The sequence below is a fragment of the Haemaphysalis longicornis genome, unplaced genomic scaffold, assembly GCF_048455015.1.
Source record: "Haemaphysalis longicornis isolate Haplotype H1 unplaced genomic scaffold, Haemaphysalis longicornis Haplotype H1 scaffold_49, whole genome shotgun sequence".
NCBI lineage: Eukaryota > Metazoa > Arthropoda > Arachnida > Ixodida > Ixodidae > Haemaphysalis > Haemaphysalis longicornis.
The window spans coordinates 1,749,271-1,810,420 of NW_027526384.1; the positions used below are offsets into that span (position 1 = coordinate 1,749,271).

Sequence of the window (61,150 nt, forward strand, 5' to 3'; positions counted from 1 at the left end):
GACGGGTGACTTAAACATTGTAAACCCCTAATCCAGATATGGAATGCTTCGGCAAGCTTCCTAGTAGCACGGTCTCTGTGCTAAAAAAAGTCCTTATGTTTCCAAGGTTGTCACCGACTCACAGCAGGCGTACAGGAACTTCCAGTCAGGCTGGGTGTCCCGGCGGGTGCTTTGCGTACTGAGAGACAAAACGCCTCTGGAGAGCCAGGTCGAATTAGTATGGGTTCCAGCCCACTCCTCAGTGGAGGGCAATGAGTTTGCCCTCTGACAGGCTCATGCGTTAAAATACCGGGCAACGGCAGAGGAGGAGGCCAGAAGTCAACGTCTGGTCACCTACAGGGAGATGTGCGGTACTATCGAGGGGAAGAAGGAAGGAAGCAAACTTTACTAAGAAAGGATGGCCCGAAGCCACAGGGGAAAGGGGAGGGTAGGGAGGACGCTAATAATTCCCAGCCATGGAGGCCGCACAGACGAAGCTCTGTCCGGCCTCCATCTAGGGGATAGGCAGAAACTTCCTACCCCACACCCTGAACGCACGCGGGAGCAGCAAGTAATGTATCAACAGAGCCAGTCAAGATCCTTCCCTCAGCCTCGATTACTGATTGGCATGTTTCCCAGTCAGTATGACAAGACCTACCCATTGTGTAAGCAGCTAGGTACTCTTCGCCACATAATAGGAGAGTGCGACTTCAGCCCAAAACACCCCCCCCCCGTCTGCATTTCCTCCCCTGAGAACCTACCCTTACCCCCAGCAAGCGATGGGAAATCTTGCTGTCCAGCCCCGCCTTAGAGGATCGGCTACGGCTGGTTACCAGGGGCCAGGTGGCTAAGGCAGCATATGGAATCCCGTGAAGAGGGAGCCACTCTCATCCAGCGCGTTACGCGCTGACATGCTCTGGATTAAAAGTTTTTCCTCATCCTGTGTCTATGAAGCATGGTTTACAGCCGCAGTCTGCACAGTGCAGAGCTACGTGTGTGTAGGGCCTTCCTTTCAAGGAGGAATGATGCTCCCTTAAGCGTACATTGAGACAGCGGCCGGTCTGTCTGACGTACACCTGGCTGCAGGACATAGAAATGCAGTACACAATGTCCATCTTACACTGAACAAACTGGAGTCTGTGCTCAATCAAACAGCCATGTGAGGAAACCCTGTCTTTGGAATCAAGCCTGTTGCTCACCATACTCCATAATCTGCCCAGCTTATTCCTGACAGAGAAAACCGTCTTAACCCCGAATCTGTCGGCAGACTTCTTAAGGTGATGCTACAGCACGTGTATGTATGGTATGACTGCCACTTTGTTAATCTGGTTGGCATTCTGTATGCGATGAGCGAACCCTTAATTGTTTGACAAGACTCTGACAGATGGCCTGTAGCACAGAGACGGAAGCCAGCGTTCTCCAGCGGCAGTGTTTGCGCATTAAAGCTTTGTTGCGTCAAATAATAACAAGACTCTTTCACAGCGGATTTGAGGCACGTGTGGGCTATCCCATTCTGGACTAGCTTTGAATGAAAAGAAGCGAAGTTTAGGAGTGGCTTGCTAGAACGGGGTGCGTACATCCAGCATGCATGGTGCTCCAAAAAACGCAGCTCGAGGTCAAGAAATTTTGAAGTGCCATCAATGGGAACCTTGCCAGTGAACTTCAAACCTTCACCATTTGCCTTAAAGGCATCAAGAACAGCACATTTGAAGGACTCAATTTCTACGCTGCGGCCAGGACAAAAAATCGTCCACATGCTGAAAAAACCTTTGTGGCAATACCCTGCAATCCAAGCTGTGAATCACAATCTATGCAAATGTTCACCAACTAGCTTGTCTCTCCATTTTGTTTGGGCAATTGTGGTAAGGCCTCTATAGTTCATACCGCAAGCTACATGCAGCACTGTAGAGGCTACATTGTTGTTAACAGGCACCCCACTGAGGGTGCCTAAATCACCATGAAGGGAGCCCTGAAAGGACATTTCCCTCTCCCCTCTCGGCAGGTGGAACCCGGTGCCTTTTGTCGCTTCCATTACAGTGAGTTAGGTGCCCTGAGTGGGCAGGCTGTTGACAACAATGTAGCCTGCACAGTGCTGCATGTAGCTTGCGGTATGAACTATAGTTCCGTTTAACCATATCACTTGAATGCTAACATGCAGTTGACCCTTATGTTGACTGTTTTAGTGCTGGCCCATATTATGTCACTTGTGTCTATAACACGTTACTGCAGCATGAAATAAGTTTTTCCCAATATTTTTTGTTTCTTCCTTCAGTTAAAAAACGGTCTTTTGGGGCTGTAACGGAGCTGAAAGAGTTACGAAAGGCTAGTTCTTTCAAACTGAGCGAAGTTGTATTTTGTCTTCATGGCCCCTTTTTAAAGCATCTGCTGTATTTGGTTGTTCAATGGACTTGCACTTGGGCGTTTTCGTCTTGCAGATGACGTCTGCCGGCTGATGTCGATGTATGGACTGCGAGGAGAAACCGTCATCTCCAGGCGATGTGGAGCCGAGTCACTTAGCGTGCTAAGGTTTCAAAAGTGTAAATAAGCAGTAAACCACTGTCATTAGTCTGTCATTGCCGGTTTTTGTTTCTTTCAAGTCGGGCATTTTCTTGAATAGTTTTCTGGCATGCACACAAGCTGTGCAGGTTGTCTAGCCTAGGTTTAACTTGCAGGAAAAATTACTAGAAAAACGTGCTCACCTGAACGTATGCTGGAACGTGCATTGTAAATCACTTTTGTGGTGAGAGTGGTCGGAAAACATGGTCATAACGTACAAATCATGCAGGTTAACTTCTGCGAATGCCTTCCAAGCCTTGCAGTGGTTCTAGTGGACACCTCCAAAGAATTGTGTTGGTTGTGGTGACGTAGATACACCTTATGCAAAGCTTTAAAGGCAGTGTCAACAAGGATATGAGACCGACTGACACAGCGCTAGTTCCGAGAGCATTCATTATCCTCAAGTAATTTCTGTTGCAGGTCCCCTTTGGCAGCCTGTTCGTACAACCACGTAAACTCCTGGCTGAGTTTTACTTGCGGAAAGCTGGAGCAGTACAGTAAGGTGTTCTCAGCTGCTTTATTTATTTCAAGTTATTTTTGAACAAGTGCCACGAATTTACATCGTGACCTGGAAATATGTTGCGAGCAAAGAACGTCAGTGTGTCATTCTAGCTTTCCTAAGGTTATAATAAAAATATAGCTCGAATTGAAATATGATTGGATATACTACCGCATTCAAATATAAAATGCAACAAAATAAATCACATTTCTGTGGCATCATGCAGCTGTGCCAATAGAGCACAGGGTTGTCAGAAATCATATGACAACTGGAGACTCGTGTAGTAGCAGCTCCATAACAGGACCAGAGTGACTGTCAATTGGACCCAAGGCAGGTAAGCTGATCTCTGACCCAACTTGCCTACTCAAGTGCAAACCAATTGAAATTTACTGCAATAGTTGCACATCTGCTCAAAGGTGACAAAAGCGGACTGGGCGTAGACGTTTTTAAGCAGTTGTGGCAGAAGAAAAAAAAACAGCACTGTCTTGCAACAGGCTGGACTGTATGCCTGCTGTACGGTTCAGAAGCTGTCGCTAGGACACTGCCACAGGAAGTGATAGAAAATGCGTCTACACTGTCCATAGGCCCAAACAAGGCACTGCAGCTACTTTCATTTGCTCTTACCTCTCAAACATTTTTGGAGGAAGAAATCTCTTTGAAAGTGGAATGAGAGTGCTAAAACACACTGTTTGATTGTGCAGTAGTAGCTCCCAATGCCAGTCAATAACCCAGGTTGGTACCTTGATGCCTCTCACTTAAAAAGACGCCATTTTAGTCGGCAGGAAAGCCAGAACTCGACACAGTGATCATCATTTGCTTTGATGATGGCCTTGACACTGGTGGTACTGCTGTTCGATGTCTTGCAGTGGGTTCTTGAAAATCTTTGCTCAGCCCTCACCAGTTGGCTTCCAACTGTCATGCTTGCAATATCCCCCGATGAAGTAGGGATGAGTAGCAAGGTGCTAAAGCCTATCAACGCGACAGTTCACCTTGCACAAAAAATTTGAGGGGACAGGTGTAGAACAAGAGAAGCGAAAGTGTGCCCTAATTTGCCACAAGCATGAAGTTGTGTTCCCTTTCAATTCTTTCTGACAGCACTAAATACACTTGTTGCTTATGGTCTCCACTGCAGTACATTGAGAACAAATCACCTCCACTTTTAACGAAATAGTGTGTATAATAAAGGTAGTTTTCTGACCTCAGCACTTCGGTTATAACGAGGGTTTACTGTTCTGTGGAAGCGAGCGACAGTTGAAAAAGAGATTCTATGGTGCCCCAAGGGTGCTCCACATTCTATGGTGCTCCACATTGGGTGCAGCTGATACTTTTTTCCTGTCATTTTAAATGCTATCAATTCACAAGCAATTTTGGAGGTTGAGATGAGTGTTTGGCAACAACTCCTCCATAGAAAATTTTCTGCTGCACTAAACATTTCCAAGGCAGTTGGCAGTCTTGAATTCAAATTTAGTGTGCACTGAATACTTGGACGAGGAGCAGGGACATTGAAAGAAAAAAAAACATGTTGGTGCGCGAGCTAGCAACTGGTTTCAGTTTGCGCACCAATGCATGGTTTGTCTTTTCCACCGTCGCCCTTTCATCGTCCAGGTAGGCAGCGTACGCTAAATTTGAATTCATGAACATTTCACTATGCCGCAATCGGTTTACTGTAACAATCCTCTACTGTATCATATAAAATGCCAAGAACAGATAAAACTATCACACCAGACGGCGACACCAGAAAAAGCTTTATTCCTCTTCGAAAATTGTTCCAACACAGAGCCTACCAGGCTGGCTGAGAATGCATTTTTTTAATTACATTCCACAAAAGCACAATTGCATAATGTAAGGAAACAAAGGGCTGTTCCAGAACCAATACCAACACATTTTTTCCTGCCTTACGAGAGGGTAGGGGGAAATAACTCGCCACACAAAGCGACTACTCAAAGCCTAGCTTTCATTTACAGCTTGCATATTGAAGAGAAGATTTACAAAACCGTAATACATATCATACAGACCACGTAGCATACACTTGCAGTCTCATAACGTTGGCAGACACAGAGGGGGAAAAAGAACAAACAAAAAAAAAGTCATTTGTAAATAGTTCATAAAAATATATAGCTCTAAAGAGTACACAAAGTAATAAGCATCCCCAAAACTGACAACTTAAAAATTATAACAAAGTGGCCACATTATTACCACTTCTGCCACTCAGTAATTCAGTCAGCTGCTGCAATAGGCATGCAAGCCTTGCACCATTCATGCAAAGCTCACTGTCCGCAATCTTCTCCACCGCATAAGGAAGGTGTGTTCACTCTAACATTTGTAAGGTGCGACACTGGCTTGTGATGGGTGCAGTATTGATAGCATCGGTCAACAACTGCTGAGTAAATAATGTAGAGCCACCAAGTTTCACGCGGGCGGGAGATTTTTTGGCAATTCCTCTAATGACATCAAGATCCTGCTACCATAGCTGAGTGAAAAATAAAAGCTCATCACAGCCTTGTGAATGTATTGCATGCCAAGGTCAGGGCTACTTCTTATTGTAGATGCTTCCTGTAGGTACCTATCGTCGAACCCGGATATATCATCAGACAGACCGAATATTCATTTGAGAATCCCATGGAAAGGTGTACAGCCTTTGTGCATCTAACCACAATGGACATTCGATTTATCAAACAATCAAAGCCCCTCAAAAGGTGGTCAGCACGAACGAAAGTGTTGATGCTTTCAAGATAACATCAAGCCAGTAAATGCACAATCTTTCCAGTGTGGGGTTTAGCAATTTTACTAGCCTGGAGTGTTCGACACCGGGTAATTGTAAAAATAAACACTCCCTCTACCTGTTCATAAAGAACAACTCTGTAGGAACATCCCGTTGGCTCCTCAAAGGAGAGGTTCTCTTGTCACTGGATTTGCTGCAGTATTCTCCAATCATGTCTGGCATTCACCTTAGACTGCTAGTTTCTTAATGCATGGAACCTCCCACAAAAAGTACACTCAATGCTTTTCCCAACTCTCTCTTATGTAATGGTTCTACCCGACCAGGTTCACAGCACGACTTTCTTTAATCACACTGCACGCGGTAGATGCAAACAGTTGACAGCATTTCCCAGCTAGACTTGACACTTTTCCGCTTCCCTTGCGCCATCAAAAGTACGCTAGCAGCGTTGATGCAGTGTGCCTTTGCAGCCCAGTGCCTTTCATGTCGGCGAAATGTCGCATGTAGGACTATCGATACATCTACCTATTTTCACAACATATTCAAATTTGATATATCCGGGTTCGATTGTACTACAAAACCAGGAATGGTCATGCTTCAGACAATGTGGCACCAACATTCAAAGCATTACAAGTTTCGTTCAAACACTCCCTTCTCTTTAAAACATGTGCGGGTGTCAATCACAATCCTTTACAGTCCCGTGCATGTTGACCAGTAGGTTCAGATCAGACCCGCTTTCCTTTCAAGCGCTCCGCACACATGCAAGGCACCCAAACACATGAACCTCTCTAGCAACCCATACACGAACACTTAGATTACAAGACAAGGAAAGACATGGGCCCCCAGTGCAATAAGGGCGGGGAAGATGAACAGTGTCTTAAGTTCCAGTCAATCAAAGCAGCTCATCGCTTTTAACTTGACTGAGTGTTGAATCCTTAGCTTCCTTTTTTCTCATGGTAACCACTCAGAAACTCTCTAGACCTGCTCATGCACGTTTAAAAATGCAAGTTATGACCGTTCACGGTATGCAAAACCAAAATCGGAGTGCTCATACTTTTCCATTTCAGTGCATTACAATGCAGTGCCCACTATTGTTTTGCACGTCGAGCTGTCTTACAAGTTTCAGTAAGGAACAGTTGTGATCAGGATGGCGGCTTGTTGTTACATAACAAGTTGTGTTTCTTTAGCTTGGTTGCTACGCGACGTGGGTTCAAAAAGCCAGGCCATGCAACTAGCTCACAAGGGTATGGACTGCGGCGTGTTGATATCCCTCCAAATGACTACAAAGGGAACAGCATTTACCTTTCATTCTATGCTTAGTTTGTCATCACATAGTTCTGTTCCGAACTTTCTGTGAAACTTGAACCTTTTCATACACCACCTTTCTAATTTGGCGCATGGCTGTCAAACGTAATGCCTTCAGGAACCGACGAGAGATATGAATCTATGTATCTCTGCACCTGCAACTAAAATCCGTTCTAAGCAAACAATGACCGTATCATGACTTGCCTTCAACCACAAGTGAAAATAAAATCAACAAGTGCGCAGGCAATGTATATACCCCACTCTTTTCCCAGAAAAACGTTGCCAGTTGGTTGACTGCTCTGCATTAGACTGCAGCATTCCTTTACCTAGATGTTTTTCAAGGTCATGATTCTCTTGCTGGGATGCTGAAAGCTCTAGATTTGACAGCACTGCGCCAAACTAGTTAAACACGGGGCAACTTTCGCTCCACTACGTTCAGCTCCAAAGGCTGCGTAGTTGCGGGCACTCGGGCGGAAGAAAAAGGTGAACTCTGGAAGGAACAGGAAGGAGAACACACAGTTCACCCCAGATACCCACCCTGCTAGCATACTACGCCCCCCACCCTTCCCTTTAGGACAGTGGCTTCTTTTCCTCCGAGATGGGGCTCGTCGTGGGTGTTGCAGACACAGACGTGTTGCTGGGATGGCTGTTCAGTGCATCCTCAAAGCTGTTGACGCTGCTGCTTCGAGAGGACACCTTCGACTGGAAGCGGATAGGGCGTTTTTTTTCCAGGAGGATAAAAAGAAAGAAATGTGGGGGCATGGGGTAAAGGGAGGGGGAAAAGCCAGTTTAGGGGAAAAAAATTAACCAGACCTTTCACACTGTGTAGCTTGACATTCACAGTTCACGGGGAAGATGGTTTGCAGTGAATAAAAAGAGCAACTCCAAGGCACCTAAGCACTTTTACGAGCTTTCAACATCAAAGCATTGACGTTCAACCCCTGCGTTTTTCACACCACTATGTACACCCCACAACAAAATACACCCGGAAAAGTACACCCGGCACCATCTGACGTTGCAGTTCTAGTGCTGAGACACCGATGTGTGCATGCCCATCCTACCACGCTCGCTACTCAGTGTTTTCCATCACTTCAAGCGGCAAAGCTGATCACATTCAGCGTTTGGCACTAGGGGTCACTTCGCTTGTTTTGGTTTCTTCACAACCAAGTTTGGTTTCTTGTTTTTGGCAAGAAATGCAACGACACTATGGAATATACGTGGCCCAAGTTTGTTAACGACAGACAAGATACGTTATCTGTAAGATCGGAGCAGAACGAGCAGCCCACATGGGACTAGACTTGAGCACAGTAGCCCCTGGTGCAAAACGCTGAATGTGATCCGCTTTGCCACTTGAAATGAAGGAAAGGACAGGGTAGCAAGTGTCAAAAGTTCACGCGTACATCGATGTCTCGACACCACAAGTGCAGCGTCAGATGGCGAGGCGATGTATTTTGTCACGTGCCCGTGTGGCAACTGGACAGTGAAAGTTGTCCATTCTCGCGTGTCCCGGCCTATTTTGCCACCAGGTGTACTCCCTATGTCAAAATTTTCTAGGCCGATCCTAAGCCTTCTCGACCACAAAGAATTCAAAGATTCAGCTTTACCTTTAGATGTGACAAAAATATTTTAAGGCAGTAAGAAAGAAAGGAGTTTTCTTTAGCTTTCCTGCATGAAAACTTTCAGCCTCACTCAGGACATAAGCATGTACATTGATTTTTTCGCGTCCTGCATGTTTCCAGCTTGGCTCACAAAATTTCGACAGACTCCAGCTTGGCCCACAAAATTCCGACAAAGACTGTACATTCTGCACAGACCCTACCACATTGATGCACATCACCCGAATGAGCACCTAAATACGGTCCTCCCAGTCCTCACTAATATCATTCCTCCTCTCCTAATTGGGAAAAAAGAACCACAGCCTCTGCAGCATACGATAATAATTCTATGTCACCTGCTCCTCAAAAGTCTAAGGAGAAGCAACACAGACGCCGGTGTTTTTGTTCTATGGGCCCCTTGATGCATTCAAATTAAAACTCAATCCTTCATGTGTTATGAGGAAAAAATTTCTGCACAGAGACCAAATTTGCTGTTGTGCCGATTCTTATTTACGACTAACCCTCAGGTTGTACGCGGCGTGCATTATTTCTTTTGGAGAAGTACGCAAGGTCGAGTAAGTTTGAGAGAAAAATTTGACATCCGCCTGAAATGCAGCTGCACGGCTAGAAAGGTTGAGCTGATATACATGTCTGAGAAAGCTGCATAGCTTTCTTCTGTAGCCATACGGCTGAATTTCAGGTGAACAACAAATTTTCCTCGGATAATTTCTTCTTGCAAAGCATTTACAGCTACAGTTTGACTAGAGTCCAACCATTCGGCACAGAAAAGGGCAATTTAGTGAGCTATTCTTGTCACACATGTTCATGTAACTGAAAGTACAAGGGAATGCCATCAATGAAGACTGGAGACACACCTTGAAAAGCGTGCGAAAGACTGCAGCACCGTGGCTCCATTACCCACAGGTGATGGCATAATTGGGTGGTTGGTATATTTGGGTGGTGATACGAGCGTTAGTTGGCCTGTTGACTGAATGTGTGGATGGCGGCTTCTGTAGCACCAAAACAGCTCCTATACTACCAATGGCTGTGGCACATTTATGGTGTTAATAAATGTTAATAAAGATTAATAAAACGAAGGAGCATGCATTGCTAGGCAACTCTTGGGTGGACAGTGCAACAATGACTTTGCGAACTTCTTGCTATGTTGTCATTCTTTATATTGTGCACTCAACTTGGCTGACTAGCAGATTGTGAATGTAGCCCTTCCATATTAGATTCCTGTTAAGAGGATGTATTGCAACGTAGCATGGGCCCACTAGCATTTCATGCACCATATCGTGCAATACTCAGAGTTCTTCGGCAAAGACAGCAAAACAAGCTCCTCCAGTTCGGTACAAGTAGCCTGTTTTGTTTTCATTGCACAGTAGACTACCACTACAATCAACACAACTGAAAAAGTGGTGTTCCAATCCACTGTATGTTTGGTTGTATAAACTGCTATATCTAATTGAATGGTCCTACAGTGAAGAGTACTGACAAGTTTGCTTTCGTTGTTACGTTACCAATCTTAAATGAATGGAGAAACTTAAAGCTGTATACGTGCCACTGCAAGGGGCATTTTATTATTTCATGATATGAAATTCTGCGGTAGTCTCGTGATTGTAATCCGTTCTTCTGTTGTGCCAAAGTTTCCGTCGGAGAGATAGATGCCTGGTGTGAAATATTCGCGTCGCTATGGTTGCAGTAGCTTCAGCTGGTGGTTGTTTTGTCTGCAGCAAGCACCTCTCTTTTTGCTCCTCGCAAGGCATTTTTGCGCTCTCTCACACCTTCTTGTAAGACTTACTTCTGTGGACGACTATGTTTCACAGCTGTTGCTGAGGTATGCGCTTCAGACTCCATCGCAGCAGAGATGACACAGATACAGAAACATGCCCAGTGGTGCAGCTTTGTCCACTCATTACAACCATTGTGATCCTTTTACCATTTCATCGTTTTCTTCTCTTTCACTTTGACCACAGGCTTGGCCAATTGCCACAGCTAGCCCTACATATATGCTATTAGCATAAACATGCTTTGCCACTTTGTAATTAGCAGGCTCAAATTATTCCTGTGGGCCTCACTACATGTCTGTAATAGACATTGCCAAGTCAAAGGCAACGACGCCTTCTCTAGGTTTACCTTTGGTTAGCTCGAGCCAAGGATGGCTGTAGAGTAGGTAATGCAGACCGGACTTACATGTCGTAAGCCCGGAGTTCAAAACCCAGGCCCGAATTTTCCCAATTTTTAAAACTCCTGTCCTCTTTGCACCTCAGCCATTTTCGCAACCATCACTCAGTTCCGCCAAATGCTAGATTTTTGCGCAATGCAACTTTCAGTGCTTTCGCATTATAGCTAATTGGTCACCTGCAATGAAAAGGTTTGAAAGAGATGGAATTTGCGTTCCCTTTAAGAGGCCTTTGCAACCGCCTTTGCAAGGTTTCAGGAAAATCCTGGGCATAGGTTCCCCAAGATCACAAAATGGAGCATTGTTCAACTGTTTTGTTACTGCGCCTATTCAAAATTTTTCAGTCTGAATGATAAGTTAGAAGCCCCGTTTCATAGCATTAAAGCTAAAGCACTTGCACGGCTTTATCAATGTGTCACGGCAGACAAAAGTTTACAAGACAGGTAGTGAAAGCCCAGAATTAAATTAATATTCATTTTCGAGCTGGCTGGTAGCAAGGTATCTCAGTGCACACGTAAACCTTTTCCCCCAGATGAAGGGTTTATGCACACAAAAACACATTGGCCATCAGGCTAATGCTAATTCAACTACTGATTTCAACTACCCGTTGCACATCTCGTAATCTTCCATCCACATCCAGGAAGTTGCTTATCTAAGCTTAGAGGAGCAGAGAATGGTAGAGACGTTCCTAGCATGCATCTTCGCACACAGCTGAGCCCTAGGCACATGCACAACTCAGAAGGATTTTCAAACACAGGACAAGCAACACACGGGTGAAGGCTTTATTAACAAAGCATAAAGAAAAAGAAGAGACGAGGGAAGTAAACCGGGCAGCAGACACGGAAAAAAAAGTGATCTCAGCCTCGGCAAAATACAAAACGCGTGGCTGCCACGCCTGCGAAGTCATTCAGCCACGGTACAAGGTCTGCGAATGTTTTTGTAGGAACTCAGGTGGACTAAACACTGCCAAATCATAAGTACACACACAAGCAGCGGCCTGCAGGCGCTTTTAAGCTACTGAATGGGCGACAGCTAGACTTCAAGAACGGTGGGCCCCGAGCTTCCTACGAAAACAAGCTACATGCTTTGGCTCAAGAGATCGACTCCTGCAAGGAAAGAAAGCACAAGAGCAGCATTACACCTAGCTGGGAAGAAAACGCAGGGCACAGGCACAAGCGTTACACAGCGCAGTGCGACCTCAGCGCCGGATTTGCACCTACCTTCACGTTGGTGTAGACCGATCCAACCTTCTCCTCGACTGACTTGAACGCAGTGGAATTTCTGCGGGGATAAAAAAGCACCGCACAAAATTACTCCGCGATTCGTTGGGGAAAATGTCACGAAATTGCACTTCACTGCAACAGAGTCATTTTAAAAGAGAGAACATTCTACATAATATACTTACGGGGCAACATCTTAAACTGTACGTAACAAAAGCAAGGTAGCAAATTTACACGGAAAGAGCAGACACTAACTTCTCCCGTTTAAGGTGCTATAATCACGGTAACATCAGCTTGTTAATGTTCAGATCGTAGGAGACATTTTACAAATACCTACTGCAATAAAATCCAGTTTATTATCGACCTCTGTTAATTTCACTCCTCATTCAACTTTGTCAAAATATACAAGCAAGAATCCACCCACTGCCACGAAAGTAGATCCGATTTTTCTGTTCTAAAAACAAGTGCTGAGCGAGAATTTCCACATACATCTGTCGCATTTACACATCACATTCCTACTTTAATGGTTTCTTATCTTTGTTTTAGCAAAATGCTTAGGCAAGCTCAGACAATATCATTTCACCCTTCACGATTTGCAACATCATAAATCGTGTTATAAAAAAAAACTAAGGGATGGCAACAACCCTTTTTCATGCTTCTGGCATTTTCAAAGTTAATAAGAAACTGCTGCTGCAGCAAGTGTTATGCCAGCATTCAATCTCACCCTTCATTATTTGCAACGTCATTAATTGTGTTAATTTCAGCACGAGTTTTACTATGTAATGATTCTTCCATTCATGGAGCCCTTCACTTCAATGCAATGCTGAAACAAAGGATATTGGTGCTCTCGTGACATGGCAGTAATATTTCAAGACCAAGACACAAAGGAACCCTATAGCCTATTCCTAGCAATAAACACATTTACGTTCTTTCGTTATGCCGCATTGAAGTAACTTGAGATTTTGTAGCACCGCAAGGGTCGAATGTAGAAGTAAACTAGAGTACACAGCTGCAATTAAATTGTCTCCTTTCTGGTAAATTCAGTGCAGCCCATTAACCTGCATACATCATTCTAAAGAAAACTTCCATTTTGTTGCTCATACAACATTCAGATTTTCATTTCTCTACAATTGCTGCCACATACAGAATGCTCCATAACATGTGTCCTCTGCAGGTCCCAACCCTGGTGGCCTCTCTGATTTCTACTCTGTACCGCAGCCTTGCAGCAACAATGCCCCACCCCTGCCCTGGCTTCACCGACTTCCAAAACGCCCCAATATTTGCATGCAGCAGTCCTTAAACTTCAGTTAACCTTCCACTAAGAGGACCTCAATAGAAAAAGCTTACAAATGCTCCGCAGTCAAGGACAGTCTCCTTTAAAAATTCTGCGTCCTCTCATCTTTTCAACCTCGTGGTCAAGGGAGCAACAGTGTTCACCTGGCATACACACTAGAGAATCGCTTGTCTGAAATTGTGAGGGGTGAGACTGCCTAACAGCCCTGATGCTGCACGATATCCCATCACCACCAGCCTGATTCTGTCTGCTGCAGGACAAAGGCCTGTCTTGCTCTCCCAGCCTTACAACCACTCCAATTCTGCACCAATTCCCCCTTAATCTTACCCCCGAAATTTTGTGTCCACGCGTTACACATTGCCAGTGCAGATCCACTAGATTGTGCGTGTTCTACATGAGCCTGTTCCCAAATGCTACTTGTCCAAGACTGTACATTTCAAATATTACTACGGTGGTTGGATGCTGTGTTCCAGAGTGGGAACACGCTGGAGTGGTTCAGGGCAACTAACACAGTAGGAAGAGCGGCCCTCAAGGAAGTCAAATACGCTTTTCAGCACAGCTCTGAGTTATATAATAAAACACTTTATGGTATACTATAAAATTCCGAGCAAGCGCCCCCCTGCAGTCAAGGGCACCGGCACAGAGGGGGGAGGGGGGCGATATCCCAGAAAGACACTAAAATTTAAGATGGCGGCGACAAGGATCTCCCGCCAGGAAGATTAAAAAAAAACAATACACATGCTTTTAAGATTTTGCCAAAGAAGGTTGGTCACTGCCTTTGAAACCATCTAAAGACTCCTCTGAGTAAGTTCCAAAGAAAAGTCCCCAGAATTCCACTTGAAGTTCGCCCCTGTCTCCTGGTGCCCTGGCTCCAACATCTGCCAGTAAACGATGCAAGTCGCCTTCCTCCGCCATTCAGTGCACTGGTTATGCCACAGCCCCTGACAGACTGTGCCACAGTACTCAGATACAGCTACGGGCCTCAGCAACCAATTCGAACACATGCTGCCACGAAAAGAGACTGACACCGCCAAGAGTAAAACAAGAAATGGCATGTAGAGATCGGGCTATTGGGCGGCTAACCACGGCTGGATTGAATTGGATTATAGACTGGCCGTGGCATACCGGTGTTGCCTGGGGGCACTTTCCCAGAATGGCGGGAAAATTTGAAATTAGCAGAGGATTTAGAGGGGACCCTTGCACAGGTAAGCGCTCCTTCCGAATTTTATGGTATGCACTTATGCACAAACAGGCTTTTCTCACCACCCCATTATTGTTGCCTTGACATATTTTCAATTGAAGGGGAGCAAGCCCACTTCATGACCCGGTTGACCCTCCTTAATTTCTGCCACCCTTGACCTTCAGTTCCTGCTGGCCGAGCGATAGGGTGGCTGGATCGCTCTCGACAAGCCAACTGTGACAGATTGTTTAAGCTTCACAGACTCAAGTCGATATTGGTGCTCTCGTGACATGGCAGTAATATTTCAAGACCAAGACACAAAGGAACCCTATAGCCTATTCCTAGCAATAAACACATTTACGTTCTTTCGTTATGCCGCATTGAAGTAACTTGAGATTTTGTAGCACCGCAAGGGTCGAATGTAGAAGTAAACTAGAGTACACAGCTGCAATTAAATTGTCTCCTTTCTGGTAAATTCAGTGCAGCCCATTAACCTGCATACATCATTCTAAAGAAAACTTCCATTTTGTTGCTCATACAACATTCAGATTTTCATTTCTCTACAATTGCTGCCACATACAGAATGCTCCATAACATGTGTCCTCTGCAGGTCCCAACCCTGGTGGCCTCTCTGATTTCTACTCTGTACCGCAGCCTTGCAGCAACAATGCCCCACCCCTGCCCTGGCTTCACCGACTTCCAAAACGCCCCAATATTTGCATGCAGCAGTCCTTAAACTTCAGTTAACCTTCCACTAAGAGGACCTCAATAGAAAAAGCTTACAAATGCTCCGCAGTCAAGGACAGTCTCCTTTAAAAATTCTGCGTCCTCTCATCTTTTCAACCTCGTGGTCAAGGGAGCAACAGTGTTCACCTGGCATACACACTAGAGAATCGCTTGTCTGAAATTGTGAGGGGTGAGACTGCCTAACAGCCCTGATGCTGCACGATATCCCATCACCACCAGCCTGATTCTGTCTGCTGCAGGACAAAGGCCTGTCTTGCTCTCCCAGCCTTACAACCACTCCAATTCTGCACCAATTCCCCCTTAATCTTACCCCCGAAATTTTGTGTCCACGCGTTACACATTGCCAGTGCAGATCCACTAGATTGTGCGTGTTCTACATGAGCCTGTTCCCAAATGCTACTTGTCCAAGACTGTACATTTCAAATATTACTACGGTGGTTGGATGCTGTGTTCCAGAGTGGGAACACGCTGGAGTGGTTCAGGGCAACTAACACAGTAGGAAGAGCGGCCCTCAAGGAAGTCAAATACGCTTTTCAGCACAGCTCTGAGTTATATAATAAAACACTTTATGGTATACCATAAAATTCCGAGCAAGCGCCCCCCTGCAGTCAAGGGCACCGGCACAGAGGGGGGAGGGGGGCGATATCCCAGAAAGACACTAAAATTTAAGATGGCGGCGACAAGGATCTCCCGCCAGGAAGATTAAAAAAAAAACAATACACATGCTTTTAAGATTTTGCCAAAGAAGGTTGGTCACTGCCTTTGAAACCATCTAAAGACTCCTCTGAGTAAGTTCCAAAGAAAAGTCCCCAGAATTCCACTTGAAGTTCGCCCCTGTCTCCTGGTGCCCTGGCTCCAACATCTGCCAGTAAACGATGCAAGTCGCCTTCCTCCGCCATTCAGTGCACTGGTTATGCCACAGCCCCTGACAGACTGTGCCACAGTACTCAGATACAGCTACGGGCCTCAGCAACCAATTCGAACACATGCTGCCACGAAAAGAGACTGACACCGCCAAGAGTAAAACAAGAAATGGCATGTAGAGATCGGGCTATTGGGCGGCTAACCACGGCTGGATTGAATTGGATTATAGACTGGCCGTGGCATACCGGTGTTGCCTGGGGGCACTTTCCCAGAATGGCGGGAAAATTTGAAATTAGCAGAGGATTTAGAGGGGACCCTTGCACAGGTAAGCGCTCCTTCCGAATTTTATGGTATGCACTTATGCACAAACAGGCTTTTCTCACCACCCCATTATTGTTGCCTTGACATATTTTCAATTGAAGGGGAGCAAGCCCACTTCATGACCCGGTTGACCCTCCTTAATTTCTGCCACCCTTGACCTTCAGTTCCTGCTGGCCGAGCGATAGGGTGGCTGGATCGCTCTCGACAAGCCAACTGTGACAGATTGTTTAAGCTTGACAGACTCAAGTCGAGTGCGCACGCAAGACTTAAGCGCTCACTGCTGGCACACCACAAAAAAAAAATCTTTATTTAAGAAGATGAGAACCCTCAAAAAAAAAAGTTCAGCAACAACCCAAAGAAATGCGTCAACCTGGCAAAAGAGCTAGGTGCAGCCCCGTCCAACATGGCTGGGAAGTGGGACGTCTTGAGGAATTCCCAGCACTTTTGTTTAAATTCGAAGGTTGTGAAGACAGATAACACATCAGCAAACGACAACGTTCCGACCGTCAGGATCAGGACCCCTGAAGACGGTAGAAGCAAATTCACTTGAATCTGACAGCGACGGTGGAGACAACCGGTGTGAAAACTCTTCGACAGCGGACGGCCCCAATGCTGTGATCTGCCCCACTACACTGCAAGTGCTGGTTGCGTGAGTGATAAGTTGTTGCATGGTTTTCATGCATTGCAAACAAGGTTTTGCAGTGACACTAAAAGCAAAAAAGGGCCACATTACAAACCTCTTGAGCTGAAACAGTTGCAGCTGAATACTGAAATTTCTGCTCGCTCTCATGTTCAAATTGGCTTATTTAGGATCACACCAATTTGGGACGATACGACATTTTGCATGCTCCCAAGGAATTTAAATAGTCAAGATTCTCCCTTAGCTGACCTCCCAAAAACTGAAGAACAGTACTCAACATTACCGAACTTTAGCATTCCGTGTGCCCTGTGTCTTCTGTGCTTACTGTGAAACGACTGCGCCTGCATGCGCGGGCATGGTGAGGGCAAGCCCGCAGAACTTATCCACCTTACCGGAATGAATGTGTAAGTGCCCAGGTTGGGTCCCGGTAAGCAAACTCTCTATTGCTAAAGGAACCACTGAATGTTCAGGGATTGCAGCAATGATTGGGACAAGTTTGTTATCCCAAAAACGAGTTGTTTGGCCTCTACCCAAGAATTGTTAATGTGCCGAGATGGCACTAAGCATTTACGACTTACCACTACTCCCAAAATGTAAAGTTAGATTTCAATGCCACTTCGTGGCTGGTGCCCTGTCTAAGAGTTCTGGCCAGTAACCTCAGTGGAGGCTATTTTTCTTTGCTATTCACAAACTCAACAACCCTTCACAAATGTTTGCCAGCATTGGGAAGCTGCAGTTATTACGAAAAGAAAGTGTTGGTGGGGTTGGTGACCAGCATGATTGTTGCCCTTGCGAAACATTCAACTACAGGATTGACGAGAAGAGGGTGACACACACTGCCACAACAGCAACACGTTCAACGCTAACGAAACAAGGAGAGGGACAAAAATGATGCAGACACAGGGAGGCGATGTCCTCATGAGACAGCGCTGCTCTGCTTCCTGCACTAGAAGCCACCATGCAGTGACTCGTCTATGGCACTAGTTGCACTGAATACCTTGATTATCTGGTTGTCTTGCTCCTAAAGCTGGTCTCCACAACCTTCACTTGGTTACAGCAAAGTGCACTATGAGCTGCGGCAAGAATGCCTGTTAGTGTTCTCGACAGAATAGAGTGTTTCGTGTGACTGACGATGCAGCTAGCTATAAACTGACTCCAAACCTCCGAACAATTATTGCGTACACTGTATTCAACATAACAAAAAGCTCGTAGAAATCTAAAAACCCGTTCCATTAAAAAAAAACAAACAATTTTTCCCCCCTCCAGCCAATGCCTCCCTTTTGGACAACATGCCGATACAGCCACTTGCACGCAACAGCAGGAGTCAGCCGTATGAAATAGCTGTACGACTGTCTCAGGCTCTCTTTCAATACATTTAAAGTTTTGGTGTGAGGGTCACCTTCTGTACACCAGGGTCATTTGCTCATGCTCTCATATCTCTGACCAGAAAGACAAACTGGTTAAAGAACTAGCCAGCTGTTTGATTACAATAGTTTCAACGCATCCTGCAATTGGAAGAGATCCTTATCACAGGACACCGTACGCCTACGACATCACCATGGGTGCTTGGGAAAACGCCACAACCGGCGTCCCTCACCCCGCAACATCTGCAACAATCGCCCAAGCCGAGCCGAGCGCCGGTCATCCGAACGAGCGCCGCTCAAGCGCCCCACCAACCACCACAACAGCACACCGCTACCCCGGCGGCACAAGTTACTACAATAGAAGAAGAAGACGAAGACATCGAAGAAGAAGCCGATCAGGAGGACCGCCCTCCGCGCTCTCCACGGTCAGTCAGCTCGCTATCGCCACCGCTCACACCGGGCGGTGTCAGTTCCGCAGTACGACTCCGCCGTCTCTCGGAACGAGTGGACAGCATAGAGAAACGCTTGGACAAGCGTTTAGACGCGCAGAACGCCAAGATCGACCAGCTCGCTGCTCGACTCGATGAGACCAACGCGCGGCTCGACGAGACCAACGCGCGACTCGACCGCCTCGAACAGTTCCTTTGCGAGAAGCTGGGAGCCCCCAACTCCAGCACGGTCAACTACAACCCACTCGTATCCCAACAATCACCATGACCAGGTCAGCCCAATCAAGACTAAACATATGGCACTGGAACGCTAACGGCCTCCAGTGCCGCAGGGCGCTCCTACAGCAACACATACAGACCATGGACTCTCCGCCGGACGTCATCATGGTTCAGGAAACACACATGGAACGTATGCCAACACTACCGGGCTACCGAACGCACGCTACACCTCCCAGCGCTCGCACCAGTACCAAGGGCGCGGCGCAGGGAGTCTGCACCTTCGTCCGGAAAGGAATCACCCACATACCGCACGACCGCTTCCTCGATCACGACACGGCCCTCGAGCTATGCGCGACCGAGATCGTAGTCGGCAAGAAGACGCAAGAATCACTCTACATGATCAACGTGTACAGTAACCCGCAACACCGCAGTCAGCGGTTCCGAACGCTGTTCCACAAGACCCTGCACAAAGCCTCGCGCCACCCGATCCTCATCGCCGGCGACTTCAACGCCCACCACAAAGAGCTCGGGTACGGACTCACCACGGCCAAGGGCAGAGACCTGCTCGACGAAGCCGTGGAAGCCGAATTCACGCTCGTCACTGACCCGCTACAGCCGTCCCGCATCGGCACCTCAACCGCCCGAGACACCAATCCCGACCTCGCCTTCGTACACCTGCCTGACGGCAGAACGACGAGCTGGCGAAACACGGGCCACAACCTCGGCAGTGACCATTACATTATCGAAGTCGAGATCCCCCTGCGAGTATCGGGAACCTCTACCGCCAAGCGCACTCACAAGCTAGTGGACTGGCATGCCTTCCGTCAGCAAGACATCGCACCGACCATCGACGACATCGAGCGATGGACGCGTTGCCTGGTGGACGCCACGAAGCGAGTCACTACGGAGATCGAAACGGACGACTCCATACCGAGCATGGACCCCCGCCTGGCACACATGATCGAGGCGCGCCGGTCCCTACAGCGGCGATGGAAGAAACACCGCCACCACGGCAATTTACGCAAGCGGATCGCCCGCCTCGGTCGCGAGATCGAGCAATACAGCCGACAGCTCTGTACCCAGCAGTGGCACGCGATCTGCAACGAGGCCGACGGACAACTCCACGCGAGCCGAACATGGAAGCTGCTTCGCCACCTCAAAGACGAAACCCAGAGCAAGTCCTACCAACAACACCGCCTGTCCCAGATACTACACACGGCGTCTAAGACCCTCGGCACAGAGGAGCTCTGCAAGCGCCTGAACGACCAGTACCTGCCCATCACCTCGAGCGTCGAGCATCTGGACTACCGAGGGGCGGCCAACCCCGAGCTAGACGGCGACATCGAGGAGTGGGAAGTCCGCCGAGCGGTGCAGGACCTCAACTGCAAGTCGGCGGCCGGGCCGGACAACGTACACAACAAGGCTCTCCGGAACCTGAACGACACTGCCATAACGGCTCTCACACGGTACTATAACGACTGCTGGCGCTCGGGCTCGCTCCCCAAACAATGGAAGACGGCCCGAACGATCCTCATACCAAAGCCCAACAAGCCGCCCGGCATCGAGAACCTGCGCCCGATCTCCCTGACGTCGTGCGCGGGCAAGGTGCTCGAGCACGTTCTCAACAACCGCTGGCAGAGCTACCTCGAAGAGCACAACATCTACCCGGCCACGATGCTCGGCTTCCGAGCGAAGCTCAGCACACAAGACGCCATGCTCCTCCTGCAACACGACCTGCTCGAGTCCCCCAGCAGAACCGACTGCAGGGCAGTGCTCGGCCTCGACCTCAAGAGCGCATTTGACAACGTGCTCCACTCCGCCATCCTGGCACAAGTCAACCGACTGGGGCTGGGAGAACGAACGTACAACTACATTCGAGCGTTCCTGTCCCACAGGACTGCATGCATCCACGTCGGTCACCTACAACTAGACGAAAGGGAGCTGGGCAGCGTCGGCACACCGCAAGGGTCCGTCATCTCTCCCTTCCTGTTTAACATCGTCATGATCCCGGTGGCCGAACGCCTCGCCCGCCTGCCGCACGTCCACCACACGATCTACGCCGACGACATCACGCTCTGGGTGTCGCGCGGCACCAACGGCCACATCGAGGAATCGCTGCAAGAGGCGATCTGTGAAATCGAGGCCTGCCTGAAGAACACGGGCCTCCGGTGCTCCCCGCAAAAGTCGGAGCTGCTTATACTGCCACCCCCCGGCCACCGCAGGAAGTAAGCCGAACGCGAAGCCGGCAACATCACCCTCCGCACCGAGAACGGCACGACCATACCGCACGTCCGCAGCCTCAGAGTGCTCGGCCTCCACATCGACTCGGGCAACACCAACCACACGGCCCTGGACAAATTACTCACGAGGATGGGCATCGCGACCCGTCTCATCAGGAGGATTTCCACACGCCGCGATGGCATGCGAGAGCCCAACCTCCTGCGACTGCTGCAGTCTTTCGTGATGAGCCACGTCTCGTACGTCGGCGCGTTTCACCGATGGCTGCAGCACGAGCGGGACAAGATCAACGCAGCCATCCGCAAGTCCCACAAGACGGCACTGGGACTTCTCCACAGCACAAGCAACCGGGCCCTTGCGTCCCTCGGCGTACACAACACACTGGAAGAGGTGTGCGAAGCCCAGCGCTCCGCGCAGCTCGCCCGTCTCGGTACTACCAAAACGGGTCGCCTGATCCTGCAACGGGCCGGCCTCCGCCCGCTACGGACGGAGCCGCTCTCGGAAGACACCCACGAACACAGGAAGATACCCAACGACATTGCCAGACAACTGGTCGTCGCACCGCTCCCGCGCAACGTCCACCCGGACCGCAACAAGGAGCGAAGGCGAACCAGAGCCCGCGCACTCGCGGAGACGTACGCTACAGACAACACGGCGGTATACGTGGACGTCGCCCAACTCCCCGACAGACCCCACACCTTCGTGGCCGTAGTGATCCGCGCCACGGACGGAAGCATCCTGAACGCCTGCAGCTTCCGCTCTCCCGGCGCCGAGCAAGCAGAAGAGGCTGCCATCGCACTGGCGCTACGAAGCGACCCCGACACCACAACCATCCTGAGCGACTCCCGCTCGGCCATCACCAACTTCGCCAGAAGCAGCATCGGGGAAACGGCAGCCCGCCTGCTCCCCACGCGCAAGTCGACCGCAACCAACATCAGATGGTTCCCGGCACACGTCGGACCCATCGCCGGAGGAGCGGCCAACCGCAACGAGACAGCAGACGCCGTCGCACGCGAGCTCGCGCACTGTGCGGCGCCCCCCTGCGCCTCGACCGCGGGAGACGTCGGCCTCCAAGCGGAACCGCTGACCACGTACGGCGACATCCTGTCGTGGTACCGAGAGGGGCGCCGAGCGCTGCCTCCGCCTCACCCGAGGCTGGGCAGACGCGAAGGCGTCCTTCTCCGACAACTACAGACCCGCACGGTGCTCACGCCGGCCCTCGCCCGACACGTGTGCCCCGGATACTATGTGCAAGTGCAGTGCAGTGTTTGTGTGCGTGAACCAGCAACTCTAGCCCACATCATGTGGGGCTGTGAAGTGCAGCAAGACGGTGCCGAGCCGGACTCACTACCGCCAGACATTGTGGACTACATCAGCTCCCCGACTCTGCGGCGCAGCTGCTCGCCATCCAGCGGCTCGAGGACGCCCTGGCCCGGCAAGAGCGAAGGGGGGACCCTCCCGCGGGAGCGGACTCACCTAGTAGCCGACGTCGCGACGCAGGCCCACCCTCGAGGTCTACATAGCCACGAGCTAGATAGGGTGCGGAGAAGCCCTGCGTGGCCTGATCCGCACCCGCACGCCGGATATTCTCAATAAAGTCTTGTTCTCTCTCTCTCTCGCCAAGATTATGGAGCACGCGAGGGTCTAAGTAACTGAGTCGCCAAGAATTTCGTAAATGCGTTTGGTAGTAATGAAGTTATCGCATATGAAAAGCACACAAACTTTTGCACTCTACATAGTCTTTCCTGGCAGCAGCAAAAAGTGCAGCGCTGGACAGAGATAGTGATAAACCTGCTCATGCACACGCCCACAAACAACTTCAGGTTTAAACCTTTGATCAACTAGGATGCCTCGATGTGTGGGCTCCTTACCACTTGTACGTCTGAAGCACATTGTGGCAGTGACATCTGCTGCACGCAGAATAAAGTTGTATAAATATGCTGGGTAATGTGCAGAGGTAAAACTTCTTTGTTGTGCGGGGCATTGAAACTGCATTTCGCTTCAAAAATGTTTTGCTAGCAAGTTCAACAGATTGAGTCCCCCCCATATTTCTTCAAGCATTCGTAGCAAAGTGTAGTGTATTAACGTAGACACATTTTCGCTATTCCAAAGACGAGAGCCCAATTCATTACAGCCGTACATGCCACAACTCACTGCCTGGTGGGACACGATGATAAAATTATCTTTGTTGGCTTTGCAGCCACTAACCTCAAGGCGATGGTCGTGTGTCCTCATCCAGAACAGTAGTTCAAAAGCGGCGAAGAATCCGTGATCACAAAATGCGTTGGTTTGCACTGTTTAATAAGACATTCAAATGGCCTATTGTCCATTAGCAAGAACCTCTGCTCCATGGCGAGTGATGCGAAGAGTGATGGTGCCAATTCAAAACCAAAGGAAAGAACTTAAAAGTTTTGAAGCGAAACCCTGAGCCCGCCACAGATGCCACTGCTCACGTAGCCCAACAACTGTGCTATTTCCTTTCCTACGTTCAAAAGGTGTTTCAAAACCCCTTTAGACTATTCTTCAAAATTCAAAACCCTACCACAATACTTTACAAACAACACTGAAGCTAAGGACCCCACGTGAAAAGAGGAAAAAAGAACGCGACCTCCTAACCTTTATTAAAAGTGGCAGCTCAGAACATTCAGTGCCAGTAAGCGTGAAAAAGAACCCCCCACACAAACACAAGAACCAGGACAAGCAGGCAGGCAGGCACGGAAGAGTGAGAAATGGGTGCATTACTTCATCTCCCCCAGCTTCTTGGACACACTGGCGCCCAGGGTTCCCAGGGCAGTGGTGGTCTTCTCCCCGGCATTCTTCAACGTGGAGCTAGTCTTCTGGTATCTGAGCACGAGAACGAGAGAGAGAAAAATAATCAGCGGCTTCTCCTGCGCTATTTCATATTCAGTTATGCAGTATCTTTCATTAGAGGCATGCTGTATTAACACAGTTCTGAGAATACACCCTAACATGCACAGGGAACCCCAATTCACATGCTGCATGCAAAACAATCACCGGAAACACTTGTGTTTTGAAGAGGTCATGAAGACATCACGCAGCTTTGCTGTATATTTCAATTATGATGCAACATGATGGCAGCACGGTAATGCCAGTGGACACCGCTTGCCAGAATGAAACCCTCTGCAAAAATAAAGTTACACTTACGGGAAACGGGATATCAATACAGGGAAGAACTCCACGAGGAATCTATTTGTGCCACTAGTGAAAGCAGGCATCAAACATCTGTCATGTTGCTAGGCCTAAGATCCTCTAGCTCTAGGCGGCCTGGTTAGGAAACCTGAACACTATGAAAAACTACCACCATAGGCGCGTCCCTCTGTGTTTGTGCACGAGGTGTAAGCTAAGCCTTGATTGCAAGTGCATAATTTCTCCTACAAAATGTCTCTGATAAGAGCCTCGAAATTCCGATAAGGAAAGCTTCCGAAATGCATGGCGGCCGTTCCTTATGCTCACATCCTTTTCCCACCTTTGCAAATGGCTGCCCGAAGGCTCAAATTTTTCTGAATGCAGGGGCAAATACAAGCTGCCTGCAATCCCCTGCACATTCCTGCAAAGTGTGCGCAAAAAAAAATCGACAAAAACACGATCCACCAGTCCAGCAAAAAAAAACAGAGCCTATCCCAAATGGACCCAAGCATGCAAGTTAGGAACTGCAGCTACTTAGACTCACAATAAAAACATGACCCGCAAGAGAAAGTAACAGTGCTGTATTGATGTGTGCGAGATTACTCATGCAGCACTCATTAGAACACATTAATGCTGCTTCCATGAAGAAATGCACAGAGCACTTGATTTGCCAGATCAGATTCAAATACATCGTAATTAGCCCAGCAAGGTGGTTTTTGCACAAAAATGCATTTTTAAACACTTTCGAGTGTGGTGATTACTACAAAAACAAAAAGCTACGAGTCGGTCACCCCAATCAACCACCTCTCCTTGCTCGTGATGCCAGTGGCTGTGCCAATTTTAGTGCAGGCCCATTTTATAGTTTGTTCCTGCCTGCCTGACAAAAAACGGTGCAAAATGGACATCTGCACCTTCCTGAAATAGCCAGCAACGGGTCACATATTCACCACAGATTTGCACAATTTGATAGTTTTGAGGGTACCAACTATAAGTTAAGCGAGGCTCTCTTTCTTTGCTAAACTTTTTTTGGGTTACTTGATCAGACATGTTTCCCAGCATTAGCAGGTTCAAAAAATTGGTGGTTGACAGCAAAAGACTATTCCGAGCTTGCACCCCAACTGCTTTGACCTCGCTGAAAGAGTTGAGTCACGTGAAAGAAGGTAAAGTATCTGAACAACCAGGGGAAAAAGAAACTACGTGCGAATCCGGTTGATTTGAACCCGTTTAATTTGAACTCATGCTGTGCTCTGATAAATGCTGCATTTTAATGGGCCCGAACACTCAAGAATTCGAACGTGGCTGCCGCTGACCATGCTCTAAGCAGCGGCCGAATTCACGCGGCAGCACCTCCAACCCTGACGCCCACACACGAATTCTATACTCTAACATTTAATTCAATGTTCAGTTAGTGAGGAGCTATGTAATTGAGTATGCCAAGCAAGACGATGTAATGAGATCTTATGGAGTGCCAAGAGTGTGCACCAACATTGGTGCTATGAATACCTACACTTCACTTGTTAAAGAGGCCATGAAGACAAAACATAACTGTTCAATTTGAAAATGCTAGCCTTCGACAACTCATTCGGCTCCATTACTGCCACGAAAGATGTTTATTAACCAAAAAATAAAAAACGTTATAAAATTTTCAAATTTCCAGCTACAGTGATGTATTATGGGCCGGAATGATGTAATACTATATATACCAGCACTTAAAATGTAATCATCAATGTGTTGACTGTACATATTCACATTGAAGTAAAACGATCAAATGAAACTAGAGGCCCCACTAAAATCACTAATACCCCTGTCACACGGCAGATGTAACGTCAATTAGAGCTAATGTCATTCGCTCTAAATGTCATCATTTTGGCGCTACACAAGAATACTGAATGACATTTTAGGCGAATGCCATTTAGCGCCGACTGAAGTTCGGGAGCTCATTCAGTAGCCTAATGAGTAGCCTCGACAGCAATGACGCGTCAATAGAGAAGAATATTCAGTTATTCGCCGCGAGCTCGACATGTAGGTGGCGACAGCGTCGCGCTGCTAGTGTGGATGCTCCGCTGAGCGGCCCGTAAGAATGCACACTGTGGGCGCGCTTCGTGCCTTTTTCCCGCCGTATGTGCACACGAAAGGTGCAAACAAGAGTGGTATGCTGTAGTTCGGTTCCTCAACGTTCAATGTATAGCATGGAAGCGGCAGTCAGTTTTCATTACTACGCCAAAAAAGCGACGACTCATCGGTAATCTCAGAATGGCCGTAATTGTGACAATGAATTTGTACGCTGTGGCTCATAGCAAGCTCGATCTTTCCAGACTACGGCTTTGAGCCTTCAATAAGAGCATAAATAGAAACAAATCAGGAAGCATCGATTTCTGAAATTCAGTTTACTACGGCAATCTCAATCGCTTTCACTGGTTCTTGCATTTGTGGGATGCCCTGAAATGGTAACACTACTTAACTGCACCGAAATTCTTTCTAAGAGCTTACGATATTTTTTTGTGTTCAAAAGGCAACATAAAATTACTGAATTTTGATCAGCGCAGAAATATAAATGTAACTGCTCTAACGGGTCTTTTAAATGAAATTTTAGCGACTCTCAAGAAAGGTTTGATGAATAACGGTTTCGGATCACCTATTTACGGCTTTCATCGCAAGTGAACATGCGAATTGAATTGTAAACGCACGCAGTACAATCAACATCTCATGTTTAGCTAGGTTTTCGCAAAGTGACAAGCAGGTTTACAGTGTGGAAACTAAGCTTCTGGGACCTCACAGTGAACACAAATTTTCTGTTACGGCTGCTCTGTTGACCATTTGCGTTCCTTTTAAAATCTAACAGGTGCCTGCAACAGCGATATGTGCTTGCATTCTTGCGTATAAGGTCGCTTACGATCTCTAAAGATGGCAATAAATGAAGTTGCGCTGTTGCAGATGTAGTAAAACATTTCCTTTTTATTTCTCGTTGCGAATCAACGCAACGGGTTCCCGGTAACTACTTTGTTTTGTAAACTGAATATCGCCTTTGTCTTCGCATTTACTTCTTGAGGATTGGTTAAAAAATAAAATTCTGTGCATTTCGTTTTTTTTTCGGAAAATGGGGGGGGGGGGGTCCTGCCAACGTTGCAAGAGCAGCGAGAAGAGAACGCATGTAACGCGAAAAGCGAAACTATTGTTATCAGTATTACTCGCAATCGAAACTACACTAGGCGTCGTGTTCTGTAGCGGTGGAAAAGCAGTACTTTAACACGTATTTTCAAAACTAATTAACCCCTTTTTGGTCCGAGATTGTCCAGGAATTGTGGCTTGCCTTTTTCAAAATTGTATTGAAAGCAAGCATTGTGGGAAAAAAAATAAAAAAAAACAGCGAGTCATGGCACACACCCCTCACACATGTGGGCAACAACGTGCATTATATTACGCGTTTTCTTCTCTTTCTTTAAAATTAGGTCCACCTTAAGAGGTTAAGACGTGACCATATTAGGCATTTGGTTATGCTGAGTGAGACACGTTTCTGGACAAGGTGATTCATGTCGGATTTGAAAATGATATATATGAAAATGACACGCGAAATCCCACATGACAGACGCAAACTCACAACTGCTTAATTTTACCGAAAAATCCCCCCTAAATACTCTTGCGCATCCATAGAAACGTATTTTAAATAATACGTAAAATTAGCAACTCGATACAGTTGAATAAATGTTTATTCCTCCTCAGTATAAACCACGACTATCCAAAAATGGTATTTATTTTAGAAAAGGTACGGGAAGGACACGATCACACAGGCGCTTGCGGGTGTAAAATACGTGTCCGGTAATGTATGGGCGATAGCGCACGGGTCGTGTGCAGTGTAAATGTTTTTGTTTGTAGCGCAATTTTACAAGGGTGTGGAATTTGCCCGCGTATGCACAAGACTTGTCGCTTCTTACCCGTTTCGCGTACTAAACTTTTATTCTTTAAATAATCACCACGCCACCTTCAAAAAGTACCCTTCGACGTTCCCGAAACGGCAGACAACTGCACTCAACAATAAGAAAAGTGCAATGTGTGGAAGCAATGTTTATAACACGTTTCACACTCAAGCGGTGACCAGGGCGAAGATGTTTCGCGGAATTAAACCAACGCATTAACCCGCAACGGCCGCTGATTATTGCGTTTCTAGAGGAAATGCGCAAGCAGAGGTAACTATGTCGTTCCTTACTGCCAAACGAGCACACATATTGGTTGTTTTGTCGTGTGCAGCACGCGTCTTGCGCCGCACGCAACGTGGAAAAGCAGACGACGCGAGAGCGCCATCCACACTAGGAGCGGTTCGTTCCGCCGCCACCAGGGGCCGACTGTGTTCGCGCTCGGGGCGAATACCACAGTCCTTCAATGCTTTACAGAGTCCTTCAGTGCTTTACTGGTCACGAAACTTCGGCGCTCGCTTCATATAGGGACCGCGCGCGCCACTACAGGCGCCACCGCCGCACGAAGGTCATCCAGCCGCCGCGCGTGCGGCGTATTAGCCAGCTCTTGGCGTGCAAACGCTCGCTGCTTTTGGTGTCTGCGCGCTGATGAAGTGTGTTTTTTTCGTAGTAGTTAGCGATGAATAGTCCAGTTATTGTGGTTATCACCTGCCTTCAATGGGGTTTTATTTTTCGAAGAAAGTTACCGTAGACTTCGGCCGCGAACGTCAACGGCTTCTGTGTGCTCTGGCACAAGCGCTGCGCCGTCGTGTTTACGGATTTTTATATCTATATTGCTTCTTTTCTTAAAGCAAAGTTGTAAATACCACACATACGGTAGCTGTGTAGTCACGGACTGCTGCGGGCCTATCGATAATACAATAAAAAAACTGAAAGAAACCAAGTACGCGTCGTTCAGACTACGCTTAATGAATGCGTTGATTGCTCTTGAATGCACAGAACGCTAAAAGAGATAGCCCTATAGTGCTGTTGTTTCGATGAGTGGGTACATACTTGAGAATATCTAAAACGCTGCAGAAACGCCAAGGATCAAAACACGAAGAGATATATGTTGCACCATGTGTCTTTCTGCTTCCACGCTTCGCAATCGTTGCAAAAACAGGAAGCGAAAAAAGAACAATGAAACTTATTTTATCACACGCAACAAAAAAATTCAATGTTACGAAGGGAGACAAAAGAGCGTGGTCCAGCGTACAAATATTTATTTTTTCGTGCTGCGATGTGCAGCACACGGAGGAAACAGAATATTGCCACGTAGCCAAGAACGACGCAAAGCTTTTCTGAACGCAGCGAGCTAGCGATCTCCTGCACTACAAAAGACTAGAATGAAACACAAGCGTCGAAGAAGCAGTCCGCAGTGTGACGTGCACAGATGATGAACGTCGATAAAGTGAGTTGCGCGGCGTTTGCTATGCATGCATTAGTCTCGGAACGTTATTAATTTCAGATCCATGGAAATAGGATCGAGAACATTGTCGAAGAAACAAAAAATCAAGTTAGCGACAAGGTGGCACCCTTTCCATATTAAACAATATTGCCCGACGGGACGTACGACAAAAAGAGCAAACGGGCGCTCCGGTTGAAACGCCAGATAAGAAACCGGAATCGGCCACGCGCGGTTACAAAACAAACAAAACGAACCGTAAGGGATAATTCGCGGAAATATGAAAAGTAAAAGCACATGAACGTCCCAAGCTTTTCTACACGCGAGCCTGAGCGCAAGGTAATACAAGTTTGCAAACAGGTAATGAAGCACCGCTACAAACTGACTGATATGGCAAAAATCCGAATTTAAGATAGCCTTGTATAATTCTAGCTCCACGATGCTCTCCAAAGGGTACATTGCTTTTTCCATTCTCACACACAGTGCATTTCCACACACTGCGGCACACTTATAATCGAAGCTGAAATCTCCCGTTGCTTGGCTTGAAATGGCGCCCCTCCATTTATCACACAGCTGCCCGTCGCTCGGTCAATCGTTGTACAAGAAACGACATCCCGGGACGCAACACATGTTCGGCATCGTCGTTGCACTACTTAAGTCGCATCACAAGAGCGCGATATGCACCATACATTTTTTTCCCGCACAAAACAAACAACTCGCCGCGGTTCCGCCGTTCGAGCCAGCGCAACGCCACCCGAGGAGTGACCTCAGTGAGAGGGTGGCGCCACGGCGCGGCGGCCAAACGCAGCATATGAAGCTCTCCCATTGAGTTACGGAGCAGTTTCGTGACCAGTAAAGCATTGAAGCATTGAAGGACTCTGCCTATACTAAGCATGGGCGCAAATCATACACATGGCATGCATCATAACGGTCGCCTTTACTTTTAAGATTTGCCGATCTGAACAAAAACCTGCGTGATTATCTATGCTTTGCAAGCTGCACTTCAGCAGAACGAAAGAAAGACATGCACACGTACGCCGCACTGACCATCACCGACATTCCACTGACGAACGGCTCTCCACAGGCGGCGCTGTTCACTGAAGCGACGGTGGTGGCATACAACGGCCGGCCGGTTCTTATTCCAGACGCTTCTTGGCCAACAGCTGCAACAGCTAGCTTCACTGGCGCCTACCATGGTACTGATCCCGAGATGCGGGCGAAAAATTTGGGGTTTTTTACTTTACAGCCGAGTTGTATTGGGCTAAGTAACGTGTCACAAAGTTTTAATGTCAGAGCTCAAAGACTCCTTGCCCCACACGGAGAGTAAAATTCATTTCGGCCCATTGCGATTTCAACTCGCGTCCCGAGATTAGCAGCCGGGTGCGTTACTAGGCCCCATTTCCGGTCACTGTTGCGGAATGCGCAGGCACCTTCCATTCCAATTGCGTTCTCCAAAATTACAACATTCTCTAATTCCATTCCTTTTAATTCTGCGAAATGACAAAATTTTGCACATTCTCACTCCTGGAAGGGATAAGAAGCTCAAGTCCAGTCCTGTAATTTCTTAACGAAGGAATTACATCTTTGTGGCTATATCAAGTTACCTCCGAACGAAATATCAAGCTGCCAATTTCAGACGCGGTGAGAATGGCAGAAATATGCTTACACATCGCTGAAGTTGAAAGATAGTAGCAGCTTGGTGATATTTCGTTCAGAAAACCTTACTACCTCTTTCTGAAGAAAGTTCAGAGAAGCGTTAAAGCTTTCTAACATCAAAATTGCTTCAAAAGTGCGTCAAAAGCTTCGCTAAAAGTGAGTCAAACCTGTTGTATCTTGGCCTGGGAAGCCTAGGCCGTGAGAAGCACTCGACGCGGGTGCCGTGAACAATCATTATTTTGCGCTAGCGCGTCAGGCAAGCGAAAATAAGAGTAATGGAGGTGAGGGGGGAAAGAGGCCGTCTAAATGACGCCACGATCACAGGCGCTATTGGTGTATATTCGAATCGTCTGACTGGCAAGCACAGGAGCGGTAGGGCAACTTGAGTGTACGTGCGCCGCTTGCGTAGGCGTGCATAACATCCCTTCCTCCGGTATTCTACACGTTTCTCTAAAACAGTAACAAAAGCTCGTTCCGCGTTCCTTGCCAATTTTTGAACCAGTGCCCGTTAAAAGTTCCTGTAATCACACTTTGAACATTAGAACCTGTTGTTACATTAGCGTTACATTCGAATTGTTAAATTTAAATATAGTGTCGGGCAATGCTAAGGTGAAATAAAGTGGGCAACTTTAAAACTCAGATCGAACTACGTATAGTTAACGAATATGAACTCCGCCTGCAGCAGATTGTCTGGAGATAGAATCCAAGGAGACGCTCCTGAACGAATATTTTCAGGGAGCACCGGACACACTCCAGACATGTCTGACTGCAACTTCGGCGCTCGTCTATAACAAGTGCAACCTAGAACCACTAGACGTAGCCTATATAGCACTCTAGTGCAACCCATATGGCACTTTTGTTTCTTTGCCCAAATGCGCAGTCAGGATGCTACTCTTCACGTGTGGAAATAGAAAGTTACTCGCCTGCCCACACATACCGTATTTACTCGCGTAATGAAAGCACTCCCATAATGGACGCACCTCAAACTTTAGTCGTCAAAATTACGTTTCTTTTTTACCCCGCGTAAAAAAACGCACCCCCAACTTTCCAACCTTGCAGTCCCGCGAATGGGCCTTATAGCTTTCCCACTTCACTCGCTCCCGCTAATGATGATCGCGCATGCAACCTAGAGCCATCTCTTGGAGTAAACACGAACAAACACTCCGGCGCGGTGTCGTTGTACAGCCAATCACCACAAAACTCATTCGGCTCAGTCTGCTGAGCGTCTCAGCCCTACTTTTTCTTCGTGGTAGCTTTTTTACTTGCTTGCTTTCCTGCTTCTCTTCCACTTTTCAGTCTCCGATGGGCCAGAATGTCAGTTACACGGCCAGTTTTAGGTTAAAGGTTCTGGAGTGCGCAGTTTAGCATAGGAACCGTGCTGCAAGTAAACATTTCGGAATTGACGAAGTGATGCCTTGACAAGCGTACACGAGTGTAGTTCAATAAAAACCCTTCGTGTTTGCGCATTGCGTACGCGTATGTTTACTGCAAAAGGTAGGTTATGTAATGCATTATTTTGTTTCGTGCGGCCTTCTTTCTTCACTCCTCAAAGTTTTCGAAAAATTATCCCGCATAATAAACCCACCCCCACTTCGCTTCTGTTTTACGGAAAAAGTGCGTTCATTACACGCGTAAATATAATTAAATTTCTCGCACAAGAAACCGCATTGAAAGCAAGCATAAATAGGCGTTTAATGAATTCTGGTTCAATGTTACAGTATGAGAGGAGAAAAATGTCCAGAATACATTTCCCGACTCAGTAGACTCCCTTGTTCGAACTCAGAAACAGTTGCATCTCACGAGTTGCATCAGCAAGAGTGCTATTGGTGCCCGGATGCCGCACTTGTTGTAGCCGGTCCGTTAGAAGACACTACAGCCGTCGCACTGCTATGAAGGAACGGAAGGCGCCGCAATAATTCCCAGCAAAATGCGAAAATCAATCACTGCAGCAAATTGGCAAAGAAACCGTAGGTCCACTCGGTTCATGAGAAAGTTCACGGCGACGCGTTCGGGCGCGATGTCCGTGCCGTGGGGCGATATAACGTCAGATTTCAGATTCGGATTGCAGCTGTTAGGGATGGTGGCTCTTCCGCACGAGATCTAGCTCTCGCCTCGCTTTGGGCAGCAACGGCAATATTTCAAGAATCTGAGACAGGGGAATTGACGCCTTGCTTTTAGACGCGGTACGCGGCTGAGCACGAGGTCGCGGGTTCGATTCCCGGCCGCGGCGGCCGCTTTTCTGATGGAGGCGAAAAGCAAGAACGCCCGTGTGTACGAGATTTCGGCGCACGTTAAAGATCCCCAGGTGGTCAAAATTAATCCGGAGCCCTCCACTACGGCGCGCCTCATCGCCTGCGCTGCGTCGGCGCGTTAAACCACACAATCAAAATCAAAAATCAAAAGACGCGGTACGCGCAACGCTGGCGATCCAGGTGTCCTATTGACAGAGTCAGAGCAGTCTCGTGCGGCACCTTCGGATGGCGCGGGTGCTGTACCGAACACGTGTGCGATGCGCGATGAATCCGGTGCAGTCCACCTGTGTGGAATGCTCTTCCGAGCTGGGGTCGTCTACGAGTGAGGATGGTGAACTCACGTCTGCTCCTGCTCGGCTTTCAAGTTCCACTAAAGGCGAAACTTAAGCGGGCTCCAAATTTTTGTGTTCATAATTGTACAAAAAAAAGAGTGTGCGGCGAAAGACGAATCCAAGGGGCGCCAAACCACCTGTCTCGTTGGTCTTTGCAGCCGCTGTACCGACAAGGCTGTGCGTACTCGGTGCAGCCTGTCCGAGAGGCGGCGGCCCGATGCGTGGTTATTCTTCTGCATTTTACCTTCGAGGAAGCACGTTTCGTGAAGGGCGGGCAAACTGGGCATCTTATAGGATCAGAAACACAATAGAAACCTGTGGCTTTTTGAAGTAGGCTCAGGGTCTTAAAGTCTTGGCATCAAAAACAGCCAAATCCTAGCGATGGAACGTTTACAGAAGGAACGTTGTCCTCTTTGCCGTTCCTTCGTAAACGTAACAAGTTCTCTAACAGTTGCACCGACCCTTAACGAAACGGTGGCGCTCCTCCCTTTCTACCAAAAGGACCTAGTTCTAAGAACGCCGTTCAGTACTGCACTGCCTTCTTCCTTAGATTGGGTCCCCGTATCGTTTCAGTGGACGCCGTTTGCTTAGAGGTCGCAAATTTGTTTGTGGGTGTTGCGTGCATCCGCCAAGTTGGCTTTCAAAGGGCTGCGTCCCACAAATTTCTTTTGTGGTCACAGCTTCTCCAGGTTGGGAGTTGGGGGCCGCTAGTAGATTGTGCGTCGGTCTGCCTTAGCAACTAATTGATCTATTTTCCTCATGAGCCCCTTTATGTGGGCGTTCTGTTCTAATATCTGAGCGTTCTGCTTTGCAATGATCTTTTTAAGCTCCGCAATTTCTGCACTTTCCTTAGTTGTAGTCTGAGAGGAGGGGGAGGAAGGGTAGAGGGGGGGGGGGACTCCGAATCGAGCGATTTGGGAGACCCACTGGCCCAGCCCACCTTTTTGGTTGCTGATCCTTGTTCTCCAGGCCGTCCCCATGACCTCGAACGCTGTCCCCGTGCCGACGCCTCGCCGTCCTTGAGCTCGCTCCGCCGCCTCGAACTGCTCCGCCCGGCGGACGCCCATCTCCCCACCGTCTCCCAGCGGCGGTTATCTTCGAGCAGGAGCGCCCCTGCCGGCCGCTGCCGCCGCCACGCACCCGTGATTGCGATCGGGAGCGGCTGCGCCGGCGACCGTCGGCGCTCCTTGTTGGCGCCCTTGATCTCGAACCGTCGCTTCGTTGGGGTCTGCCTGCAGGACCTCTACGCTCGCGGCTTCGTCCTCGTTCTTGTCGTCTCTGGTGCTTTCTTTGGGCTCTGACCACACCATCATCACACTCACCATACGGGGCCCAGACTTCCGGGCCAAGCTGGGAACAGCTCGCATGACGGACTGGCATAAGATGCGTGCATACACACAACAAGAAGGCGAGGGCGCGGACGAAGGGGAGCCTCAAGATACCTTGTACAAGACATGGGCCGATAAGCAGAAGAAGATCCTCGACAAATTCACCAAAAAAATTGCAACTACAACGAAGGTACCTTTCGTCGACAGCAGGCTCGCTCACATGTGGGCAGCCCGGCATTCGCTCACAAAGCGCTGGAAGAGGCAAAGGCGCAACAGGAAGCTCGCGCGTCGCATAGCCGAGCTTAAAGCCATGAAGAGAAAACACAAGTTTGGTTCATTCGAAAGATTGCCTCGTTAGAACCATAACGACACCACTTATAACGCAAACTTCGCTCAAATAAGCTACATAATTAGGAAAAAAGGAAATGACCATGCGACCCACCAGCTCATTTTCCGCAACAGAACCTGTGATGTCACTTGGGAATGCTCTGCGATTGGCGGAGGCCGGCAAAAGCAAACGCATGTTAGGCAGGGCTTACAACTTGCATAGCGAGCTAAATGCCCGTGAAACATACTGCACATTATTTTTATCACAAAGAACGGTGGAGTGAACGGTTGAAGGTCCGAACGAACTCGCAAGCGTGTGCGCCAATGCGTACGAAACTGACGAAACTAGCGCCGGCCGAGATCGACATCTCGCCGTCGCGCAGACGAATTTTCGGGTTCGAGGCTCTTCGGGGCCAACGAACCGTTCAAGCACGCACAGCCGCGGCCTTGCTTCGAATCGTAATCCCATCACAGGAGGTTGGCCGTCATATCGCCAACCAGCAAAGGTAAAAATAGAAACGAGGGGAGTAAGGAACAGCAAGAAGCGACGAGATAGTGCCAGTCGTCGCGTAAGTTTCGAATGGTGTTGGCTTGCTGCTGTCGTTACGAGCTCGTTTCCAGTTTACAACCACTGAAAACTTCAGTTTGTTCAGTTACGGCAGGGACCCTTACGTTAGCTCACTCCTGGGACATGCTGGCGCTCGTCGCCGACTTCGTCAAATCGCTGATCTTGGGGAAAAAATGCCATAAACACCGCGCATTGACGCTCGTATCTTTCTGGTCGAAGCAGAGAGCTCGCGCGAACGGCTTTCCATACACGACACCGGCCAACTGGCATAAGTGATACTGCTACTGAAATTGAACTATTATTAACCGTAATCAAGATACGGCACATACGTACCAGTCTATATTCGTCCGTCACGACGGGGCTGACGAGGCAGCGGTGCCGACGGCTGGGCATTCGTCTGTTGTGGCTATCGCGGAATGGTCGCTTTCCCGTCCACTGCGTATCCCACAACTCTTGCCGCTCGTGCACTTAGAAGCATTGAGCGTTTTTGTGGTGTGAGCTTGTTAAATGCAAGCCCGAGCTCCTCGGCGAGAGTTTTGTTCTCCGGATCAGGCGATTCCATGACTAGGGCTGCGGGTGCACTAGGTTTTACTAGTATTTTTAAAATGGCCGCCGTCTCGATCGACTCCCGCGTGTGGGGGCTATATGGAGTCGACATACTAAGTATCTGTTTCATGGACCGGCTCTATGACGCCATTGTACACGTCACGGAATGTTCAATTTTAGCGGGAGATTTAAAATTTTGGCTTAAATTGCCTTATTTCTCAGTGAATAAAGCATCATTTGCTTCCGGGAAAGCGCTTGGGGTACTATGAAACACCTAATCTTTCGAATAAAACAAACTTTTGTTTTCACTTCATGGCTCCTTTAACAACGAAATTTCGGAGTACGTGGCTAAGCTCAGCAAAGAGAACTGGCTGCAGGTATGCGACGGCCTTCAGGGGCAGTTGTCCGTGAGCAAGACATGGAAACTGCTGAGGCATCTCATAGACCCAGCAGGCAGCAAGACAGCAAACAACCGTTTGCTGACGAAGGTTTTAAACACGTACGACGGAGACGGCGACCGGCTTATGACGGCCCTAGAAGACCACTATCTTCAAACGGAGCGAGGGCAACACCCGACCCCGCGAGAATACACAGGACCCAGCAATGAAGACCTCGACAGGCCGTTCACGATCTCCGAGTTGTGGACAGCAATTGACAAGAGCAACATGAAAAGCGCTCCGGGGGGAGACGCCATCACCTACAGGTTTCTCGCCAACATGAGTGGTAGGACGGCACAATCCCTGCTCGAACACATAAATAAGGCTTGGGAAACCTCACACCTCCCGCCGCAGTGGAAAGAGGCTGAGGTGCTATTCATTCCCAAACCGGGCAAGGCCCCCGCGATCGAAAACATGAGGCCAATATCGCTGACCTCCTGTGTTGGCAAGGTGATGGAGCGCATGGTTCTACGTCGCCTTCAGGAACACCTTGAGATCACCGACCAACTTCCGAAGACGGTGTTCGGGTTCCGCAAGCATCTATCAACACAGGACGTCGTGCTACAACTTCAAGAGCTGGTGATCAAAAGAGCTACGCGAAACAGCCCCAGGGCAATCCTCGCCCTAGACCTCAAAGGGGCATTCGACAATGTCACTCATGCTAGTATACTCACTAACCTCAATGAGACGATGTGCGGGCAGCGCACTTTTGGATATGTGAAAGACTTTCTGTCCTCCCGTAAGGCACGAATCTCAGTGGGTGAAGAGCGGTCGGAGCCCATTGAATTGGGGGAGCGGGGAACCCCACAGGGAGCAGTGTTATCACCACTCCTATTCAATCTGGCCTTACTGCCACTGCCACGTCTGCTAGACCAAATCGAGGGAATCGGACACGCGTTCTACGCGGACGATATTACTATATGGACGGAGCGAGCGGGTTCCGACGGCTGGATGGAGGAGACACTTCAGGCGGCAGCACTCACAGTGCACGAGTACGTGAAGACCTGTGGACTCAATTGCGCGCCACAGAAGTCGGAACTCCTCGTAGTACAACCAGGGAAGCCCCGCAAGCAGCCCCCACCAGACATCCACATCCAAATTGACGGCACCAAAGTCAAGCCGACAGACACATGTAGAATCCTCGGTCTCCTAATACAAGACAATGGCAAAGCACACGCCGCCGTCGACAAGATCAAGACCAGCGCGGAGAAGATCCTAGCCATGCTGAGAAGGGTTTCAACTCGAAACAGAGGACTGAAGGAAGACGACGCCCTCAGACTCGTGCAGGCATTCATTACATCCAGGATAACATATTCGGCCCCGTATCTTAATCTCAACAAGACGCAAAAAAACACACTCGATACCATCATCAGAAAGGCCACCAAACAAGCCCTCGGCCTACCCATCTATTCGTCGACCCAGCGCCTTCAAGCCATGGGGGCACACAACACACTCGACGAACTCATAGAAGCCCACCTGTATAACCAGCGACTCCGCCTGAGCTAGACAAATCATGGCCGCGCAGTGCTGGATAAGATAGGGTGGCGCAAGGCAAGAGCAACAATCAAGAGGTCCATCCCAACTGAATGGATGACGACAATCACCACCAAGCCCTTACCGCGGAACATGAAGCCGGGGAAAAATGATGGCAGGAGAGAAGCCAGAGCTCAGGCGGTTAATTCCAAAATGCAGCGGATTGAGGGAGTCCTATACGTGGATGCGTCCCTCGTCAAGGGCAGCAGCAAAGCAGCAGCGGTGGTAACCGACGGGGAACGGTTGATAAACAGCGCTGCAGTCAACACCAGAGAGTCAGCGACAGCAGAGGAAGTGGCCATAGCCCTGGCGCTCGTCCAACCGGGTGCCAGGGTGGTGGTCACCGACTCCAAAAGAGCATACGGCGGCTACAGGAAAGGGGTGATCTCCTCAGAGGCAGCCGCGATATTAACGAAGAACAGGGCGCCGGAGCGAGCCGTAGAGCTCGTATGGGTGCCTGCCCACACACAGGTAGCCGGCAACGTCATAGCCGACTATCATGCCCGAGCGATGACCCTCCGAGCAGGGCAGGACACCGACACCACCAACCCGGTGCTCACGTACAGAGAGATTACCTCCGAGTATAGGGAGGATCGGCGCACCTTCCCCGAGCCGCACCGCACCCTGAGCAGGGAACAACAAACAATCATCAGGCGCATTCAGGCGGGTTCACTTACACACCCAGTCCTGATGAAAATATTCTACCCAGAAACCGAAGAGTGACACTTGTCCATCTTGCAGATATAGCATAGGCACTCTCGCACACATCCTGACGGAGTGCAATTCACTCAAGTCCCCTATCCCCCCCACCCCCCCCCCTCCAACCTCCACTACCCCACCCCATGAGCGATGGGAGACCTTACGGTCCAGCCCCGCCCTGCCGATCCAGCTCGCGCTGGCGACCAGGGGCCAGGAGCTGCTGGCCGTATATGGGTCCCGAAACCAGGGAACCACCCCGTCCGACGTCTGAGAAGATGCCGTCATTTTATTTGAGCTCAATAAATGTTTTCTACTACTACTACGTCAGCGCTTGAGGAGTTTCCGCCGGTATGCCGGTCACGTATGGAGCAGGCACTGTCTCATAGCTGATCGCCTGCTCCGGAATCACTCCCTTCTTTGATAACGCTTCCATCCTGTTTAAGCACCCTAATAAAATATCTAGAAAGGCTGTAGAGGCTTTTCACATTTTCTGTCACCATGAGGATGATGTAGGCCACTTCTCCTTAGCATTGTCACATAAGGAGACTGTTAAGTACTTTGTTGAGTACTGCAAATTACTTTATTCGTCCGAGGTTTACATGACTGGCGGTGCACAAGATGGAGACCGTGCCGAGAGAGTTGGCGGGGAAAAACACGGTCACGTGATTGTCTCCCGAAAGGTGCCCACCGGGGACGTGGCGCCACCCATCGTAGCACTGGGGAACTCACGCGTGTAGTTGCGCGAATTTCAATACGCCGCGGCACCTGTCCACTTTGGAATTTCAGACACAACACTTTTCCCCCCTTAGAAGGATGCCTTGTACCATGTAGGCTGTCGTCTAATCCGTGCTGGACGTTTTGGTGTGCCAGATTCCGGTTGACGTGATGATGGCTTCGCTAGTGTGTTTCCCATTGGATTACTGTCCATGCCCCATGTGAGTGTCGCTGAGGCTTGTCTGTCCAGGGTCACTTCCCCGGCACGCTTCCTGAGCTGGTTCAGATGGCGTCTTACCGTTCTTCCTGCACACTGCACAAGCCAGGATCGGTGACCCATCCTCTTAACCAGAGTTCCTTCTGTCCAGTCGGGCCCCCTGCTGGCTTTGCTGAACTGCCTGACCCATACTGCTTCTCCTTCAACGAGTGTACGGCTTTGGGGTAGCTCAGCTTGTGTCATCTCTTGTCCTTCAGATGCGTTGACTAGGTCCAACTGGCTTGGTAGCTCCCTCCCAAACATAGCCTTAGCGGGTGTTATGCCTGTCGACTGATGCACAGTGGTATGCTGCCTGAACAGAAAACGCGACAAGCGAACGTTGAGCGAACCGGACGGTTCTCTTGCGAGCGCCCTCTTCAGTTCTCCTACATAACGTTCTGCTTGCCCATTCGTAGCAGGGTGGAATGGGGCTGACGTTACACTCCGAATGCCGTTTCTTTTGTAGAAGCCTTGTATCTCCGAAGACACAAACGCAGTCCCATTGTCCGACACAACTTTACGCGGTATGCCGAACGTGGCGAACTGAGAACGCAGCACACTGATGACTGCTGTCGATGTCGGGCTGTTCACTGGTCGCACCTCCAACCACTTGGTGAAAGCGTCGACGACGACCAAAAAGGTATGTCCCTCCACCGGACCAGCGAAGTCCACATGCAAGGTGTGCCATGGTGTCGTCGGCTGCGTCCAAATTGGAACTGGAGCCTTCTTGGGATCGCTCTGGGTGCGCTGGCACTGCTTACATGACTTGACAGTTGTTTCAATCTCGGCGTCCAAGCCAGGCCACCAAAGGTAACTGCGCGCACAAGCCTTCATGGCTACAATTCCACGATGTCCCGCGTGAACCAAGGACATGGCCTGTTCTCGAGCTGCCGCAGGTATGACAACTCTTGAGCCCCAGCTAATGCATCCTCGATGGATAGCAAGTTCGGTAGCTCTTCTTCGGTATGGAGTGAACCTGTCTCCCTGTAATCGCTGCACGGTGCCATTCTGTACTGCTGAAAAGACTTCTGCAAGAATTGGGTCCTCTTGAGTGAGTGTGGATACGTCAGCTGTCAACGGTGGTCGCGGTAACGCCTCAAACATTAGGATGTCTCCAGGTGGGTGAGGTTCTTCAATGCGGTCTGGCAGTGAAAGTCGACTAAGCGCATCCGCATTCTGGTGACGACTACCGGCGCGATACTGGAGGTTGTAGTTGTACGCTGAGAGTTTGAGGCACCACCTTTTCATCCTGGGCGAAAGCATCTCAGGTACAGGCTTTCGTGGCCCAAGAATCCCGAGTAACGGCTGGTGATCCGTCAAAAAGGTGACTTCTCGGCCCACAATGTACTTGTGGAAATGAGTGGCTGCAAAGACTACAGCAAGTCCTTCCCGGTCGAGTTGCGCGTAGTTACGCTCAGCGGAACCCAATGTCCGGGATGCGAATGCAATTGGTGCCTCTCTGCCTTGACTGTCCAGCTGAGCAAGCACGGCACCTACGCCATAAGGCGAAGCATCACATGAAATTAAGAGGGGCTTGCTTTCATCATAATGCGCCAAGACAGTCCTCGACAAAAGGCACTGTTTGAGCACATCAAATGCCATTTGATGCCGCTGCTCCCATTTCCAAGTTTTGTCCTTCGCCAGCAGCTCGTACAGTGTTGACGCCACTGTAGCGCGGCGCTCCAGGAAGCGGTCATAGAAGGCCAGCATGCCCAGAAAAGACTGCAGTGTTTGCTTACTTGTGGGTGCTGGTGCCTTCACGATGGCCTCAACCTTGTCATCTGACGTGTGGATCCCTGCTGCATCAATCTTGTGACCAAGAAACTTGACTTCAGCCACACCAAACTGACACTTGGATTTGCACAGTCGAAGGTTTGCTTGGGCCAGTCGCTCCAGAACTGCCGCAAGACGGTCTTTGTGCTCTTTCGCTGTTGCTCCACTCACTATGATATCGTCCAGGTAAACACATACTCCTGGCAAGCCGCTCAAGGTTGTCTCCATAAAGCGCTGGAAAATTGCTGGAGCAGCTGAAACGCCAAATGGAAGCCTGTTAACTTTGTACAGACCCTTCGTGGTGTTGACTGTGAGAATCTGTGCTGTCTCTGGACTGACGTGAAGTTGAGTGTAAGCTTGGGCCAAGTCCAAGGTGCTGAAAACTTGCCCTCCCTTCAAAGTGCTAAACACTTCCTCTGTTGTAGGCAAGGGGTATGAAGTCTTCTTCGCAGCCTCATTTACGGTACAGCGGTAGTCACCGCAGGCACGCAAGCTTCCGTCTTTTTTCCGTACCCATACTAGTGGTGTAGCCCAGTCTGAGTGTTGGACAGGCTCCCAAATACCGTCTTCTACGTACTTGTCAATCTGCGCCTCCGATGATGCGCGCATGGCAAAGGGCACAGGCCGTGCCTTGAAGAACTTGGGGCTTGCCCCCTCCTTCAGTTCCAGATTTACTGGTGGGCCTGTGTGTCCCGTGGTGTCTTCACAAAAAACGTCATCATACTTCCGTAGCAGCTTGGTCAAAATGCCTTCGTCCGTTGTCTGGTGAATGCCGTGAAGCTCGATGCCCAGCTTGTCAAACCAGTTGCGTCCCAACAAGCTGCATCCTGTGCCTTGGACAACAAGAAGTGGTAGTTGACAAGTCGCGTTCTTGTGAACAACATTAACTGTCGCTGTTCCAATGACTTGGAGTTGCTGACCTGACCAGGTGCGTAGATGAATGTCGTCCTGCTGCAGTGTAGGTGCGTGCGTTGGCCACACAGTTTGAAAAGTGTCTTTGCTAACCATGGTACACGCTGCACCGGAGTCAACCTCAAAAGTCACTGGTTTGCCATGCACTGTAAGCTTCAGGGTGAACTTCGGGGTGTTGAACCCGTCTGCCACTGTACAGAGATCATGGAGCGTTGAAACGTCTGGTTTGGTTTGCTCCGTCACGTTGGCAGTCTGTGAAGTTCCTAAGGAAATGCTGCGCTGGTACGTCTTTTTCTCAGCCCTCTTCCTTGAGATACAAGCCTTAACAATGTGGCCTTGCTTCCGGCAGTAATTGCACGTTGCTTTGATGAACTTACATGTCTTGGGACTGTGGGATCCATCGCAGCGCCAACAGCGTTGTCCTTGAGAATGCGCCTTGGAGTTCGTAGCGCTGTCGCTGGCGTGCGCTGCTGCCTTGTTGACTTCCGCGTGATCAGTTTTTATCTTTTGTTGTTGCTGGACGGCGCTTTCCGCTCGAATAGCGAAATCGTAGGCCTTTGTAAACGTGAGCTCCTTCTCTGCGAACAGTCGCTGTTGAAGGTTCTCGTCGCGGAGACCACACACAAAGCGATCCCGCAACATTACATCTAACGGCAGAAGCGTTGGATTGCAGTCCGTAGCTCCCTGCTGTGTTGATGCCGCTCCACCAGCTTGCGTCGCCGGGGGTGCTGTTGCCGTCGGCAGCGTGCCGAAATTGCAGCTCGTAGCTAACTTGCGTAGTGCCGCAACGTAGTCGTTCACCGACTCGCCTGGAAGCTGATCCCGCCTTTGAAACATGGCACGACTGTAGACCTCCGACGGGCGAGGGTCGTAGTGCGCCTGAAGTGCGGCCACGATCTCGGCATAGCTCACTCGGTCCGGCGTCTTCGGTTGAAGTAGCGCACAAACCACGTCGTAAATGTGAGCACCGCACAGTGTAAGCAAATGTGCACGTTGCTTGACAGGGTCGGTCACATCGTTGGCCTCGAAGAAGAATTGTAGTCGGCCGAACCACGATGACCAGTTGGAGCCCGTGAACTCCTCTAAACGTGACGAAAAATCATGCTGGCGGCCAGCCATGACTTACTGGATGCACTGGGGGTTTCCCTGCCGCGGGTGATCCGCCTCGTCGCCAATGTTAAGTACTTTGTTGAGTACTGCAAATTACTTTATTCGTCCGAGGTTTACATGACTGGCGGTGCACAAGATGGAGACCGTGCCGAGAGAGTTGGCGTAGGGTCCCTAGAAATTGTGCTAGTCTGCCGTCCGCCGGCCGCGAAGGGGGCTCCTCCGTGATGCATGCAGCGGCGGCGCTGCAGTCAATCGGAGCGCGGTGGCCGGCCGGCGCGATGGGCAGCGGCGGACGGCGCTCTGCCGTGCCGCTGCTGCCTTCGTAGTTCTGCCCTATTTCTGGGCGGGTTCAGCCCATTTTAACTGCCCCTTTTCGAACCCTATCCGTTTCTGTCGACAAACCAGATTAGCCAAATAAGTTGGTTCTTACCAGTACGAAGTGTTTTAAGCGGAGCGTGAAGTGACAGGAGTACGTTTTCGCGTATTATGAAGGATCGAGCCTTGTAAAAACCGCGGAATCGTGTCGCTGTGCTAGCCCCCGAGTATGTGTCGAAATCGGTTCGACACATACTCGGGGGCTTCGGGAACACTTCCGGCAAGGCATCGTTTTCCAGCTTGGAAATATCATGCGGGACTTCAGCTAGCAAACAACCGTTCTTTGTGAATACCCCCGCCGTTGTTAACTGATGGATTAGTCAGCGCGTGAAAATGTGTGTGGTGTGTGGCGGCACTCCGCTTTTTTCTATGGCTCTTTGGAACCGTCTTTCTTTGCAAGTTTCCTAAGATGTTGTCCCCTGTACGTGTATGTAAATAAAGCAGCTCGAACCGATGCCTCCTGACCTTTCGCATCGTTGATCTGGAGGCCCTTAAGCGCACGTCTTCGCGGCCCCCTCAGTTACGTCCAGTCAGCTGGGAATCTGTTAAATGTAAATTCCGAATAAAAAAACAAGACGTGTGCACATGCATACGAAGTTTTATCACCTTCAGTCATCAGATACAGTGATTTCTCCATAACTCGAACATCTCGAAATATCGGTCAAGTCGAAACCTTTTTTTGCAGTGCATATACCTGCCATAGGCGACATTTTCCACCCTTTGTCTCGAAACGACTTTTCGGGGATCACGGATATCTCGAAATGTTGACAATATGACGCAATTCAACATCCGCTGCAGGCAGCTGATAAGCTCTCGGTTAAAGCTTAGCTCCCATTACGCGCCGAACACCGTCGCGAACGGCAAATTTGCACGCGGTACGCACTGTGCGCGGCCCATGTCCCGTTAGCGGAGTGCTGTCCGGCGCCTACATCGTTGATATAGCTGGGGAAGACGCTTCTGATCATGTGGACGACGACGTGTCTCAAAAAGTCCCAAAAACGGCAGGAACAAGAAAAACATATGCTTTGCCTGCTTCACAGCAAAAGATAGAATATAGCGTTGGCGACCAACAGTTGATGCGGCATTGAGAAGCTCGAGAACACTTTTTTGGGACCAGATGCGAACGCGAAACAGGCGAGCATCACGCAGTTCTTTTTCCGCAATACCTAAAAAAAATTGTTTTTTCTACAAATTATTTTTGCCTGTATTCCGGAAGCGTCCCTGTGCATTGGAGCGTTTGTTACCAGCACTAGCTCTTATTCCAGTGGTCTGGCCATACATTTTTCGCATTTCGCTTAACCCAACACTCCGCTTACCTCGAAATTTTCAAAAATTTGGGTACTATCAAACCTCTTCTGCGTGCCTGTAATTTTCGTGAATACCACTATTTGAAACATTCGCCAGCATTGGGTACGTGAAACTGATTTTTAATAAAACGCGGCTGCAAATCAGTAACTTCGCTTGCAAGTCATTACACAGGTTCTTTTTGATCACCCACACACTCGGAGAGAATTGCGAGACGCACGCGGGGAAAGCAAAACGGGAGAATATTTGTGTTATGGCCAATCATATAATCGTGGCTGTTTGAAACCAAGGAGTAAAAATATTGAGGTTTATTTATATTGTCATGACCATATATACCTTGCTTTATCCCCCCGCACTCTGCCCAAAGTATATAGGAACAAGTTTTTGCTGGCACAACATTTTACTCAAGCTTTCGCTTTTCTTCTTGTCAGCCTACCAGCCGGCTGCGTGCTTGTCACCGTCAATGACGTTCGGGAATGACCCGGTAGTTTCGATGTGGAACAAACACAGCTTCTGGTGCCGCAGGGAGTTCTTTTTGAACGGGATCTCACTGTCTGAACATTGGTGGTTGAACGCGAAGCTTTCTTGTGAGCGCTTCCTTGTCGTCTGAGTTTTGACTTTGACTCATTGAGCTTTCACTTTGACTCGCACGCATTTTGGACTTATGATCGCGCCGGATTTGAAATCGACCCTTTACCGTTTGATTTCACGCGAAGAAAGCTTCGTGTTCAACCATCGTTGCGGAGTGGAGGAGTGGATAATTTTTATGACTAATTACATGCACGTCCATGCACTCCTCTCCAAATCCAAATTGCTTTGACCATGTTGGAATTGCGCATTGAGATAGACGTCGGCTTCAAAACGCGATGGAGCCAGCTTCGATTCTGATCACGGGAAGCGCTTTTTTTTCCCCTCTCACTTTACTCACAAACATCACCGTCGTCAGAGACAGTTGGCTTTCCCGCAGTGCTTTTTCGAGGCGACATAGGCCATCAGTGAGACATAGAAAGCTTTACTTTAATAATGGTCCAAGCGGTGGTAGTGAAACGGCTACGCTGGTTGCTACGTTTTCATCCTTCGGTCTCACTCGCGAAATTCAACGGCCGCAAAGAGGCTCCGTAGCCCAATTCGCGAAAAACTCGGGGCGTGAAACTAAAAGGTCTTATAGTACTATCGTACCTTCAATTGTGAGCTGATGTACCTCGTACCATTCCATTTCACCGCTCTAAGTGGCCGACAAACCCCGATGCGCGCTCGCGTTCCGCGGCAGAGCGGCAGTATACGCCTCGAGCGCGGCCTGTAGGGGCGCCACTGAAATCCCCCTAGCGGCCCGTTTCGAAAGCAGGCGCGGGAGTCCCCGGCCCGTTCCGCCCTGTCGCCGCTGCTTTTTGGCTCGTTCAAGACAGCGATTTACCGTTTGTCCGCGTTCGAAATACCGAATAACGTGGAGCAGGCACTCTGTTTGCAAGCGTGGAGTGTTCACGAGAGTATAAACGTTTATGACGCAATAGTGAGATCTATATGAGCGCCGGGCGTGTGTCACAGGCCGGCGTCCCGAAGCCAGCATTTGCATGCAGCTGATTGCAATTCCGCTGCCCTGAAATTTAGTGGCAGTGTCTCCGTATGCGGCCGTATACACACTATGATGTAAATCGACTTTGTGCACTTACAAAATCCAGCGGAGCACTCATACCTGACAGCACGTAAGTTACGCCTGCCAATATCACATATCAGATATTGATCAGTACCATGAACATGCCAATGCGGCATAAAGTTCACAAACACTGTACCAATGAAGTACGATGGATAATGCAAAATAACACCCCGGAGTCAGCACACGACGACAAATTTAATGATGGGTCGTTTTGTCCCGATGTGAGCGCTCGCAAAGATTCATCTGTTACATTTATCCTCCACGAGAAGCGCGAAGATGGGCTTATAGAGTAATCCGCGTCCGTGACCAAACTCTTCTTCGAAACATCGTCATATGACACAGGGAGACTGCAGAATCTAGCATAAACCGAAATCAGAGACCCTTATCAGATACGACACTCTTCCAACGAGCCCGTGTGTACGAGATTTCGGCACACGTTAAGGATCTCCAGGTAGTCAAAATTAATCCGGAGCCCTCCACTACGGCGTGCCTCATCGTCTCCGTTGCGTCAGCGCGTTAAACCCTGCAATCAATCAATCAACTCTTCCAACGACACCTCTTATCGCTTGTGAACTGCCTACCCTGTATTCTTCAAAAAATGCGTTCGCCGAGTGATCAGCCGTTCGTTGAAGGCAAAAAACAAACGAAAAGTGAACACGCAGCTTGTGTGTGTGATTACTAAAACGTTCAGTCGTTGATTTCGCTCCGCGTTTGTAAACAAGGATAGTTGAGCGTCCTCCTCCTCACCCCCCCCCCCCCCCGTGTCTAGCGAAATATCAGTGCATTTATTTCGCATCTAGTTGGTCTGGTGAAGAGTATACCTTGCTCAAACAAACGTCTTTAGCATTTCAGAAGCTGCACTCGGTTTTTTTTTTTCATTCCCGTACGACTATTATATTTATTCCTGACTTGCCGACCATTCATTTTCCCGTGGTTTCATTAACATATACCTTGGTTCTTACTATAAGGCATGAGTGGGCACATATCTGACAATGCACAGCCTTTGAGTGTACTTAACATTTACGCGTGGCTTATATTCCCATAAAAGGCACAAGTTTTTGTCAGCTGTTGGGTTACATCCCCGAAACATATTTTTCTACGACGTACATATTCGAAGCAAAGCCGCATTTGTTGTCTGCGCTGCAAAACAAACCAACCTCTTACAGTGCCAATATCAGGACTAAACGAGGCGACAATAAATCGAATTCACTTGTGCTGACGTGTTCGAAGGTGACAGCGGTGATATGCTGCTGCCGTCGCCGACGCCCGCAAGAGCGGCCAAGACGCGCGCAGAACCGCCTCCCCGGGTAGCTCTTGTTGGCGTTAGAGCGCTCTACCAAGACGCAGCTGTTTTTTTTTAAGTGCCCTAAACATGCAGTTAGCTTACAGACGTCACCATAACAAGTTGTTTAGTGCGCGGAAAGGCAAAGAGAAGCGAAAGAGAACCAAAACACTGCATGACCACCTATGAGCCACGCAGCGCTAATCCCGCTAACGCCGCGGAGAAGCGGCGGCAGGCGGCGCAGCGATCGCGAATCACGAGGCGTATAGCGCGCGGCACAGGCCGGCCTGCGGCCGCTCTTGCTCCGGCCGCTCGGGCGCTCCGATTGCTCGGAGCGCCCTCTGCGCAGCGCTGTGCGTGCATCAGCGGCGCGGACACGCCTTCCCATAGAGAAAGCGCGCGGACGGCAGACTAGCACAATTTCTAGGGACCCTAGTTGGCGGGGAAAAACACGGTCGCGTGATTGTCTCCCGAAAGGTGCCCACCGGGGACGTGGCGCCACCCATCGTAGCACTGGGGAACTCACGCGTGTAGTTGCGCGAATTTCAATACGCGGCGGCACCTGTCCACTTTGGAATCTCAGACACAACAGAGACATTATTGTCATGCTCGTGCGTATGAAATTACTGAGAGTGAACAAGTTTTGAAGTGTGCGCCATCGAATCGTTTCTTGCATTGTTGTGCGCAGCGCTGTGGGGTATAAAATTGTTGTTTAAGAAACTTTCCTGTTTTTGTTCACGTTTGTATGCGCTATTTGTCAAGATGCATCAGCTCCCGTTCCGTTATACCTCGGTGGAACGGGAAGGGTTTCAGTTCTTGAGCCCGTTTTAATAAAGCTCCAACTAGGCCGGCTCGCAGTTATGTTTCAGCTAGTCGCTTACTTATTCTTTCACTTGCGCTGCGCTAGAAAAGTACAACGTTTCTGTCTGTCTGCTTGCTTGATTGTGCACTTTGCGTGTTACCTTGCTGTGCGCTTGGCGTATCATTATACCAACGCCATTACACTGTTCAAAACTCACTCGCATGTCTTTCGCACCTTGCTGGCATGTGGATTTACTCGTAGTCCTTACCTTTTGATTTCGAGTACATGTAGCTGACAGAAAAGAAATGCTCTCGTGTCAACGCGTGCTACAGTAAGGGACTATTACAAAACAGCGTAACTTGCATTCGCCGTCGCAATCTCTTTAACGTAACCATTACTTGGCTTGTTTACTGCAGTGTCAAAGCTTAGCAGCACTTTTTCAATACAAGACATTATTTGAGACCGCTCTCGTTACCCAGATACAAGTTGCCGTTTTTTCACCCGCTACGGTGGCTCAGCGGCTGAAGCGTTGTGTGCTGAGCCCAAGGACGGAGGCTCAATACCGGCCGCGGTGGCTGCTTTTCTGATGGAGGTGAAAAGCGAAAACGCCTGTCGGTCGAAATATCGGTGCACGTAAGGATTTGCAGCTAGTAAAAATTAATCCATGTCCCTCCAATACGGCGTGCCCCACAGCCAGGTGTACCTCTCTCACTCAAAAGTTCTTACATGAGGACTGCTAAATAGAACACTGCCAGTTCTCTTATATATATACAGTGATATTATCCGAATCGTACAGATGAGACGTAGATTTACGTCAAAACGAAAGTAAAACCAAACCGAAGCCGTATTTGCATCAAAATTTTCTTTGTTCTTTTGCTCTTCACTCTATTTTCTTCTGTGGGCTCCCCACGCGTATTTGCGTTCGCCAACCGTTCGCACCATGCCAGAGCGGTGGCTTATACTGGCCGCCGCATCCCATTTCACTGCTACTAGCGGTTGTTTTCCGGGATTTTATTGAACTACAGAAATACGTTAACCTAAACAGTTCGAAGGAGTCAATGTTGCCGGGTTACATAAATAACGACTTTAAACTGCGCTCGCAACGAAACTTCGGGCTAATGTTTAGGCCAGTTACAAGCGTTTAGGCACGAACTCCGAAATAGGCATTTATAGGCACTATAAAGACACCATAAAAGCCCTTCTTTTCTTAATTATGCTCATATATAAAAGTGAGGTGGTAGGAGCGCCAGGAAAAAATAAGTGTTTGCCTAAAATCTGGTCTCTATTGATAGCGGTTGCCACGATTTCACCTTCAAGCACGTAAGCAGACTATAGTGGCCTAAGGGATTTTGATTTTCCATACATTCCACATTTTATTAACTTGCAATTATAAATATATTGTATGCAATAGCTGACTTCACGGCACCTCAAAAGCTGCATTCCATGTGGCGTATGCGCATTGGCCCCGAGGACATACCGTGGCGCCACCTACGAATGACGTCACTTGTTGGACGCCGGGTCGGGTTGTCGTCTGCTACAACCCATTTCCTGTGCGTATGCGGCCGCGTGTTTTTGTGTGTGTGTGTGTCTGTGGCCACCGTACCCCCACCCTCCGCTCCTTGTGTATTTGATGCAAATTACCCAAAGAAGTTGCCTGCAACCCGAATAATCCGGGCGAGCAATCAGCGACTCGCTCTTTCCCGGCGACACCGCCGCGCCGCTGCGTACGAACACAGCTCGTACGCAGCCAGCTAACGCCAAGGACGATGCAACTGATGCCGAGAAAAGTACACTGTAAATTCATTATGAAATACTTGCGACGTGACATGTACGAGACCGTGTGTGCAAGGAAACACCTTGTAAAAGCTACGGAAGCGCGTCGCTCACTTGTGATCTCACCGCGCCTACTGCTCGCCTTGCCTGGTAAATGAATGACTACGTGAGAACGGTGATCGGATTGCTTCGCCGCGCATATCTATTACCCCTACAATGTTTTTCATAGTTATTCCCGGATTTGATTAACGATCACTGCCGTAGCCTGTACTCTGCATGGCTGATATGTTCACTTTTTGCGACAACTTGTCCGCAATGTATAAATGGTATCCGAACGCGAGTTTTCAACGCCTGCGAGCGGGTTTGGACATGGCTATATTTAGTTTTCATTAGGACTTCTGCGGGAGAATGTATAATTGTAACGTGGGCTCTTTTATGTTTACAGTGAGCCTGCCTTCTTCTAGCATCAATGAAACTAACGATTGCTCACAGAAGGCGAGGCTAGCCCCCCAAAGTGATGGGGAAACCTAAACGCAACACGCGCGCGCGCGACGAAAGGGTCTTCTCGAACCGCTCGCCGCCGGCTTCGGATGCACGTATTTCTTCGCCGCTATCGTTACAGTTGCGAATGAGAGTCCCTAATACAACTTCTCACTTTACTGTCACCCTCTTTCTAGTATGTGTAACTTTGTATCCGCGTCCGTTTAAGCGATCGATGATCAAGAACCTGCCACGGCCTCGGCCGATGCTTGCGCGCAGGCACATATCCTTCGGCCGCTCGCCGCACCGCGCGTGAACGGGCCGGCGGTGCCGGGACCGACCTTCGGGGACGGTCGGCGTAGATCGCGGCAGATATTTGAGCATCGCTTTGAAAACCACAGATGGTGACAGTACCTAGCACAATTTTTCACCACTCTAACATCCACATTCACCGCTGCCGAATTTTCCACAACTAGCGTGATTTAAAAAGCGGCGACAAGTTGTTGCTGCCGCGACCTGCGTCGGTTCGAGCTGCTCCGTCGGCCGTGCGGGCAGGCACGGCGGTGTGTGCGCGGAGCGTCTCTGCAAGCAGTAAACGCTTCATGATTTCTTGCTTTACACATTTGTTGCAAACAAGGGAAATCTAGAAACTTAGCTTGGCAATCATCGTAGTCTACGTTGTTGATCGTGGAAACGAGCCGCAGCTTACGCTTCGGTCGCACACGTACGCCACCACGCTCAAGTTGTTTGCGGAGAATTTACCACAGTTGATACGGTTATAAAATCCCCATGACGTCAAACTGCGCTTGACGCACTGAGAATTAACTTCAAACGACGGAAATTAACACGAAAATACTTTTAGAACATGCGTCCTAAGCCAAGTGTCACGCGCTGCAAGCCAACTGTGCAGCAAGGTAGGAACGGTGATCCTACAAGTGACGTCAAAACGATCGCAGCGCCAGCCTCTCCAGTGGTGGGCCTCGCGGCCAATAGTAGTGGCTAGGACATTTGCCTGCAACCGCACTAACCCTGAGTTCGGTCCCCATTCGAGCCGGTTTTCTTTTATTGAAGGTGTATAGAAATCTTGGTTCATCCGCTAGTCCCAAAGCCACGTTATTCGCCTTACGGACGGGGAACATAACCTTTTCGTATTGAGGAGTGCATTTTTCCTAATATCCGCATGTACTGCCGATCTAGAATCAATTCAAACTATAGCTTGGAGTAGCACGTTCTGTCCAAGCACATCCTTTGAGCGCTTTAAGTTTACATGTCACACTAATTTCTTTTTTACTCTCACTTGTTTCAGTGCGATGCCTCTCAAAATGCATCATTATGTCCAGGAATGAAAAAAAAAATAGTGATTCGTGCACCTGCAAGCACTATTCCAAACCCGATTATAAGTATATCGGTGTCTGTACAAGAAATGCGTAGGGAAACATCACCGCTGGCATGAAAAAAGAAAATGTGATTTCAATAAATCCATTTACCCTAACATTTTCAATTTTGCATTCTTTCTTGTACAAAAGAATTAGGTGTTAATGTAAAAAACTACTCTGAGTGAAACGTCCAAAATTAAGCAGCCGAATTTCACTGATCACGAATTTGACGGCGGGTGATAGCGGCCGTGACAACGCCACCCGATGGGAAGCAGGGAATCCAGTCCGAAGCAGAACCTCTCTTCCTCTCTGCAGCTGTTTTGTAACGGATGTATCCGCGTCCGTTTAAGCGATCGATGATCAAGAACCTGCCACGCAACCTAGGCACACAATATTTTGTTGTACCCTTACAAGCACACAGACAGACAGACGCACAAACACAAATAGATTAATCCCCTATAAGGGGACTCACGAGCGGATAACACATGCTTCTCCACCTTACAGCATCTGGATCCTGCTCCTCACTTCGCCCGACGCCACAGAACCCAATCTCCTGGCTGCACGTATCCCGACCTCAGTTCATCAAGACAAATGAAGACGTGACATCCCACTATGCTCTCACCAGGCCCGATATTGCTCTCATTTAGGAGCGCATTCGTGATCGCGTGAGCCTGAACGGAAAAGTTGTCGCCCATTTGAACGCTTTGCTGTCGCTCAGGAACGCTCTCCACCGGTCATGCCTGCATCAAATGGGCGACAGCTTTTCCGATCCGGCTCAAAGGCTGGCAAGAGCAGGATTCCTCACACCTATGCTTTTGAAATTGTTTGAATCACTACTGAAGGAAACCCGCCTCCGCAAACCTGTGAAAGAGCACGAAGGCAAAGAAAAAAGGAAGATAGCAGTCATCCCGTACGTTCACGGTGTCTCTCACCGACAGAAAAAAGTTGGTGCTCGAGCCGGAGTCACCGTGGTGTTTAGCATTCCAAACAAATTAGGTGGGCTCTGCAGCGAAGTGAACGGGGAAGGAACTGCCGCGAGATCTTGCTCAAAAAATGATGACAAGTTATTCGTGGAGTGAAGTCAGGCGTCGTTTACGACATTCCGCTGCCGTGCGGGAGGTCCTACACGGGTCAAACAGGACGTTTTTTGAATGACTGGCTGCGGGAACATGCAGGCACTTACAAGAAAGGACCAAGCAGCAATCTAGACGCACATTGCTCCAAGTGGAAGTACACACCGAAATTGGACCAGACACGTGTGCTTCGAAAATACAAAGATCATTGCACCATGGAGATCTTCGAGGCGCACGCCATCCACACGCGAAAGTATTCATCCGTCAGCAAGCCATCTATTGATTTGCTACAAAGGGAGCATCATTATCTTGACCGACGACAACTTTCTTCGCGCGTGTCTATGTATGTAAATTCAAGTTCTTCACCATATCTTTATCTTTAACGGTTCTTTCTATCTGCGTTTTCCTTCTTCGAGGGTATATATTCCGTTACGATGAAATAAACCTTGTTGTTGCTAGTCAGCGCCTGGTCTTATCAATCTTTCTTTTGTTCCGTTTAAGCGCTGTTATTCTCTGTCCAGCCCCAACACTGCACGTATCCCAGATTGAGAGGTGACTTCGCCTGTGCCGGCTTCAGTCGTAGATTCCCATTGGTAGCGGTGACGCATTTCCATGAATGCTTGACGAGCACGTCTGATAGCGGACGGCTAGCAGCCACGGAAACCATCGAAAAAAGAATCCAATAACGCGATCGTGATAAAAATTCTGTTAAAGAACATTCAAAATAAGAAATAGAAAATAGCGAAGAAGGCAATAAACGTATAACTCCCTGCATTTCAACTAAATGCTGATTCGGCGGAAGTAACCCGTTTAATCCCTATAACAACGCAAATAGAGTTAATTGGTAGGACACAATTTTGAAAAAAAAAAACACAAAGAAAATTTGTAGAAATTACGAAAAAGGAGCTGACAATATCAAAAATATGCTTCTTATGCGTGTCCCTCCTAAACCGAACAATAAACGAAATAGTGCGAAAAAGAACGTTGGAAATACGTATAAAATAAAGCGTAAACAGACCAACTCTCCAGTATGCTTTGTATCGTCGGGAAAGAAAACATAACTACATCGCTACAATGGTATACAGTTGCATCCCTTGCAAAAAGAAACAAAATAAAACTTAAAAATACTAAAATAATCCAACTTTCGCTACCCATAGCCATTCTTAGAACACAAACGTCACTTCCGGCGTACTTAAAGGTTCTGTTCTTGGCCCTTTCCTATTTTGAAGCGAAGGTTTTTACATCTACCTCCAGAGTGTTCTGTCGCAAACGTTGGTGGGAACAGAAAACTTCCGCGAACAAATAAAAGAAGTCACTGCCACTGCCAGGGATTGAACCTGGAACGAATAGTGAAACAAAGCGGGACCCCGTTGCCTTACCGATTGAGCTACGAGTTCAAGCAGAGATAGGTGAGACAGACGGTGTACTGACCGAGCACATCTTCAGGTTTACCCCCTGCGTCCTCGCTAAATGCCACGTGATGTCACGCAACCTCTCGTGCCGCTGTGCGCTCCGCTCATGGCACGTGTAGCGGCTGTCTGTGCGCCTTGCTCATACGCTAGGAGTTATAAAAACTAAAAGAAGCTCACACCAGCGCATCGCATCGCATTTCTCCTCCGTATCCGCGCTGATATCGTCGCCTCCATAGGTGGCGTCAGAGACGGAGAAGAGATATCCTCTAACACTGAATTTCAGCTTGCTTTAATTTTATTAAAGAAGTTCTCATTCATGTGCTTCACAAATACGGCCCAACCAACTACAGTTCATGAATCACGCATTTATTTAACCTTAAGAAAGAGTGCCTCTTTTAATCAAAGTGCAATTGTCTCTGGGTTCACTCTTGGTTTCACTTGTCTCTGGTTTCACTTTTCGCAGAGCCATGTGTGTGAAGTCAAGTGAAGTCACATGGGTAATCTTTGCGGGTGTCGTGTTTAGCTTCGCTTTTCAACCGCCTTCCCAGAGTGGATTGGGTGACATTTTTTTTCTTTAATGACGTCCCCTCAGGGGCTACATCTACCATACGTCTTTTGGCAGACGATTCTGTCGTTTACCGCCGTATAAGCGCTATCAATTGACCTTTTAAATTCAATCTAAAATTGATTGTAGGGTTTAACGCGCCGACGCAACGCAGGCGATGAGGCGCGCCGTAGTGGAGGGCTCCGGATTAATTTTGACCACCTGGGGATCTTTAACGTGCGCCGAAATCTCGTACACACGGGCGTTTTGGCTTTTCGCCTTCATCAGAAATCAATCTAAAATTGGTGTTCTACGTGGATGGTGCTACATAATATTTGTAAATGTAAATTTATGCAAGTTTACCATGAGCGCCTCGACATGAATTATGATTATTCCCTAGAATCTAACAATCTCACATTAGTATAATCCTATTGTCACCGGCGTGCCCTCATCAATAGCAAGTAAACACACAGGACCTCCTGTATATATACTATGTACCGATGTCATGTTGGTTGTAATAAAACTTGTTTTCAATTTAACTCAATTCAATTCAATTTCGTCGGTACCTCTAAAACATTCCGTTTTATCAGAAGGTCCTCCTCCCCGCCCTCAGTTCGTAAACTTGTCAAAGAAAGTTTCGTTCGTAGTAAGTTCGAGTACGTCGCATCAATTTGTAAGCCGCAGCAATCTCACTTAAGCGACGCCATTGAGCCATTCAGGGTCTCGCGGCTCACATCACAACTTCCCAGTTCGATTTCCGCACAAGTATTACTAATATAAAGTTATCGCTGTGCCTTAACTTCTTCGATTTTAGATGAGAGAAGGCACGCCTCTGCCTGTTTCGCAAACTGTATTTCATTTTCGCTAACTTGCAATGCTCCCTGCTGCTTCCAACAATTCGAACTTCGCTCCGTCTTCGCGATTTTATGAGTTTTCAAAATTTAAAAGGTTCGACAAACGCTTTTAACAAATAATTCCTTCCATTAACGGTTAATGATTGGAATCAGCTTCCCAATCCAGTAGTCAATGAACGTAGACCTCTAAAGTTTAAGGCCTTACTCGAAACACATTTAAATACCGTACCGTCGTAATGCATGTGTATTGTTGTGTACCCCGTTGTGTTTTTTTTTCTGTTGTAAAGTACTATGAAGTTATTGAGCCATTGGTTGTTACTTAACCAGTTATATTGTTATTGCCGCACTGTAATCACATTTTTCGAATTCTATTTTGCTTTGTGCTCTTGGTCGGCAAATGCCTTTGTGAATGCTTTGTTCGAATCTCCCATTATTTAATACCCCTTCAGGGATCTTAAGGGCAAATAAGTGATGATGACATTCGGTCTTAAAGAACTCACACTCTATACAATCGGCATAAGAATGCTATGCATTAGTAGACAATTCTCTGAATTTCGGCAGATTTTTTTTTTGTTCAATTGACTGCTCGTAGTATTGTTGCCGTGCGCTCCTAACCCCGTAAACCTCGGGCCTTTGGGCTGGCCGAGTGGTAACGTTGCCAATTACAGGGAGTAAACGTTTTTGTTTCGATGCTGAGGACCCCCATAACCACATTTTTTTTCGTGCGCCGAGTGGAAAAAGCTCGGCCTAAGAGCTCTACTGTTGAAATGTCCGCAACAAAACATCCTACACCAAAATTTCCAACGCCAAAATGTCCGGATACCTATTCAGAATGCGTCCGGGCATATTTTCAAGACGTGCCGACTGCCCTGTGAAAATAAGGTAACGTAGGTCAAAGGAACAACCTGGTCCCTCTTGTAGGATAATCCCGAGATATACGCTATCAGCTACCCTGGAGGTCAGATGTAAACCTCTTTGAAACTTCCGTGGTAGCATAAAAAACAACACCAGCTACCATAGAACCGCTTGGTGTTCATGATTACTAGAAACCTTACATGGCACCATGGAAGGAGGGCCCCTCCTGTAGCCAACGGAGTAAACGGTACTTCTGTTACCTCCCGCGTAGGACGGAAATTCGACAGGACCGACAGGTGACAAAAATACGCAACTATTTCGATGCGATTTATTATGCGAAAAATTGAGGTTCCTCAACGACGGAATAAAGCTTGATTCAAACCTTAGTTCAGACATCGTGGCCCTGCTGCTGCGACCAACCGACCACCTGGTTGCCATGACGGCCGATGTTGAAAAGTCCTTTTTTCAGGTTACCATTTGGAACAAGATAATGAGATTGGTCTTTTCATATAAAAAGAGGTGTAATTTACGTGGTATACGTCACATGCCGCCTCTGCTTTTAAATATGACTGCTGTTGTCTATCTACATCTGGAAACAGTGGCGGTTACTGCTCTCAGACTGTTCGGTCATCTTTTGTGTACAGTTTTCGTGATCTTTATTCTCATGCTCTGGGATTTTCACCACCATTTCTAGAAATATAATCAAAGGCTTCTTGTGAGAGCTGATTTGCTCCTTATCTGTACCGCAAGCGTGACCCCCTACCCACATAACTTTAGAGTGCCCTTCAATTGGTTAAGGACTTGTGCTATGATTTGACTGGGCGTACTTTTACGTTATAATGCGGCAGGATTTATGGTTGCCTGCCTGTATATTTAGGAGTCAAGGTGATTGGTTGAGTGGTGTGGCTTTTAAATCAAAGCTTTACTAACCTAGTCGAGGCAACCTCCACCATAGCAAGCAATTTGACCTGCATTTGACTGTAGTTTCGCCGCAGCCTAGGCAACGCATCCCATGACTTGCCGCACCGAACTCCACCGCTTGGCGCACGCGCTCTCCGCAGCTGGGTGGCCGCCTGACCCCGTCACCCTCTGCGCGAGGCACGGACGTCTTCTCTGAGCGTTGCGGGATATCGGGAGGCTTTGAACCCGGCGACCTTCTTCACTGGATAGGGTCAGTAATTCCAAGCGCGTGAAGCTAGCGCCAAAGGCGAGCGTCGGATCGAGCCGTTCGTCTCGATCCAACGCTATCCGACGCTTTGCATATACAGGGTTAGCTCAGCTAAGCCGCAGCAACTTTTTTCCATCGCGTAGTTGCTGCCCCATCTGCCTTTTGTAAGTAAGTGCACGTTGCACTGGCTATAGGAGCGGCTGTGAGGATTCCATTGTTCTGTCCTCTATTTGCGGTTTGCACCTGCCGCTTCGTAATGATCGAGCACGTGGTGCATCTCCTTATTCGGTTTATTCGTCAAACCAGAAAAGTAAAATGCAAGCTTTCCCACTTACTAGAGAAGAACGAATTGCAAGCTTGCGAATGTACGCTTAGCAAATTCATAACTTCCCAGCCAACTGAAGGAATTATGCCCACATCAGAGTCATAGAGGGCACAACCGGGAAGGTGAAGGCAGCTTTTGCGCTAAAGAGTTAGGAGAGATGCCGCTTGTTCTAGCGGCGTCCCGAATTCTCGAATATAATCAGCATTGTGCGCAGAAGAATTACTGCGCGTTAGCGGTATACTAGCCACAGTCAGCGAACACAGTGCAGCTTTACACTTTATAGTTTTGTTTGGAACTATACAGACCGTCGTAGGAACCTCACGAGACGACGCCACATTTGGAAAAAAAAGCTTTCGGATCTCACGCACAAGGGCAAATAAAACTAAGGCGAAGTGTTGGCGAAGGCATGGTCCATACCTGGGCTGAAATGAACCTGACTGTATAATTTTTGGGGGGAGTTGTTGGGCTTGACGTAGCTGCTCATTGTTCATAACGGCTGACCAGTTGGGAAAGATTGGGGAAATATAAGGCCTAACAATAAACGTCCGGTGACTCAATCTCCCTGATTAACAGACCGCCAGCCCCAAGTATCGAGAATGCATACACTGATGAACTGGGACTTTTTCCTGGTGGGAGAGACAAACGTGCAAGCCAGCGTCACCTGGTGTCAGGTAAAAGCTCACCGCGCACCCGGCAAGATAGCAACAGCAACAACGGCAGCAACAGCATCTGCCCCTCGACCCCCCTCGTAGAACCACCACTATAGCCAACGAAAGCTTCGCTTTAAAGATGCAGGAAACAGTCACCGGATGCGAGCCCGAAAGATGACACCTGAATTCCTGTTGTACCTGCAGCCAACATAGGTCGAGCGATTTTTGAGCGCCCGGTCGATGGGAGCCACTATGTGATGCAGCCATTGGCTCGTCCTTTAAACCGTCTACAACACTTTTTTTTCAAGCAGCCATGACGACAAAATACAAGTTTTTTTTATCAAAACGACAGCTCTGTCCTGATAACAATAATACGAATTGTACCGGAAACCCTCAAACAAATCTATAGTAATATAAAGGAACACATATGAAACAGTGGTAATTCCACAGTCTCTTTTCGCAATTTCTATATAAAATACCATCACAGCATTTTGCGATTGGTGGTCGCCTGCCCAAGCAACCGCCTAAAAAGATGGCTGGGCGATTGTAGTGGCGCCCTGGCTAGTTGTGGTTCAACGTATCCCTTGGGTTGTAACGGCCCGTTAAAATACTGATAACTACATTTTAATGTTACCCCATATAACGTCTCTCCTGCCTATATTACGCTATTGTAGCGCTAAATCTGAACGTCCTTGAATATTGAATATGCTTTGCGGCTTCTTCGTGTAAAAAGCGTCTGCACTGACTGAACGAAGTAGTATTTTGTCTTTTTGGCTACCTTCAAGACAGTGGGAAAATGTTACACGAAGGGCATCACGGCATTGATAAAAGGCTAAACAAAGTATTTGGCAACTTTAACCGAAGATTGTAATTATCCTACGAGTTTGAACATTAAAGCACATT

The 61,150-nt window shown here is 48.5% G+C and overlaps 3 protein-coding genes across 3 annotated transcripts in view; 1 reads left to right on the plus strand and 2 right to left on the minus strand.

The window, feature by feature from the left end:
* The window catches only part of LOC144137741 (methyltransferase HEMK2-like), a 5,325-nt gene extending 2,274 nt beyond the window's left edge, over positions 1–3,051 (plus strand). The window contains exon 6 of the mRNA XM_077669681.1: positions 2,415–3,051. Coding sequence (XP_077525807.1) covers positions 2,415–2,524 — 110 coding nt within the window. The 3' untranslated portion in view covers positions 2,525–3,051. The remainder of the gene's footprint in view (positions 1–2,414) is intronic.
* Positions 3,052–7,005: 3,954 nt separating this feature from the next.
* LOC144137732 (uncharacterized) lies at positions 7,006–35,483 on the minus strand. Its single transcript, XM_077669676.1, has 4 exons — positions 35,257–35,483; positions 24,117–24,293; positions 12,059–12,119; positions 7,006–7,760 (listed from the first exon to the last, which is right to left on the minus strand). The coding sequence occupies exons 1-4, from the start codon at positions 35,481–35,483 to the stop codon at positions 7,629–7,631; spliced, it is 597 nt and encodes a 198-aa protein (XP_077525802.1). The 3' UTR covers positions 7,006–7,628.
* A 3,869-nt stretch (positions 35,484–39,352) lies between these two features.
* LOC144137733 (uncharacterized) lies at positions 39,353–44,328 on the minus strand. The gene is made up of 4 exons (XM_077669677.1): positions 43,587–44,328; positions 42,861–43,130; positions 42,104–42,422; positions 39,353–39,479 (listed from the first exon to the last, which is right to left on the minus strand). Exons 1-4 carry the CDS (start codon positions 44,326–44,328, stop codon positions 39,353–39,355), a joined length of 1,458 nt encoding a protein of 485 aa, XP_077525803.1.
* Positions 44,329–61,150: the final 16,822 nt, after the last annotated feature.

Bases quoted from the DNA above. Each gene is read 5' to 3' on its own strand.
- LOC144137733 (XM_077669677.1), bottom strand. From the start codon at position 44,328: ATGGCTGGCCGCCAGCATGATTTTTCGTCACGTTTAGAGGAGTTCACG. The intron at 43,131-43,586 runs GTAAGTTCATCA...TTGTTGTCCAAG, and splicing joins ATCCCACAGTCCCAAGACAT to GCACAGGATGCAGCTTGTTG. The intron at 42,423-42,860 runs GTATTTGGGAGC...GTCTTGCGGCAG, and splicing joins TGACAAGTACGTAGAAGACG to TTCTGGAGCGACTGGCCCAA.
- LOC144137732 (XM_077669676.1), bottom strand. From the start codon at position 35,483: ATGCGAGCTGTTCCCAGCTTGGCCCGGAAGTCTGGGCCCCGTATGGTG. The intron at 24,294-35,256 runs GTGCGTGGCGGC...CTCTAATGAAAG, and splicing joins GCTCCCGATCGCAATCACGG to ATACTGCATAACTGAATATG. The intron at 7,761-12,058 runs GTAGGTGCAAAT...ATCCGCTTCCAG, and splicing joins CGGTCTACACCAACGTGAAG to TCGAAGGTGTCCTCTCGAAG.